This window comes from Tubulanus polymorphus, chromosome 1 (assembly GCF_964204645.1).
Source record: "Tubulanus polymorphus chromosome 1, tnTubPoly1.2, whole genome shotgun sequence".
NCBI classification, from domain to species: Eukaryota; Metazoa; Nemertea; class Palaeonemertea; order Tubulaniformes; family Tubulanidae; genus Tubulanus; species Tubulanus polymorphus.
The window spans coordinates 18,080,580-18,152,668 of record NC_134025.1 but is presented as its reverse complement, the minus strand read 5'-3'; the positions used below and the strand labels follow the sequence as shown (position 1 = coordinate 18,152,668).

General features: G+C 32.0%; 1 protein-coding gene and 1 long non-coding RNA gene across 2 annotated transcripts; one reads left to right on the top strand and one right to left on the bottom strand.

Annotated features, from left to right (window-relative positions):
• Nucleotides 1-16,841: 16,841 nt before the first annotated feature.
• LOC141914847 (uncharacterized) lies at nucleotides 16,842-18,204 on the top strand. Its single transcript, XR_012620895.1, has 5 exons — nucleotides 16,842-16,902; nucleotides 17,626-17,695; nucleotides 17,771-17,855; nucleotides 17,935-18,017; nucleotides 18,144-18,204. It is a non-coding gene; the product is annotated as an uncharacterized LOC141914847 (long non-coding RNA).
• Nucleotides 18,205-42,468: 24,264 nt separating this feature from the next.
• On the bottom strand, nucleotides 42,469-61,850 carry LOC141907863 (uncharacterized). Its single transcript, XM_074797639.1, has 4 exons — nucleotides 61,702-61,850; nucleotides 61,365-61,623; nucleotides 60,467-60,734; nucleotides 42,469-42,605 (listed from the first exon to the last, which is right to left on the bottom strand). Exons 1-4 carry the CDS (start codon nucleotides 61,848-61,850, stop codon nucleotides 42,469-42,471), a joined length of 813 nt encoding a protein of 270 aa, XP_074653740.1.
• Nucleotides 61,851-72,089: the final 10,239 nt, after the last annotated feature.

The following is a 72,089-nucleotide window of genomic DNA, read 5'->3' as shown; positions in this document are numbered from 1 at the left end:
TGTAGAGCGATCCTTACACATAACTAACAATCTGACAAAACTCTTACGTTCGTTTGGACCAAATATTGCAATATTCAGGTCTACCTGCCCAACGGGGCGTGAATCTAAAGTTTGTACAAGCCTCTTTGAAATGAACGTATGTGGTGAACCATCGTCAAACATAATATGAGCAGTGGAAAAATCTAATAACGACTGTTCATACAATAAGAACATTTTATTGAATATGCATTTCTATTCTGTTGCCTATTACCGTTAATATCGTTGCCTGAATATTACAATTTAATAACAATACCGTAATCGGGCGTTGCATCTAACTGATCAATTGTTGCATGATTCCATAATTTTGACTTCCCAAAATAGAAGTCCTAAGATCATTGCCATCCCATTCGCAATCCCCATGCGTTTTTGCTAAATCTCCTTTATTTCTACCGGTTACTATTTTTATCAAAATGGGAACGAGAATAGTTCCGTAGAAATCGAGTATTCAACGATTCAAGAGTGCGGACGTGCAATTCAATTGTGTCACAAATATACGCATAGATTCAACCGTATAATTTGGTCTTTGGATATCTATTAAAGTTTCATTAATATTTTCTACGATCTTGTGAGGACGACCTAATCGATCAGTCAACAGATCTATTACCGTGTGCCATTTATTGCCGAGTGCGTACTGACTGTATGCGTGTGACGCCATACGGGCTATACAGTGAATAATACAACGTTCACTGTACACACATTATCAGTGTAAGTTTTTTTTGTTTATAGACCAGTCGTAGGCTGAGGATATTACTATACAAATGGAGCAAATTTAACTAACATGGTTTCCAGAGGAATAGCCCTTTGACTGTGCAACTGTGCATATAAATCATCCATTAAAGCATTATCCTTTCTCAAAATCCTAGGGAGATGAATTTTGAAAAAGGGCCCCGTTAAAATTTACATGAGGTTTTTTACGAAAGTCTGAACGCAAAAATATCAGTTTTAAAGAGCTAAAGTCTCCTCTATGATTGGCTTAGCCGCAGAAATCAGCAGGTGTTCACGTGAATCTGTGTTATCGTCTACTGTATTACTTCTTGGTTTTATTTTTGATTTCGGTGAAATCTTTAGTTGATTTGGTTTTTGGAAGGAATGTTTTTATTTGCACTACAGAAAGTATCATTGAAAACTATGCAAGATGCGGAAACATAGCTTTTTCTTCGGAGGGATGACCTTAATATGCGTAAGCCATATTACAAATTCTATACAATTTTATATTCTGCAAAAATATAAAATCCAATTTAATTTCATTTAATCGAAAAAAATTCTGTATTTTAACAAATAAACCTACCGATTGCATCATTTGCTATTTATGAAAAGCCGACAGGGTGGCTGTAGTGTCCCTTGGGGCTCTTGTTTCTACTTGATGCCGACTGAATTCACGATTAAGCAGCGGTATTAACATTATTTTCAGTGTTATCACAGATATTATCACGATATGGAAATGACGTTGCATTCCATCCGTCTAAGAATCGAGGCCCACTTTTAGGTCCTAAAAGTTTCGATGTGATTTAAGATTTATATTCATTATACACCTCATCCTTAATATAAGTATAACGATGAATAGCTCCTACACTACATGTACCGGCACCACCAGCACTCATAACGCGGCACTAATGACTATGACGAGACGCTGACGCAACGCGCTGCGGCAACGCGCCGAGCCGTTTTAGTCTAAGCCATATATCTATGCATGGAAAGTGTAACCAAATTTTAAATACCGGGTACTAGGGAATTGGATCACGTTGGAGTTTCACAAACAATATATTTAGTTAGTAGTTCTAGTCAGGCATTCATGATCCGTAATGTAATAATCAAATGGTTTTGACAATATGCCAATATGCCTATTATATACGTATGCTTTCGTGCATCACTTATTGTGATTCGAGATGTCTTTTTGTCGTACTGACTGTTAGTTTAATGGTAAGCGGTTTTGTGAATTAATCTTACTAATGGATCACTTTTTCCACTCTCCACTTTATATTCTAGACGACTGAAAATTTGGCTAAAAACAATGCTGACGGATTTACGGAAGAAGAATTGCAAGGTAGTGTTTAGATTTGAATAGATTAACAATTCGGGATCTCCTCCATTATTGTATATAGAAAACCTTAATTATACGTAAATATTGTCTATTGCAGAAATAAGAGACACGTTCAATTTGTTTGATCTTAATGGTGATGATCACATAGATAAAAATGAACTCTCAACAGTTATGAGGGGAATTGGAATGAACCCAACCGATTCAGAGCTAGATGATATAATGAAAGACGCAGATTTTGACGGTAAAGAGCTTAATTGTTTATATAATACACCGTCCACATGGTTGGCTACAATACAAATGAGTAATTGGAAAATGAGGGTTTCAGGCCAGAGGTCGAGAGGTCGGCACATCACTCATCACCACAAGTAATTTTTCCCCCTGATAAATGAGAGACAGTGAGTTCCAGACAGAAAAAAAAGATGTTAATAAAAATCAATATTATTGTACACATTGTAAAAAATTCATCGATAAATCTCAAAAAATCTCGACATGAAAAAACTGCAAATCATAAAAAAATGTTGTAGATTTTGAGACACCAGAAAATTCAAATGAAAAAAAAATACGATTAAATGATGTGAAAAAAGACGAAATAAAATGTGAAGTTTGTAATGAATTTATAGTAAAAGGGATTATAAAAGACATCTCGAATCACAAAAACACAAACAAAATTTAAATGAAAATATTTTAGGAACAGAATATTTTGATGATAAACCTCAACAAGTAAAAATACCAGCTTCAAAAACTAAATTCATTTCAAATAAACCTTACATGGAAAATGTTAGAAATTATATTGATTCACTAGAAATAAAAGATACAATTGAAATTTTAAAAACATTACGTAGTAAAATTGGTCCTGCAGCTATTATATTTAGATTTTTTAAAGGTACAACAATAGAAGATTATAGTAAATATATTGAAGTAATGGAAAAAATAATAAAGTAATAATGTAACAGATGTTGAATACCCAAAAATTAGTATTGCTGGAAAAGTAAGTTAGTTTTATAAAATCAGAAGAAAAATGAAGTATAATATTCAAACACATTCTGAAGAAATAATTTCAAAAACACAAATAAAAGAGAAATTAGAAAAAAATATTTAAGTAATTTAAACGTCATATTGAGGAAAGATATTTTGAGGGTTCTGGTTTAACTTTGAATGAAATTATATTTTTAGATTTCAATATTTATAATACAAAAAGGACTAAAGCATCAAAAAGTAATACAATGTTTAAAAATGACTCAAACTTTACAACAGAAAAGGATATTAAAGCATCATCTGGTATTAAATAACCATTTACAACAAAAGCAGTTATAAATGTTCAAAATTAAGATAATAAATGTTTTCTATGGTCAATTAATAGTTGTTTACATCCAACAGAAAACATGTTTATAGAATAACAGATTATCGGAAATATGAAACATTATATAAATTTGATCAATATCCAGTAATTTTTAAGATAATTCCTGAAATAGAAAAAGTTAATAATTTAAAAACGAATGTATTCGAATTAATGCAATTACCAGAGACAAAAGGTGAAAATATTAAAGATTATACATTAGAAGCTTTATATCTAACAGAATATTATGATGATGAAAATGTTATAGATTTTTTATATTACAAAAAAAGATGAAAATGAACATTAGATGGGGTTAAAATAGATAGATTTATTCTTTAGAACAGAAAGTGATCACCATAATAAAATGTATCTATGTAGAAAATGTTTTTCTAAATTTAGAACTGGAAATGCATAACTAAAACATAAAGAATTATGTGATAATGAAAGATTTTTGCAAATTAATAATGCCAACAACAAAAGATTATAAATTGAAATTTACTAATCATAGATTTAAAAATATAGTGCCATTTGTAATTTATGGGGATTTTGAATCGTTGAATAAAGAATTAACTGATCAAGATAGAAAAGAAATGTATAACAAAAAGTAATTTATAAAATCAATGGCTAAAGGAAATGAACTAAATGAAGACATAATTCAAGACCCACCAATCATAAATACAATTAAAAAAGTTCATCAAAGAGCTGCTGCTTATGCAATTTATATAAAATCAAATTAGCCCGAATTATATGAAAGTCAATATATTTCTTTTAGAGGTGAAGATGTAGTAAATTTTGCAATAAAATAATTGAACTAGAAAGTGATTTTGCACAATTATTAAACAAAATAAAAGAATAGTAATGACAAAAGAAGATGAAATTGATTTTAATTATGCAACTCATTGTTGTTATTGTGAAAAACGTTTTTATCTATTTGGTGAAAAAGTTAAAGATCATGATCATTTAAATTCAAAATATCGCGGAGCTGCTCATGAAGATTGTTATATACAAGCTAAAAAACTAGATTTCGTACCAATATTATTTCATAATTTATCAGGATATGATACCCACTTATTTATAAAACAATTATCAGGAAAATTAGGCGTAATTAATCAAGAAATAGAATAATATAATGCTATAAATTCTTTAAATGTAAGAAAATATGATTTTAAACTATTAGCTAAGAAATCTGAAAATTACATTTCATTTCAATTTGGTTGTTTGAGATTTTTAGATTCTCATAGATTTTTAGCAAGTTCATTAGATAATTTAGCAAAAAGTTTAGTTGATAATGGTTTTGTAATAACTCGACATTATTATCCAAATGAACAAGATTTAAAATTATTGAGATTTAAAGGTGCAATTCCTAATTCATTTTATAAAACACACGATGATTTTAATGTAACAGAATTATTAAAAGAACAATTTTATGATCAATTAAAAGAGGAGTACGTGAAAGATGGAGTTTTTAATAAGACATTAAATATTTGGAATCATTTTAAGATAAAAAATCATGGTGAATTAGTAGATTTATACTTAAAATCAGATGTTATGATATTGACTGATATATTTGAAAAATTTAGAGAAGTTAATTTAAATCATTTTTATGTTGATCCTTGTTATTGTTATTCAAGTCCTGGTTTAACCTGGCAATAGGGTATACAAATGTAGAATTAGATTTATTAAAAGAAACAGACATTGTTTTATTATTTGAAAAAATCAATTAGAGGTGGAATTAGTGGTGTTACGGGAGATAGGTATTTTATAGCAAATGATGAATATAATAATAACATAATAATATATATAAATATATATGATATATTGTATCTAAAACAGATTTTGAAAAAGATTTCTTCAAATTAATGAATAATAGTTTTTTTGGAAAATCATGTGAAAATATTAGAAATAGAAATGATATTGAATTAGTAAATAATTTTGAACGATTGAGACATTTACAATCAAGTCCTAGACACTTAGGAAATAAAAGATTTGAAGATTATTTAACAGCAGTAAAAATAAAAAGTACGTCAATGAAATTTAATAAACCTATATTCATTGGTTAGACTGTTTTAGAAATATCTAAATTATTAATGTACGATTATTATTATAATGTTTTACAACCACTTCTTGGGGAAAAGCATAATGAAATATTATATTTTTATTCTGTAACAGCAGACACCCCAATATTATTAAAATATAATAAACAAATGTTAATTAGAAGAATTTCAGAAATAATTTCTAAACAAAATGAACTTCATATTTCATATGGTGAAAAAGAATTAATACAAATGAATGGATTGATGGATGTTTGGACAAAAATTGATGGAAAAAATTAAAGAATATAATTGGACATAAAACCAATAAGAAGATTTATAGAGTTAGAAATAAATTAGGATTTGTTGATGTTACTGAAGATCATAGTTTTATTAAACAAAATGGTGATGAAATAATCCAACTGATTTAAAAATTGATGAATTATTACATAAAAGATTTTATCCAAGAATGAATCATAAGTCATTTGATGAAGTAATTGATAATATTTATAACATAGAACCTGAAACATTGAAAGAAAAAGAATATTTTATCAGAGGATTTTTTTATGGGAGATGGTTCAGCAGGAGTGTATAATTATGTAAGTGGATCTAAATATTGTTGGTATTTATGTAATCAAGATTTGAAATTATCGGAAAGAATAAAGAAATATTGTGAAGAAGTTCATGTGCATAAAACATTTAAAATCATAGATACTATGAAATCAACAGCGGTTTATAGAATACCTGTAAACAATCCTAAAGATTTTGCAATTAAATATAATGATGAATTCCATACTGATGCAATAGTTAAAATTAATACTTCAACCAAAGAAAAGATAGTTCCAGATTATGTATTTAATGCAAAATATAATCTAAGAAAATGGTTCTTCATTGGATTCTCTGTTGCAGATGGTGATTTGCAGGAGACAAAATTATACCTTTAGCTCAGAAAAGAAAAGTTGCTATATCAGGATTGAATATATTACGCAATTCATTAGGTTTTAATATGAATATTGGGTTGATTAAATCTAAACCAAATTGCTTTAATTTAAGCCACACAGAAAAAGATTTAACTGAAGAAGTTACAGATTTATTTGAAATATATAACCCATCAGATTATGTATATGATTTAACAACTGAAGATGGTACATTTAATTGTGGGTTTCCATTAATTTGCTTCAATACCGACAGTTACATACTAAAAATCAAGACAAATGACATAACAAAAGACTTAAAAACATTAAAACATCATTTTGACTTTAGCAATTATCCAAAAGATCATGACTTATTTAGCAATGATAATATAGAAAATTCCTGGTAAATTTAAAGATGAATTAGGGGGTGATGAAATGATTGAATTTGTTGGGATAAGAAGTAAAATGTGTAGTTATAGAACATGAAGCTAAACAGTTAAAAGGAATAACAAAGCATGTGGTTGATAAACATATAGAATTTCAAGATTATATAAAGTGTTTATATAACTCAATTGTAATGAAACATAAAATGAATTGTTTAAGATCAGAAGATCACGAGATGTACATTAATGAATTTGAAAAAAAAACTAGCTTAAATCCATTCGACGATAAAAGATATATTTTGGATGATGGAATAAAAACATTACCTTATGGTTATTAAAACATGAAATCAACATCATCGTACTCGAAATCACTATTGGTTTCTTCATTTTCATCCAATAGTTTTTCTATAATTTCTTTAGGTTTTTCCATTTCATTTTTCCCATTTAATGAAATTCTATGCTTTTCCACATTTCATCTCGCTCTCTTTGTTTCTTTTTATTTGTTAATTCATCAAATGGAATTATAATATCGATGTTTAAAAAATTTACAATCTTATTTAAAAAGAATTCATAATTAATTGAATCTGTTATTTTATTATCCACATAATATCTTAATATGTTTGTGAATGTTTCTTTTATATTTTCCATATCTTCTTTTGTTGATTTAGGTTTTTAATAATAATCGTTAAATAATAGATATAAATACATTTTCTTTTTTTGTGTGTGTAACATGTTGACGGAATAATTTTTTTAATTATATCTTTCTTAGTTATTTCACCATTTTTATTTTCTATTATTTCTATTTTTACAAGCCATTGCTTATATTCTGGTGTATGATCTTCCATAGAAAATATTTTAAAATTTCATCTAGATATTTAAATTTTGGTTCTATAAGAAAATCTCTAGTTTTTTCATCACCCCATAAATTTCTTTCATAACCACATTCATTACAAAATATCACAGGATGTTCTTGTCTTAAGTACTCATAAATACGTTGTGGGCATTTTTTTCTATCAAATCTTGGCAATTGGCCTTCATTTAAGTTCTTGGTATTTTCTTGCGTTTTCTTTATTTTTTATTGTTCTATTATGTACAATATTTACAATAATATGTTTTTCTTGCTAATTCATTATATTGTTTTTCTAACTTTTCAAGTGTTTCTTTATTATCCGGTAACGTTTTCTAATATTTTTTTTTCTAATATATTATTTTTTCTTTCATTAAATTCTGTTTCAAATTTATTAAAAATTTTATCTAAATGTGCTTTTTTAAATTGATGATTCTCCCAATCTTCTATATTTTCAGGGCTATATTTTATTCGACAATGCTCACAGAAATGATTATTATTCTTGACTATTATATTATTCTTGTCATAAAATAAAAAAGGTCTTTTCCAAATCATTTCAGGTTCAGTTTCAACAGAATTATTATTACTTTCGTTACTATCAACATTAACCGTTGAGTCATTAAATTTACACTTCTCTGAATGTTTTTTAACAATTTAATTTCTTGAGAATAATTTATTACAATTTGGGCAGTTTATTTTAGGGGGCTTTTAATTTCTATCATGTTTTTTTCATATGTCGAGCCATATTACTTTTCTTTGAAGTTCACCACAAATTTGACGTTCTATTTTCTCGTCCACTTATTTAGGAAATATGTCATTAAAATTAATTTCTAGTGGTTCGAGGTAATTTTTTTGTGTAATAGATAATGGTTGAATTAAAAGAATATAGAATATTTGTTGAATCTAGAAAACCATTGAATTATAAATCACATAATTTACTAATACAATTAGATAGAAAATTTAAAAATTGTGTAGATTTAAAATAAGTAAATATAAGTTTATGTAAATCTTTTTATAGTATATCGGATAAAACTATTGATCATAGATTGTTTATGATTCAGGAAAAAATAAAAGGTATCATCTATATCTAAAATCAGGGTTATATAATTTAGATACATTGTCACAAGAAATTAATAGAAAAGCCCGACACAAATTAGGTAGTGGTGCTGGTTTTAACATTAGATTTTTAAAAAGTGATAGTTCTGATAAAATAAAGATAAGGTTATCTCATAGTGAAAAATATCAATATTTAGTAAAAAACCTATAGCTGTTAGGAATTACACTAGATAAACTTTATTCAAATATACTTAATACCTTACACAGATTTCTGTATATATTGTAATTTGATAGACCCTATAAAGACATTTGAAGCAACTAAAGATACAATTTGTTATTCTAGTATATTAATAAATATTTTACCATTAAAAATGTTAAAAAATTTGGATCGCAAATAAATTATAATTTAACTGAATGTGCTTTCAAGCCTTGTATTTCAAAATTTAATAATTTTTAATCAGAAATAAGAAATCTTAATGGTTACTTAATTGATTAAAATAACTTCCCTGTAATTTATGAATTGGTTATAAGATGTAAAGGGTACTTTTTTCACTATATAAATATGAATATAACTGTAGGACCGAGTATATGTCTTGGATTTGATTTTAAACGTGAGAAAGAAATGAAATTAGATATTAATGATGTAATAACACATATTAAAAACATTGCATTTTTTAATGAAACAACAATTGATTATGAAACAACAATAAATAAAGAAACTTATAGTGTAGAAAAGATTACTGATTTAATTAGAAATTCTTTAAGATTTTATGAATTAGATGAAGATTTTATTATTGATGATATTAAAAAGATAATAACTAATATATAAAAATGAAACGAACGATGATATAAATTTTGAAATAATTATAACTAAGATAACTAAAAATTTTGAAGATAGTAATTTTTTTCATAATAAGTGGCGGATCAGAAGTGGCTAATAACTGGTTTATATAATAGAGCATTTCAATCAGTTGGAACTGTTGGATATATACAATGGTATTAAAAAAAGTATTCAAATAGGAAGTATTGATGTTGATAGATTTGATATAAATGGTATTTTAAAATTGACATTAGCAGTTACTTTATCTAATTTAACAATTGATTATTTAGAAAAACAAAAATATATTCCTCCTATTGACGCGTAATTTTTTTACTAAATAAATGGCTTCTGCAGTTATAACTATTATAGGATCGGCAATTGTTAACGCTTTAGCATTTACTGGTGGCGGATATTTATTTAAGCATATTGATAAAAATGGATCATTATCAGAACAAAAAAGACATAACTTAGCATTAGAGAAATACAATATAGCTGCAGAAGAATATAGAGAAAAGAGACAAAACTATATGGATTATATTAACAAGGAATTATATGATCAGAAGATTTCACATAGAGATTTTCAATCAGTTGATGATGCAATGAGTTTATATAACGCGGTAACCAATAAAGAAAATTACATCTATACAAACCTAAATTATCAGATTATTATACCCCAAGTAAAGAACAACAACAATATGAAATAATTTGGATTTTAGGTGGAACAATTATTGTTATATTTGTAGCATATAAATTTACTTATTAGTAATTTTTTCATAATATAAATGGAAGATAAAATTGAAAGTGTTAATATTATACCTCATGATATAAATAAAACTAAATCAAAAATATATTTAGAAAAAAATATTAGAATTTGAAAATGATTTGAAAATTAAAAAGAAAAAATATTTAACTAGAATGTCGCTGAAGACGACTGATGCCCCCACATCAGGTGAAACGCCTGAGAGTAAAGTACACCTTGAGGATATATTGAATTGTATATGAAGCCGCAGCAAACGAAAAGAACAAAATGACTCCCCGTGCCAGTGACTTAGGACCTATAGGCCAAAAAAATTGATCAGTAACCCTTAGTCCTTGAGGACGGAGACACAACGAATGAAAAGTGAATGCAATAGCCTGCTCAGAGTAAGTCCCAAGGGGGCAAAATAATGTGTAAAAAATGTACATGATAGGAAACAAAGAAAATACGCAAGGAACACGTAAACAACTTCTGGTGACCTTGACCTTTGACCTACAGGACCCAACATCTAATCAGTTATCTATTTGCTCTAGGACAATCCATCAATTAAATTTCACCAAGTTATCTTAAACCATTTATGAGTTATAGCCCGGAAATCAAAATAGCAAAATAACTTCTGGTGACCTTGACCTTAGACCTACAGGACCCGATATCTAAGCAGTCACTGAAGGTCTCTAGGGTAACCCATCCATAAAATTTCAGCAAGTTATCTTAAATCGTTCATGAGATAGAGCCTGGAAATTAAAAATACAAAACAGCTCCTGGTGACCTTGACCTTTGACCTACAGGTTCCAAAATCTAATCAGTTGCCCACGGTCCCTGGGATAACCCATCCCTAGAATTTCATTGAGTTATCTCAAATCGTTTATGAGTTAGAGCCCGGAAATTAAATTTACGAAATGGCTTCCTGTGACCTTGACCTTGGACCTACGGGACCCAAATCTAATCAGTTACCCACAGTCTCTAGGATAACTTATCCATAAAATTTCACCTATTATCTTAAACCGTTGATGAGTTTGAGCCCGGAAATGAAATTTACAAAATGACTTCCTGTGACCTTGATCTTGGACCTACAGGATCCAAAAGGATCTAATCAGTTATTAACCTCATCTAGTACAACACAGTTGTTAAATTTCAGGAAAATTTGTCAAAGGGTTTGGGTGCTAGGGCACGGAAACCACTGCGGACAGACGGACGGACAGACGGACGAACGACGAAGTGAATATAGTATGCCCCCCCCCCACATAAAAAGTAAAATTATATATTATTTTATTATTAGTGGTTCAGTTACAATTAGTTCGGTGATAACATTTTTAGCTATATTCAGTCCATTAACACCTTTAGCTATATCAATTGGTGTGCTAGGATTATCATCAAGTGTTTTAACTGGTATAAACTCCAAGTTAAATATAAAAAGTAACAAAGAAAAAATAAAATCTAATATAAAAGAAATTAATAAATTTCAAAAATATACTATCTTATATCATTAGTTTAAATGGTAATATAACATTTGAAGAACAAGATAAATTATTAATTTTTTTATTATATAAATGGGGTTTCCAAAAGCTTTCCAATATAATAAATCAATTAGATATAAAATTCCAGCAATAGATTTTAATAAAAATATTTCATACAAAAATTTAGTTTTAAATTTATTAATTAATTTAGAAATTTATGTTACTGAAACAAAGTTTTTTATTTCTAGAATGGAAAATATATTTAATACATATGAAGTTACTTTTACTCGAGATGAATATAATATATATAAAATAAAATCTAATATGAAATATTGGCAGAATCAATTAAATATTGCTGTTTATTGTGCAACAACAAGTTGGAACAATCACCTTAATAACTTAGATACAAATTTGAATTATTCTGATTTAACATTAGTCCTTTACCTGGGTCGAAATATTTAAAAGAATTGGATAATAATATTAATCTATCTAAGTTTTACTAAGTATGTAATGAATTTAATATAAATTATAATTCCGATTTTAGAGCGCATGGTAAATTGCATGGTGTGGGTGAACAGTTTGAAATAAAAACAATTGATTATATATAGTTGGAGCTTATCATAATTATAAAATTGATAATAATAATGGTTGGATTAATTTTATTTTAGAAAATAGTGAAGGTTTTTCCACTCCTGGAATACTAAGAATAAATCAATATATAAGAATATATTTGATTTGTAAATTAGGAGCACAAGTTGAAACAAGATCACCAATAGTTGGGAATATACTTCATTTGACGCACAGAAACAATTTTAAGTTTTATTTGAAGATTCTATTCATAATGATAGGAATAGATCGATTTCAGAAAATATAGTCAGATATCAAAATTATTTAGATAAATCACATATTAGATAAAATTATTGTATAGGTCCTTATTTATTAATTATTTTGATGATTTAATATAAAAAGTGGGAAATATAATTGGTTATGATAATTTAATTAAAACTGCAACAATAAATAATTCATTTTGATTAAATGATATAAATAAAGAAATTATCGCTGCTCCAAAACTAATGGAAGGTGAAAAAATTCAATAAAATATACAGTCAACTGTAACTGAAACTAAAAATATTAAATTAAATAATGATTCTAAAATAAAAGATTACAATACATCAGATAATATAAAAACTGATAATATTCAACATGATATAATTGAAACTAATAATGATAATAAATCACATGAAAATACTAAATTAGCTATAACTTGTATAGGAATTGTAATAGGAGGAATATTATATTCTGAATTTTTTTAAAATTTTAAAATTTTTTTTATTATATAAATGGAAGGTGTAGAAGATTATGATATGGGTACTTACGATGGACCTGGTATAATCGAACAACCACAGCTTGATTTTAATGAAACAAGTTTTAGTAACGATAATGAAACAGCATATAATTCTAATTTAGCAAGACCTGATACTAATCAATAACATAATAAAGCACGTTCAAGATAGGATATTGAAAATCAAAATCCAGATTTAGTAAAAAAAGAATTAGAACATGATGAATTAACTGAAAAATTTAAACCAATATTTAAAAAATCTGGATTCAATATAACTAATATAGGTATGAATTATTTAGTAAAAGATTTGAAATATTTAAATGGTGATTATTATTTGCATTTGAAAGATGACTATTATTTTTAGATATCTTCTAATAAAAGTCTTGATAAAATAATAACAAAACCAACTTTAATTAAATTAGAAATATCTAGAATTAAGAAAATCAATAATGATGTTATAACTGATGTTACAGAACAAGAGATAATTCTAAATAAAAGAGAATTTAACCAAAGAAATGTTGATTTTTTGAAGATAATTAATGAAAATCTAGAACCAGAAACAATTCCTAAAGAAATTATTAATTCCAAAACTAGTAAACTTACATCAACCGAAGTTCAAACTGAAAACTTTTACAAAATGGGTTACTTGATGCAACAGATCAAGAATTAGGAGATTTAAATATATTTTCTGATGAAGCAATTAGAGAAATTAAAGGCGTAAGACATGCATCTGATAAAATTTCACACGATAGAATGATTAGAGATCAAAAAATAAAAACTTTAGAAGATGAATTATCTAAAGCAAATGAAGAATTGGAACAATTAACGTTAGATAGAGATAATAAAGTTATTGAAGAAAATGAATTTAAAAAAAGAAATGCATATTTAGAAAAAGAAATTGATAATGTAAAAGATAATTTAGAAGTACAGGAAAAAGAAAAAAATACATTTATAAAAAAATATGCTTATAATATCAATAGATTAAAAGTTATTTTTAAATTCGTTGATAAAACCAGATTCTGAATTATCATTAAAAGATAGAATAAATTATTAATTAAACTAGAAGGTTTCACAATTCTTTCAATTCTAACAGCTGTAACTATGGTTTTTACAACAATTGGTTTAGCTATATCAAATTCATTAAAATCTACGCCTACTCCTAAACCACCAGATAAACCTCCAAGTCATAATTCTATACAAGATAAAGTTAAAGATGGTTTGGAAAATTAGCAAAATATCTAGGGAATTATCTAAAAATTCTGCTGCAGCTTTGCCCGCAATTATTGCATCAATTGTTAGTTTAGTTTTAAAATCTGCTGGAAATATTATTAGTTTTGCCGCTGAACATATAATTTTATTTTTAATTACAGTTGTAAGTGCAATTATTTTTGGATTAGTGAATATGATTAAAAAAAATGAATAAGTAATTTTATTTCTTAATAAATTAGTGGGAGTTATATAAATCCTTCTAAGAATTCTAGAATATCTAATGCAATTAAAGCAGAAAGATCTTATCATATAATTACTCATAATCCATCTAATACTTACTAATCCTGATGAAACTTTATATGTTAGAATTCCTCGATTACCACAAAATACTTTTTATGTTCCACATAGTATTCATGTATCAGCTGATATAAAAGTAACTGGTCATGATAATAATTATGTCGTAGATAATGTTGGAAGATATTTAATTAAAAAATAAGTTGTAAAGAGTGGACCAGAAACAGCTTTTTCATTAGATGATTATAATGTATTTATGCATTATAATGATTTATGGTTAACAAAAGAAAATAGAAATAATATCATATTTTAAGGCATCCAATCAAAAAAACCAAAATTAATAAAGATCTGAGGCTAATGACGCAATAGTAAGTAATGCTGCAGATAATTTAATAAAAAAGATTTATGGAAGCAAACATAAAATTCCATTAGACTTCGAAATGATAAATAATAATGCACCTTTATATAAATATGCTATACAAGAAGATATTATATTCGAAATAACATTTGCCCCTGTTAATGAAATTGTATCATCCAGCGTTGTAAAAGATATGGGTTATAAATTATCGAATATATGTTTAGAATAAGACACATTAACTGATGAAAATATTGCGAGCACAATTCAAACTCAATACAATCAAGGATTTTCATTATTATATGATTATATTGATAAATTTAAAACTGTAACTATTAATGCAAATGATGTAATAATTACTGATAATATTAACTTCCCAAGAAGATCTATCAAAGGTATATTAATACTTTTTTACCATTGCAACATTTTCTTATGGTGCAAAAAAGTTGATAATTATTATAATCCTGAAATATCAAAAGTGGAAATAACAATTGAAGGTTTAGCAAATAAAATATTTTATATCAGGGAATGAGAATGATAGATCAATGGATAGAAATTAAAAAAAAGATTTTATGAATGAGAAAATAAAATCATCTGCAGATTGCAATATTAATCAAATTGATTATTATACCGGTAATAAATTTGCATGATGGTTAGATTTTAGAACAACAGAGGATAATTTATTACATGGTTCTGGGAAGAAATTACAAAATACAAAAGATGGTATACAATTATTCATGAAAAAGGTTTAAATTATAAAATGCATATTTATTTCATATCTGACGCGCAATTGAATATTATAAATTCTCAATTAGATAGTATTCAATATTAAGAATATAAAGTTAATAATATAGCTGCAAAGCAGCGATAACGGGTTTTCTGAGCAGGCGTGCTATTCATAGTTTGAAAAGTGGATAATAGAAATATATCAATACGGGATACGCATTTGACGTGTCAAGTCACACCAATGCGGTTTAACATAACATAATTTATAGTTATAGTCAAATTGGGGGTTACTCGGGTCGTTTAGTTGTCTGCGGAGTCGAGTAGATTGGTTACCCGTCTGTTACATTGGTTACGGAAACGACTCGTCAGCTTGATGAGTTGTATGTATTATGATTGTGCGCCACCTGCATCTTCCGAAATAATGTTCATATACTTATTTGAAGGAGGATTGAAATCAATTATCAACGTACATCTGAATATGTAATAGTCCTTAGTAACTGTCTGTTGCAGAGGGCATAGAAAAGATTTTGAAATTATTTAATTGAAATATAAATTTTATTTACGAAAACTATTATGGTCAGTACAAATTGAAAATTCATAGTGTATTTTTAAGAACAAGCTTACATAGCTTACAGAATACATCACGTACATTTGAATTTTATAAGTGATGGGTAAAAATCAACGTGTGACAGAAAACATGTAGTTTTTCTCTTTTTAAACTAATGATACGCAATTAATCACATGGCCTGTATTAAAAGATAGAACATACAAGTTGGATATTTATAAGTCGAAACATGTGAACAGAAACTAAAACTTTGATTTCAGTGACCAGTATCGAATTACACAACGACAATTGGCTTTAAACTCAACAAACATTATTAAAGAATGTTTCAAACAAAATGCTTTATATAACGACATGAATAAACTTGTTTTACAAAACAAGAAAGTACATTTTGAACTTTTGAATGGTCGAATCCCATTTATTCACAGTAACCTGTGATGTGGCGATCCTCGGAGCCATCATTCTTGATGACGTCACTAACAAGTGGTCACGGCCGTCGCGTGCACTCATTTCTTTGAAAATCTAGCTTCCTCGCGGAGCGGGACCTGGTGACGCTGCGCCCCACCCCCTTCGCGCTGAGAAATATCTTATTCCCAGTCAGCAAAGACAGGTTCTAAAGATCATAGAGTGCATCGCTGGAGGGTTGGTTTCCGATCCAATTTGAGTTGGTGCGGTGGCGCTCTCAATGCGGAAGTTTTTGTGAATTTTTCAGTCGGCGACGGACGTTTATCGTTGTAAGTGATGTAATATGTAAAAAAATGCAGGGAAACCTATCTCAATTTGTTTTTAGCGATGCAGCGGAACTAATAAGGAACATTTTGATATATAAAATGACTATATATAGTACACTATCCCTGATGGAATAATAAGCTCCACTCGACAAACTCGTTCCCGTGCATTTTTATCTCTCTGTTTCACACACACAGCCCCTCTAGGCCTACCATCAATGCCTAACCCCTGTTCGACCAACTGTGGGCGTTTTCCTTTGAAACATAAGCCTAATTGTAAAAGATAAGCATTAATCCATGTTAATGCTGCATCTTTATCATGAAACCTAAGAAAGATTATTCTATTATTTAGGCCTATTCAAATTTTCTATCCACTACCACGTGGAAATAAGACCCAGTCAAAATTGTGCATCACGCTTTGACGAAGAAATTGGTTCTAGGCTATAAATTTTACGACTCAAACGAATCTTTTCCTCAACAAAGCCGCTTTTAGTTTGATGCAAAATGAAATTTGCTTTTAAAATGTGTAACTAGGCCTAATCAAAAGGATATTTCAAAAGCAAACTTTGCCGGGCCAAGAGCCATATTGAATTCAATTTCTTCCGAACCATTATGCCTCTTTCATCATAACATTATTTATCCTATTTCAAGATCTTAGGCCTACAAGTAGAGAGAGGGCCTACGTTGGGTTCAAACCGGAATTTTAAGATTTATTTCATTTAATTCCAGGTTTTCACTGTAGATTATCAAAGACATGTGGCGTTTTGGGAGTTCATAGTTGTTTGATAATCCATCATTTGTAAGTGTAAGGCTATTTGAGGGATTCGAAACTGACATTTTGTAAATTTTGTAGCTTTATTACGTTTAATTCCAGATGTTTATCATGACACGTTTCATTTTGGGGGTTTGTCAGCGAGTTGGTATGCTGTCGGCAGAAGTAGTTTGATAATTCGTTTCATGTAAGTAAACAGCTATTTGAAGGATTCGAAACCGAAATCTCTATTGTGAATTTTTTAGTTGTATTTTGTTTGATTCTAGGTGAATAGGACATGATTCATTTTGGGAGTTTGTCCGCGAGTTTGTATACTGTCAAATGAAGTTTCTTCGTCAATTTGTCGTATGTAAGTATCAATCTATAGGTTATATAGGCCCTATTAGGGGTTCGATACAGAAATTTGGTGAATTCCTCAGATTTATTTTAATTTATTCCAGGTTGTTATCAGAAAAATATCTACTTTATTTCATAGGTTGGTCTTTGATTGAAAACTAAAAATGGATGATAGTTCTAAATTTGATGTTGATTCACATGACCAATCCAGTAAGTATGGCTCAATCGTCTTTTAGAATGAGAGACCTATTGCATTAATCCTTCAATTCAAGTTGCTATACAACCTTTTATACAGATATTTACCTTATCAATATAAACATGTATTTGCCATTAGCCATACAATTCAGTAAAACTGTTCCCGTCCAGATTTTGAAACATCATTTGACTAAATTTTTCCTCCTAGAAAATTGCTTTAGCTCATTCCAATGTTCGCAGTAAAAGTGAATGTAGCATGTATGATTCCCATCCATCAATTTTGTCTTGTTTCGTATTTTTAGCGAAAATCTCGAAAAAGTCTGACGTCGAGGCAGGTGGTGGCCAGACAAAGACATATTCTTGGGAAATATTTAAAGACGCATGGCAAACACACTTATTGTTCAATTTTCTCCTATCCTTATTTTGAAATTGAAGTATTGTAATAAACTATTGATTTATTTTTGTTGATCAACGCAACTAGTTTTGTTGTTTTCTTTCTTAATTTACATTTGAATTGGATGGTCATCTTGCGTAGGAGTCAGTTTGTCATCGAAGCAATACAGTCTAACTTGTTGACGTCTCAGATGCAGCGGGGCAGGGCGGTCATTATATTGTGGACTTATCCAAATTACACTTACACAGCCCAACGTGTTTCAGTGTGTAAACTCCGTCGTACTCGGCATTATAAGACAGTGAGGAATTGAGTTTTAGTCACCTGAGCCCTCGGCTTGATTCGACCAAAAAGACCTTAACTGACTTCACAGAATTTGATTATGAGTCAAGGATTTTCTAAATTTCTGAATGCTTTCTCTGGTTTTAAGATCAATTCAAATTCAATCTTCAAAATATTTTATTGAAAGAAATTCTACTGAAGACAGATTTTGAAATGAAGGATATATCCAGGCAAATAATTATAGCAAAATCAACTGATGATCATCAAGGTGAAGTTTTCATTCATCTTCGGCTAATTTGTCTACCCCTGATGATTGAAGCATTTTGGTTACTCGTGCCAATTAGTCAGCCACAGTCGATTTTCATGCCAACTGACCTCTTTCCATCGGTAATTAAGCAATCAAATGTAAGAATTACTTAGGTAAGGAGCGAAATAATATATAGATATCTTAGGAGACTATTTGAAATCATGAGTTTGTTGTGAAAATCTATTACTACAGTCTCGTAGAGCATAGACACCAAGCCACGTGGCATTGGTATTTCAAGGGCTATTCAGTTTACTCCAAAACAAGTCAATGATTAACATTAAAAAAGCTTCATATCAAGGGTATGTCGCAGGACTCGTGACGCCCATGAATTATCATCCCATAATTACAATGAATCCAATTCTGCATGTACGTTAGCACGACTGATTACTAATCCAAATATTGCATTACAAAAAAAAATTACGCAAAACGTCAAGTACTTACAGCATCTGAGACAGTTGCGCTTAAATTAGCCTGTTAACTTACGTCTTTGGCTGTCAATGTCGAAAAAGCCTAATTTTAAACATACATTTGCGCACTGTGGTTTAATATTCCTGCAAGAATCCGCAAAGGAATTGAAGACCGTAGTGCCCAGTTCATTCCACGAATAATAGCTGGAAAGAAAGTAATCAAAATAAATTGTCATGCACATTCAGTGTAAACCAGGTCATAACTAGCTGCTATTAAGGCATTCCACTGACTGGCACTACCCATTATATTTAGGGCCTAAATCTATTCTAGGCGCATACCCCAAAAAAGCTAGGCATTAAGTAAGTAGCCAACAATGATCATTGCTTCACCGAGTAGGCCTACTCATTTGCTACCATACTCATATTATTAAAGAAATCATTTAATACATTCCCTGGTTAACGGATTCTCACCTTAAAATACATCATAGAACTATAACGGAATATCCGTTATAGTTCTATGAATACATAAACTCTGCTGTCGTTGTCATCGATACGTGTCGTCAACTGAACGCGGAAGTAAAATTCCGTGTGGAAATTCCTACAATTTCTGTCCATATCACGTTGATTTGACCCCGAAATCTTCAGGAAATGTAGCCAACGTAAATTGATTTACGAATAGAATTAATCAATTGACTCATTTTAGAAATCATGGTTTCGTGAAATTCATTAAAGTCCTAAAACTCGCGATAAATTTAAGCCGAAAATGATTTCAACCATCCACCATGTTGTTTCATTAATAAAACAATTGTTGCGCCGGCGCTATACTGTGATAACGCATGGTTTCAATAGGATTCGAACCCTCGACCTCTCAGTTGGGAGTCAAACACCTTATCCACCATGCCACAGGACAGGATGCTGTTTTTATCGTTAGTGTAAATATATAAAAAAAAATATGTATAATTAATAATAATAATCAACAGAATTACAAAAGGGTTTTCGAAGTCAGAAAACCCTAATTAACGATATATAAATGGGGGATAAAAAAACTCCGAATACTAAAGAACAATATTAAAGAAATTTATATTATAACCCTGAGAGTTCGGTTGCTTATTCTTCTGCAAAAAATATATGGTACCAAGTAAAACAGGATAAATTAAATAAGATAATCCAACAAAATTTAATAAAATAAAAAGATATAATTGATTTTATGTTAGAACAACCAACATATACAACACACAAAAAAATTGTTAGAAAATAAACTAGAGACTCGTAAAAATATGGTAAGTTATGAAGATCAACAGTGGCAGGGAGATTTGATTGATATGAAAAATCTTAAAAAAGATAATAATGATTATTGGTGGATATTAAATATAATTGATATTTTTAGTCGTTATGTATGGAGCTTCCCACTTTACAGAAAAGACGCTGTACAAACATCGTTAATTTTAAGAAAGTTTCTTTTGGGTGGAAGACTAAAACCAGAAAAAAATACAATTTGATGATGGAAAAGAATTTGATAACTCATTTGTTCATAGTCTCTTAGATTTTCATAATATTAAATATTTTTCAACAAAATCGGTTAAAAAAGCAGCAGTTGTTGAACAATCTAAAGAACATTAAGAACAAGAGTGTCAAAATATTTTACAGCAAATAATACTTATAAGTGGATTGATATTTTACCAAAATTGATAGAAGGTTATAACAATTCTTGTCATTCTTCTATTGGAATGAAACCTATTGATGCTAGAAAACCTGAAAATGCTGAAATTGTTTGGAATAATTTATTTTTATAGAGGATTTTGGTGAACCTAAATTTAAAGTTAGTCAAAATGTTAGAATTTCTAAGTATAAATATAGCTGCAAAGCAGCGATGACGGGTTTTCTGCAAAGCCATTCACTAGGATGATGGGAATTTAGTAAATTGAAATACTGATACATAGAATATAATGCATTAACAGATTCGAACCTAATTTGCAACCACTGTGTAAACGTCAAATGTGATACAGCTGTGAATCCGAACATACGTGGACATACAATCAACAAATATGAATTTATTCGACCAGGCATTTATTTTGGCATTCAAACATCACGACCCTGTATTATCACCACGCTAAAACTGGATCTGTCCTATTAAGAACTCGTCTTAAGCACCTACTGAGTCAATAGATTGAGTAAATCTACAGATAAGAACGTATTATGATTTGAAATAGATTTAAGAAGTCAATCTTTTTATTGAAATATTTGAATAAATACATGTATTGTAGTGTAGATCCAATCAATATATTATGAATTGATTTGGTCTGGGTCTCGACCGATGTTGATTTCGGCTTTTATATTTTACAAATTCTATACTGATAAACAATTTATACCCGCAACATGTGTGTTAATATCAAACCTATTCCAATAGTTGCGTGTGTTTCCTAATAAACGGGAGAGTCACTCTTGATCTTAGTTATTAGAAAAATAATGTTCATTTAGTTATAGAAATTCTATACCTTTTTGAAAATTCTATTATAATATTTGTTCTGTCCTAATTTTTATTACCGCATGAACCAATGATATGCTTTGAAAATATGATGTAATAAAATAAATTTGGATTTGAATTCGATTTGAATATGAGAATCAAGAATGACTTGTGTTTTTCCACTTGTCTTACTTCTCTCTCGTTAACAGTTCCAGAGTTTCAATAACAATCAAATCCAAATTGGCTAAAAGTACATAGGACTAAATGAAATGAACTGTTAGTCACAGCAAACCTATTCCAGTGTTATGTCGATCGTGTTGAATCACTTTGATTGAGTTGAAAGAATCGGATCTTCTATGGTGCAACATCGGTCGAAGAGTGATATCTTGGTGTTGACTGTCCTTGACCATCTAACTTCATGCGTTTGACATTGGAATCAGCATCATACTCACGTGAACTGCAAAATATTCACACAACATGAAAACCTACAATACATGTACACAGTAATTAAACTTTCGCCGATTTTTGGATATTTGAATGAACGTTAGGCTTATTTCAGTATTCTAAAGCAGGAAATGTTAAGTCCAATCAATAGGCCCTATTCCTATTGGTTCAATTGTATAATGCGAAAAGCTGTACCGTACACTTATCAGTCAAGATTGGAGAAATCGGTATACCAAACCTATGTACAGCTAAATGTTCAGGCCTACAATGATTCTGGTATACAAGCCGTGACCACATGAACGCTTTGGACCTATGTTTGACTATTAATGTCAGCAGGTCAGAGAAGGCCTAGTTAAATCTAATCACATGGGTCAAATCAATTAGCCTTTCTGCCTGTGTACTCCAGTGTATTGTTTTAATGATATGGAATGAATAGTGCATAGACTGAATTAGACTTTGGGCTAGTTCTAATCAAATCCTATCCATGTGATAACAGTACCAGTTATAGTTACATCAGTGTAGGGCCGACGAGAGCGAAAAAGTTGTGTTTGTAGTACGTAGCCGTAGGCATGGTAGGCTTATCGTACTCACTTAATACTTAGAACGCCATTGATGATGATATGCTTTGTTTAGTTTCCCCCGATTTTAATGTGAATGGGTTCTTATATTATTTGAACTCTTTATATCCTACTTTGAATTTCACTTTTGAGTGGGAAGAAAATAACTGCATCCCGTTTCTCGATGTACTCATTCATAATTTCAAAACAAATTTGAAATTCTCTGTATATAGAAAACCGACTAATGCTGAGGCTTATCTTCATTTTTTCTCATTTACTCCTATGAACATCAAAATAGGAATAGCCCAAGGATTATTTCTTCGAGCTCTACGTATTTGTGATCAAATGTTTTTAGATAAAGAAATCAAACATGTAAGAACTGCTCTCAAGAAACTAGCCTATCCAGACAAAATTTTGAACAAAGCTTATTTCAAAGCCCGATCTTCTCACTTTGGACGTAATGACCTGACCACAAAACGCAGAGCTAAAAAGAATATTATAATCCCGTATTTACCTACTTTGGAACGCTTTAAATCCACATTAAGCACCATCGACACTAGATTAGTATGACAGTATAATAACAAACTCACTAATGTTTTAACCAAAAATAAACCCAACAGTGAGCTAATTGAGTCCGGGGTCTATAAGATACCATTTAAAGACTGTAATATGGTGTACATCGGCGAAACGGGACGTTATCTTAGTCAGCGTATTTATAAAGAACACAAAATAGATATCCGCAACCAAAAGCCTGAGAGTGGAATAGCAAATCATGTCTTTACAACCAATCACCAATTTGACTTTCAGAATTCGAAACTTATTTTACCCTTGTAAAGATATTCATAAGAGACACATAGTGGAATCAGCCCTAATATGTAAACTTTCGAAATCCAATTTATCTACTAATTTCGATACTGGTTTTTCTCCACCAATTATTATCCAGACACATCCACTCTTTATTAGATTTGGGTTAATGTCACTATGTGTCACTCTGTTATCGCCACCCTCTTCAGTCCACTTCACTTAGTTACATAATTTGTTTTTACTCTGAACTGTTTAGAATTGCTGTGGTTTCTACGGTACCCCTTGATGTTTTATTGCTCGGTGTGTTTATCTTTAGTTTTGACACACTGCTTCTATTTTAGATCCCGTGAGTTTATATACTTTGTTATTGTTTTTCTGGTCATTCCACCTGATGATGGCTGTTAGTCAACAGCCGAAACGTTGTGGCTTCATTATAATAAATTTGATCGTATAATTTTAAATTCGAAGTGTGGGATTTCTTCATTTATTTACATAAAACGCCGTCGTTATCCCTACGTGACTGTACGGTAAATTCCATAGGTTAGCCGTATGTGGGTACGAAAATATAGGTTATAGATTATAGGAACTCACGTCCGGCGTTTGTAGGGACCTCACGTACAGTTAACCTGTGGAGATCATCGTACTGTCACGTACGGATACCGGTAACAACTTCGTACTTAAAATGGTATTGGCTACTATATAATAGCCTATAGACAAATAAATACCGGTAGGCTTTCTTAGCTTCCGCACTTCAAAACCGAGCCAACTGACCTACCAGTATATTTTAGTCCCAATACGCACCAACCGGCACAGGCCTAACACTATTTGTCAACCGTGTGTTCCGTTGTAGGCTATCGTAATCACCTGATACTTGTCGGTCGTTTGTTTTCTTTCTGAACTCAGACCACTATTCCAAAATCTTCTATATCCTATAGCAAAAACAAGAAATTCGAGAGTTTAGTTCGGTTTCTGCCTAACTGGTTCATATATCGCACTGGGAAGCGTCATCGAAATAATTCTACAGTTCATAACATATGATTTTTTTCCAAGAGGCGCAACCTGGGTCAACAATATGCTGGATATGTGGATCCAGCTACATACGAGGGCTACCACGTAAAAATTATCGATGTACCAAATTGTTTTAATCGAATATATAGTTCTTCTAAAGTCCCCTGGTGGCAGTTGCATGAACTAGTCCCAGATGCTCTCCTTGCGCGTTTTGATCCATAATGTCGTTAATACTACCGGTAGGTTGATCTTCTTGTATGCATCAATTTGTTAAGTGAGGAATTTGCATTCAGAAATAAACAACGATTTTTTAAAAAAGTTCTTTTTGTTTTCATTTATCAGTGAAAGTTTACATATTGTACATATGTTTGAACTACAACTTTGAAAACCACCTTAACAATGTATACTCAATGAAAATTAATTTACTTTAATCACAAAGAAGGAATTATAAGGTAACAAAATTTTTGCATTGTCGGGATTCGAACACGATTTGGCATCACCTGCGTCGACGTCTTTGAAGCGATTTAGGTAATGTTGAGTTCATCTGCCAAACGGAAGATGGTATAAAATTGCGGCGATAGATAGATAGATGAAACAGAAACCGGAAATGACGGATCGGGACTTATAGCAGTCCGATTACGTGATTTGCGAAAACAAAATGACGGCTTTTTGAATCACTCATATATGAATCAGATAGCGTGAATTGACATGTCCGGACTAATGTGAGCCCGAATCCGTGATTTCCGGTTGAGTTAACGCTCAAGGTCGTCCGGGAGATTTTAGGCTTTTCTTGACGATTCTTTGCGTCATTCTTGTCGCTGTTTAGACCCGATAATTATGCGAGATTAATTCATAATGAATTACTGTACGCAAATTCGTAATGGTCAGGCGCTGAGTTATATTTCTGACAGAATTGAAAATTACGCTTATAGGCTGTTTGTAGTCGAATCTGAGGGGAGTTACATTTTATGAACAATTTTTGGCTGGAAAGTAGAAAATTTATAATAATAATAATAATCAACAGAATTACAAGGGGGTTTCTGCGAAAGCAGCAGAAACCCTAAATATAATCATGATAAAATAGATTTAGTTAATACTTATAGCCTACTGATTATATTGAAATGTACATCCCCATTTGAAGATTACCGTACACATACTGACAAAATATCAGGTGATTGGACTTGATTCAATGAACCCTTAATATATTTATGACCATAATAGAGTTATAACATAGTTATGGTTAGGTGATCAGACTAAGATATATTTAAAATGAAATAATCAAAATTCAATAATAAATATAGCTGCAAAGCAGCGATAACGGGTTTCTGCCTTGCTGGGTTAAATACCGTACTAGGAAGGTTGCAAAAGATTTCACTGAAATCAGTTCATTACGTACCACTATCTGAGAAGAAGCGCCACCTAGGGGTCAGCCTGTATCATGGGTCAGCCCATATCATGGATATGTTGACCCATGGCTCGTAAGTGCAAAGTAATGATGTACCAAGTTTAGGGAAAATAACTTCAAGAAAATAGGTGATACAGTGTTCTACCATTCCCTCGTAACAAAATACATGTGTATCAATTTTCATAGAAATCCCTCCATCTGATAAGTAGATATCAATGAAAATGCATTTTCAACAATTTGTAGGAGGCGCTCCTGGAGCACCATGAGTAACCTACTTAAACTATACACCGATACAAGTGTCTTGTAAAGGGCTACTAACCACACATTGCAACCTCGATTCTATCACCAACGGTTAAGGACCTAGGAGCAAAAATCGTTGTTTTCACAGTCCCCTGGTGGCAGTTGTATGAACTAATCATGCAGGTTGGCATATTACACACATGTCTTTGTATTTATACCAAGTTTTGTGATTTTCATAATAAACAGACCGCATTAAAAGCGAAAAATGGATGCTGAAATCGATTTTTCAAAATTTACGCCCCCTAGTGATTAAAATGGGAACTAATCATATGAAGGGTTCGTTTCGTTTAGTAACCAGGTACATGTGTATCAATTTTTATAGAAATCCATTGATACCCTTAGTCGATATAGATGAAAATGTGTATTCCAACGTCTTATAGGTGGCGCTACTGGAGAACCATATGAGTTACATAGTTATACCATACATCAATACAAGCGTCTTCGCAAGGGCTACTGGTCAATCGTTGCAACCACAATTCTATCTCCAACGGTTAAGGAGCTAGGAGCAAAAATCTCATTAAAAAATTTGGGTGCCCATTTTCGAGCCCAAAGAGCCCAAACGGTAAATCGCAGATAGGGCGTGCCATTGACTTTTTTAACCTCCGGGCTGTTATTAACAACTTTCGTGCTCGCCCAAAGCTGAAAAGTCAAACACAAAAAATTTTCTCACACAGTTACTTTTCGATGTCAGAATTTTCAAATGTAAAACACCCCTGGAGGGTGAACGGGGTCCTCAATCAAAGATCCCTTTGACTTGCCTCAAGGTACCTGTGTTTTGTACATCTCATAAAAGTTTCAAGTAAATCCGTCAAGGAATATTGTAATGCTAGCAGAATATAGTCATCCAGGCTCTCGCGTATAGATAGCTGCATTCATTAGCTCTATCCGAGGAAGTTACTGCAAGGATGCTATTGCTTGTATATGCGGCTACGAAAATTCCTCAGTTCCGTTCACTCGAGACTGACCTCATTCAGTGCGCCCCGTATATAGTAGCAGAGATAAAAAATACTAAAAAAATAAAGATCTAGTACACCAGCTCTATCAATGCTTATAGGGACACTGACACAAACACACGTACTGACGCGCTATGGGAATGACACACAGGCAATTCACAAACGTAGATGGATACTGTTTGAATCGGGCTTAAATTTCGATGTTTAGAGGCTCACATTGAGTAAACAGTTGATAATAATAAATATAGCTGCAAAGCAGCGATTACGGGTTTCTGCCTTGCTAGATACAATGTCGTACAAGAGTGCGTGCAAACATTTCACCGAAAGCAGTTCAAAACGTTCCCCTTTTTAAAGTAGCGCCACCTAGGGGTCAGCTTATGACATGGATGTTGACCCACAAGGCGCAAAGTGCTTATGTACCAAGTTTAGGGGAAATCGAGAATAACGAAGATACAGTATTCTTACCATTCCCTAGTGGCAGTTGTATCAACTAATTTTGGTGGTTTGCGTACTATACTTATGTATATGTACTCATACCAGGTTTTTGTTTATGTCTCTCATAAAATGACTGAATTACACGTAAGGAAACGGATGTTAGAATGGGTTTTCGAAATGTACGCGCCCTGGTGGTAAGAATAGGAACTTATTATGTGAAGGGTTCGTTGTATCTCATATCCAGGTATACTTGTATCAATTTTCATAGAAATCCCTTTGTCCGCTTAGTAGATATGAATAAAAATGTATTTCCAGCAAAATGTAGGTGGCGCTCCTGGAGAACCATAAAAGTTACCTACTTAAACCATACATCAAAGTATATTGAAAAGGGCTACTAACCACACATTGCAACCTCGATTCTATCGCCAACGGTTAAGGACCTAGGAGCAAAAATCGTTGTTTTCACAGTCCCCCGGTGGCAGTTGTATGAACTATTCATACAGGATGGTATATTACACACATGTCTTTGTACTTATACCAAGTTTTGTGATTTTCATAATAAACAAACCGCATTAAATGCGAAAAATGGATGCTGAAATCGATTTTTCAAAATTTACGCCCCCCTAGTGGTTAAAATGGGAACTAATCATATGAGGGGTTTGTTTCGTTTAGTAGCCAGGTACATGTGTATCAATTTTTATAGAAATCCATTGATACCCTTTCTCGAAATAGATGAAAATGCATATTTCAGCGTCTTATAGGTGGCGCTACTGGAGAACCATATGAGTAACATAGTTATACCATACATCACTACAAGCGTCTTCACAAGGGCTACTGGTCGCTCGCTGCAACCACGATTCTATCTCCAACGGTTAAGGAGCTAGGAGCAAAAATCTCATTAAAAAATTTGGGTGCCCATTTTCGAGCCCGTAGAGCCCAAACCGTTAATCGCAGATAGGGCGTGCCACTGACTTTTTTAACCTCCGGACTGTTATTAACAACTTTCGTGCTCGCCCAAAGCTGAAAAGTCAAACACAAAATATTTTCTCACACAGTAACTTTTCGATGTCAGAATTTTCAAATGTAAAACACCCCCTGGTGGGTGAACGGGGTCCTCAATCAAAGATCCCTTGGACTTACCTCAAGGTACCTGTGTTCCGTACATCTCACGAAAGTTTCAAGTAAATCCGTCAAGGAATATTGTAATGCTAGCAGAATATAGTCATCCAGGCTCTCGCATATAGATGGCAGCATTCATTAGCTCTATCCAGGGATGTTACTGCAAGAATGCTGTTGCTTGTATATGCGGCACAAACAAGGCTATGAAAATTCCTCAGTTCCGTTCACTCGAGACTGACCCCATTCAGTGCGCCACATATATATAAGAAGAGATAAAAATACTAAAAAACTACAGATCTAGTACACCAACCCTATCAATACTCATAGGGACACTGACACAAACACACGTACTGACGCGCTATGGGAATGACACGCATGCAATACACATACGTAGATGGAAACTGTTTGAATCGGGCTTAAATTCCGATGTTTAGAGGCTCACAGTGAGTAAACAGTTGAGTTCTAATTAATATTATACACACTATTTGTCAATGCAGCGTAGTACTTGTGATACAGAATGGTTTCACCGACAGTGAAAGTAAATTGCAGTTGTTTATATCCTTACGGTACGATCCAGTGTGAAAAAGAATATAATAATAATAATAATAATCAACAGAATTACAATAGGGTTTCTGCGAAAGCAGCAGAAACCCTAATAATAATCAACAGAATTACAAAAGGGTTTCAGCGAAAGCAGCAGAAACCCTAATAATAATCAGCAGGAATACAATAGGGTTTCTGCGAAGGCAGCAGAAACCCTAATAATAATAATAATAATAATAATAATAATAATAATGATAATCAGCAGGAATACAATATGGTTTCTGCTAAGGCAGCAGAAACCCTAATAATCATAAAGTATTGATATAATTGTGAAAAGAATTATAATAATTGAATATATAAGCAATTGTTATACAATGTAGTTATCATTAGGTGATTAAACATGATTAATTCAATCCATAATGTAGTAATGAAGAAAAATGTGAATATAGCTAATTATTCACTGAGAATAAGAATAAATATTTAATCCACTTGAATAAGAAACAAAAAATGACATCCATGGCGCAGTTAATACACACTGATTAGGTGTCGGAAACTGCGTCCTAATTCTCGCCAACTTACATGATTATATTGAAGTCAAGCGTTACTAATTCTATTCATACATATAGCTGTTTACATCTGCTGTTTCTCTTCATCCTTGCCAGCCCCCGCATGCGTACTATACTATTTATAACCATTACGTAAAATAAACGACACTCTTGCTATGATATCTAAAACAAGCAGCCACGTTGTTCTTTTCTATACTCCACCGTTACCCTCGTAACCGGTACCCTCGTAACGAAATGGTGCCGTGACCAGGGTATTATCAAATCGAACACCTCTAGACGATCAAAATGCCGAAAGAAAAAGAAACGCTGGACCAGCTCCGAAAGCGACGACAAACAGACAACGATACATTTGATACAAACCACGAGCGAATTTTAATACTCATGCAAGCAGTCAATATCGCTGAAGACGATGCAACCGAAATTGAATAACTATTAGACGACATGCGACTGGTCCACGAATCGAGAGAAAAACTAGCAGTAAGAATCCAAGAAATGTGCGAAAAGACGACGATGAATTCGAAAAAGAAATTAAAGATTCGAATGAAAGACGCAGCCAGGCTCTTGAAAATAAAAAAATTCCTCGACAATCATAATCATCAGAACACCAAGCCTGAGCAGATCCAGGATACCGACATTCAGAAGACCGCGCAGCTACCCAAACTGAAAAGTAATAGGATAAGTCTTGTTTCATACCAGAGGGCGAAAGGTCGAGCTCATAAAAAATGAAAAATAATTTCTCACACGCTCGAATTTATTTTTATTTTCTACTCACTCAACCTTTCGACCTTTAATCTGAAACAAGACTTATCCTATTACTCTAATAATATTCATATTTATGAACATTATATAAATGAAGATTATATTAATGAAATCAATTTTAATAGAAATATGTATAATAAATGTAAACAAATACATAGTGAATTCTTAAATAGAATCAAAGATACTACAAATGTCAAATCTGTAGATCACAAATTCAAAAAGTTAACAGAATCAACATTATATGAGAAATATTTAATTACTCACATTTAAACAATTACTAATAGATAGATATGGTAATAAATTAGTTATTCACTTAGAATATGAAGGATTAAAAGGAAATAAATATAAATTCAGAACATATTTACCAGATAGATTTCATAGATTATCTAGTGAAGATATTGAAGAATTATATTCTAGTGATTTCTATTTCATATACAAAGGTACGAATGAAAAAGGATGTCATGATATAGATTTCGAATGAAAAAATATGTAAAATAAATGGTAGAATTAAAAGAATATAGAATAATTGATGATTCTAGAAAACTTACAAATTATAAATCTCATAATTTACTAGTACAATTAGATAGAGAATTTAAAAATTGCGTTGATTTAAAATTAGTAAATATTAGTTAATGTAATTCTTTTTGTAATATTTCAAATAAAACTATTGAAGAAAGTCCTTTTTTGATTTTTATTAGAAATAAAAACCAATGGTTTACTTTATATCTAAGACCAGGATTATATAATTGAGAAACATACGAGCAAGAAATTAATAGAAAAGCACGGTTGAAATTTAGAAGTGATGATAAATTTTTAATTAGATTTATGAAAAGTGATAGCACTAATAGAATAAAAATAAAGTAAGATGATGAAAATGAACATTCTTTTATTATAAAAAAACCAATAGCTAAATTGTTAGGAATTAAACCAGATATTGTTACAGGAAACATAGATAGATAGGTAGATCAAATATAATACCTTTTACACACTTTTATATTTATTGCAATTTAATTGATCCTACAAAAATATTTGAAGCAAATAAAGATACAATTTGTAATTCTAGTTTATCGAATATTTTACCATTAAAAATGTTAAACAATTCGGTACACAAATAAATTATAATTTAGCTGAATGTGATTTCAAACCTTGTATTCCACAATTTTATAATTTTAATTTAGAAATAAAAAATCATTATAATTACTTAATTGATTTAAATAATTTCCCTGTTATTTACGAATTAGTTATAAGATAGGACCGAGTATATGTTTTGGATTTGATTTTAAACGTTAGAAAGAAATGAAATTTGATATTAATGATGTAATAACACATATTAAAGATATTGCATTTTTTTCATGAAACATCTTTTGATTATGAAACAACAATACATAAAGAAACTTTTAATGTAGAAAAATTTACCGATAAAAATTAGAAATTCTTCGAGATTTTATGATTTAGATAAAGATTTAATCATTGATGATATTAAAAAGATTATAACTGAAATATATAAAAATGAAACAAATAATATTATAAATGTTGAAATAATTATGACTAAGATAACTAAATATTTTGAAGAAGGTGATTTTTTGATAAATAAATGAGTGATAATAAGTGGATAATAACTGGTTTATATAATGGAGCATTACTATCAGTTGGAACTGTTGGTTATACAATGTTATTGAAGAAAGTTTTTAAAATTGGAAATATTAATGTTGATAGATTTGATATAAATGATATTTTAAAATTAACGTTAGCAGTAACTTTATCTTATTTAACAATTGATTATTCAGAAAAACAAAAATATATTCCTCCTATTAACGCGTAATTTTTTACTAAATAAATGGCATCTGCAATTATAACCATTATAGGATCGGCAATTGTCAACGCTTTAGCATTTACAGGTGGTGGTTATTTATTTAAGCATATTGATAAAAATGGTTCATTATCAGAACAAAAAAGACATAACTTAGCATTAGAAAAATATAATAAAGCAGCAGAAGAATATAAAGAAAAAAGACAAAACTATATGGATTATATTAATAAAGAATTATATAATCAGAAAATTTCACACCGAGATTTTCAATCAGTCGAAATTTTGATTTTTATAAGATATAAATGGATGTAGAAGGTGGAGAAGATTATGAAATGCAAGACATGGGAAATAATAATTATGTCAATACTAATAATGATGATTATTTGTCTGCTGATACTTATATTGATAATGATAATGATACAACATATAATTCTAATTTAGCAGATAGCGGTTCTAAAGATCCATCAACAGACGAGTTTGATAGAAGAACTGAATCGAGAATGAATCCTAAAAATGAAAATCCAGATTTAGTAAAACAAAATTTAGAATATAATGAATATATTTATCATTTACAATATAAATAATCAGATACAATATAAATGATAGAGGCGCCAGACATTTAGTAAGAGAATTAAAATTTTTAGATGAATATTATTATTATTTGAAAGATGATTATTATATTAATATGTCTTATAAAAATCAAAATACAATATTAGCAGAATCAACTTTGAGTAATTTAGAACCATCTAGAATTAAAAGAATGAGTAATAGTAATGAAATAGAAAATCTTACCGACACAGAAATAAATCAAAATAAAAGAGTATTCAAACACAGATTTAATGAATTATTTGAAACAATCAATAATAATTTAGAAACAGAAACAACATCTAAACTGAATATAACTTCCAAAACTAGTAAACTTAATTCAAGAAGAGTTCAAACTGAAAACATTTTACCGAATGGATTAGTGGATGCAACAGATCAAGAATTAGAAGATTTAATATATTTTCTGATAAAGCAATTAGAGAAATTATTAGTATAAGAAATGAAGCTGATAAAATTGTGCACAATAAAATGATTAGAGTTCATAAAATTAACACTTTAGAAGATGAATTATTTAAATCTAATAACGAATTTGTACAATTAAAATTAGAGATTGTAAAGTAATCGAAGAAATTGAATTAAAAATATAGCTGCCAAGCAGCGATGACGGGTTTTCTGCAAGGCCATTCAGAATGATGGGAATTGTAGTAAATTGAAATACCGATACATAAAATAAAATGCATTGACAGATTCGAACCTAATATGCAAACACTGTGTTAACGTCAAATATGATTCAGCTTTGAAACCGAACATACGCGGACGTACAATCAACAAATATTAATTTATTTGACCAGGCATTTATTTTGGCATTCAAACATCATGATACTGTATTATCACCATGCTTAAAAATGGATCTGTCCTATTAAGAACTCATCTTAAGCACCTGCTGAGTCGATAGATTGAGTGAATTCACAGATAAGAACGTATTATGATTTAGAATAGATTTAAGAAGTTAATGTTTTTATTGAAATATTTGAATAAATACATATATAGTAGTGTAGATTCAATCAATAAATTATGAATTGATTTGGTCTGGGTTTCCAGCTGATGTTGATTTTGGCTTTTATGGATTACAAATTCTATAGTGATAAACAATTGATACCTGCACCATGTGTGTAAATCAAACCTATTCCACTAGTTGCGTGTGTTTCCTAATAAACGGGAAAGTCATTCTTGATCTGAGTTATTAGAAAAATAATGTTCATTTAGCTATACAAATTTATTGCCTTTTTGGAAATTCTGTAATAATATTTGTTCTGTCCTAATTTTTATTACTGTATGAACCAATGATATGCTTTGTAAATATGATGTAATAAAATAAATTTGAATTTGAATTAAATTTGAACATGAGAATCAAGCATAACTTGTTTTTTCGTCTTTTGTTCCAGAGTTTCAATTACAATCAAATCCAAATTGGCTAAAAAGTACATAGGACTAAATGAAATGAACCGTTAGTTACTGCAAACCTATTCCAGTGTTATGTCGATCGTGTTGAATCACTTTCCTTGAGTTGAAAGAATCAGATCTTCTACGGTGCAACTTCGGTCGAAGAGAGATATCTTGGTGTTGACTGTCCTTAACCATCTAACTGCATGCATTCTACATTGGAATCAGCATCATACCCATTTGAACTGCAAAATATTCATACAACATGAAAACCTACAGTACATGTAGGCCTATACAGTAATCAAACTTTCACCGATGTTGGATATTTGAATGAACGTTGGGCTTATTTCAGTATTCTAAAGCAGGAAATAATAAGCCCAATCAATAGGCCCTATTCCCATTGGAACAATTGTATAATGCGTACAGCTGTACCGTACACTTATCAGTCAAGAATGGAGAAATCGGTATACCAAACCTACGAACAGCAAAATGTACAGGCCTACAATGATTTCTGGTAATACAAGCCGTGACCACATGAACGTTTTGGTTTGACTATTAATGTCAGCAGGTCAGAGAAGGCCTGGCCAAACTTAATCACATGGCTCAAATCAATTAGCCTTTCTGCGTGTGAATATTTCACTGTATTGTTTTAAAAATAGGCCTATGGAGTGAATTAGTACATAGACTGAATTAGACTTTAGGCTAGTCCTGACCAAATCCTATCCATATTATAATGGCACCAGTTATAGTAACATCACTGTAGGGCCGACGAGAGGGAAAAAGTTGTGTTTCTAGTACATATGCATGGTAGGCTTGTCGTAAGTAATAGGGGTAATGGGCTTTCAGGCCAAAGGTCGAACGGTCGAGCTCGTAAAAAATGAAAAACATAAAAATAATAACAATTTCTACTTGAATTACTCGCGAAACTCATAAAAATGAAAAATAAATTCTCACACGCTCGAATTTATTTTTCATTTTCTACTCGCTAGAAGAAAGTGTGAGTAAAGTGTGAGTGAAATAATTCATAAATCATTGAATATTTATATGCGTTGGATTCATTTTAATAAAAAATTTGTTATAAAAATGAAGAAAGAAGAAGAACCCAACTTTAAAATCGAAATCAATGAAACCAATAAATCATTTTCACAGTTTTACATTAAAAATTATATTTCAGCTACAAATTTAGTGTCTGCAAGGTATTATAAAATCGATAATATTACTATGATTAATCAAATATTATCAAATGAAACATATTTACTTACTGAACTAGTAGATACTTTTGATAATGGCGTTAAAAATCCTAAAATATTCAATACAGTTTTAAATTTTAAAGGAACTTTAGATGAAAACATAATTAATATTCTTAAAACTCCTTTCAATGAAAGAAATGATGATATAATACTTTCAAAAGATTACAATGATTTGATTAACTTAAGAATTGAAAAAAGACAATTATATTATTTCAATTTTGATAATAAACAAATTATCTATAATGAAAATTCATCAAATATTGCAGTTCAATGTAATTTAGATGATGAATTTAGAAAATTCAATCCTAATGAAAAAGTGCATTGTTATTGCGGAGGTAAATATTTAAAATCACATGAATCAAAGCATTATGAAACAATTAAACATAAAAACTGGTGTAAAGAGTAACAATTCTACATTATAATTATTGAATTGAGTTAAAAGATTTAAATATCTAATAGACTGTTAAAATGATAAATTGTTTGACAGTTGAAATGATAAATATTTTGACAGTTGAAATGATAAATATTTTGACAGTTGAAATGATAAATATTTTGACAGTTGAAATGATAGATATTTTGACAGTTGAAATGATAAATATTTTGACAGTTGAAATGATAAATTGTTTGACAGTTAAAATGATAAATTGTTTGAAATGATAAATTGTTTGACAGTTAAAATGATAAATTGTTTGAAATGATAAATTGTTTGACAGTTAAAATGATAAATTGTTTGACAGTTGAAATGATAAATTGTTTGACAGTTGAAATGATAAATTGTTTGACAGTTGAAATGATTAATTGTTTGGCAGTTGAAATGATAAATTGTTTGACAGTTGAAATGATAAATTGTTTGACAGTTGAAATGTTAAATTGTTTGACAGTTAAAATGATAAATTGTTTGAAATGATAAATTGTTTAACAGTTGAAATGATAAATATTTTAACAGTTGAAATGATAAATATTTTGACAGTTGAAATGATAAATATTTTGACAGTTGAAATGATAAATTGTTTAACAGTTGAAATGATAAATATTTTGACAGTTGAAATGATAAATATTTTGACAGTTGAAATGATAAATTGTTTGACAGTTAAAATGATAAATATTTTGACAGTTGAAATGATAAATTGTTTAACAGTTGAAATGATAAATATTTTGACAGTTGAAATGATAAATTGTTTGACAGTTAAAATGATAAATTGTTTGACAGTTGAAATGATAAATTGTTTGACAGTTGAAATGATAAATTGTTTGACAGTTAAAATGATAAATTGTTTGACAGTTGAAATGATAAGACAGTTGAAATGATAAATATTTTGACAGTTGAAATGATAAATTGTTTGACAGTTAAAATGATATTTTAACAGTTGAAATGATAAATTGTTTGACAGTTAAAATGATAAATTGTTTGACAGTTGAAATGATAAATTGTTTGACAGTTGAAATGATAAATTGTTTGACAGTTAAAATGATAAATTGTTTGACAGTTGAAATGATAAGACAGTTGAAATGATAAATATTTTGACAGTTGAAATGATAAATTGTTTGACAGTTAAAATGATAAATATTTTAACAGTTGAAATGATAAATTGTTTGACAGTTAAAATGATAAATTGTTTGGTAGTTGAAATGATAAATTGTTTGACAGTTGAAATATTAAATATTTTGACAGTTGAAATGATAAATTGTTTAACAGTTGAAATGATAAATTGTTTGGCTGTAAATTTAATTGTTATTTGATTTAATCATTTAAAAGTTTAATATTTTTAAAATGATTATAAAATATTTAATTAAAAACTAGCAAATATTTTATAAACTGTTTAATTTTTCTCTTAAATAAATGGATGGTTTCATTCCAACTGGGAAAAGTGATTTGAAACATTATTTAGTAGCAGGCGGATTAATATTGGCTGCGCTTTTCTTTTATTATGAAAATATCAGTAAGGATTTGATGAATGAAAATATAAAATTGAGCAAGAAATTAAAGAAGTTAAATGGAAACAATCACAGAAAGAATAACAATAAAAAAGTTAATGATTTAAATGATTTAGAGGATTAAAACAGCATCTTTTAATTTCATATATTTTGACTATAAAAATGAGTGAAAATATATTAAACTTATTACATCTAATATATAAAAATCAACAGAATATTAAATCAATTATTATGCTTACAGGTTTATTTTCATTCTCAGTTTATACTATAAAACAGTTGTTAGAATTCTATGATTGCTGTAAAATTAGATACACTGAATTAATAGAAAATATGAATTATATTTCAGATAGATTGAATAATATTAAATGCTGTGAAAAATGCAATAAAAGATATAAAAATAAAAAGAGTTTGAGAAATCACATGTATATTCATGAACTTGATGAAAAATTATATGAATCAAAATAAGAAATCGACTTTTAAATTAGCTGAAAATATAAAATATATTAGTAAGTTAATAAAAAAGGGGGTTGAGGTATCAATATATTAGATACCCTATTAGATACCCTAATACCATGTATTTAATACATATCAAATACATATTGATGGTATTAAATACATATTAATGGTATTGAATACATATTATGCTTTATTTCTGAAAATGAAGTAACAGAAGTAATTTATGTTTTAATTCATTCAAGTATGATATTTTAAATTCTTTACATTTAACTAGGATAATACAAGAGTGATATTAGTTAGTTGGCTTATTCAGTAAGAGAAACAATGAAATAATACAAGAGTGATACTAACAGTTAAAGTTATTGAATTTCTTGTTAAATCTATTTGAATTCTAGTCAATTCTTGTTAACCAATAGCGCGAATAGAAATCAAAAAGATTTAAATAAAAAAACCATAAGTTACTTTATCTAATACTAAGTTAGTATATTTATAAAATTTATAAAATGATACAACACGGTCTCGCCGAATAAATACAGTTAAAAGACATCGAACAGGACAACATATTATAAGATAGGAGCAGAGCGGTGAAATCCGGGAGAAGGTGATTTCAAATCTAGCGCCAATGTACGGCGAAATCCGCCAGTTTCGCTACACTACGCATTGAAGTGGTTTTCGCCCCACATACCCAACCTAACTTTTGAAATAATCAAACCTTTAGAAAGGAGGGGTATCCCAGTACAGGTATGCCAGTACATCCGAGCCAAATATCTAAGGGAATCCCCCACCGTGTTTGGTACCCTTACTCCAAGCAAAAAAAGTCCAGGGAATCCCTTATTTCATCATCAAGCTGTCTCTCAGGATCAATCGATTTCATACATATAACCGAAATTCGTTACCTATCCCATTTGCAGAAATTATGGCAACATTTATGGGGGACCTCTTCTTCACTCTAGGTACTATTTTTGGGGTCCGGCCCTACGCATCTTCGAGCTACTAACCTAATTGTGGTCTGATGCCAACGTAATTCTAGTAGCCTTCCGCGACTCAACGACCTTGATTTAAACTTGATCAATTCAAAGTCTGTTTATTGACGCTTTTGGTTACATGAACTGATCAGCAATATACTTAAATAAAATAACCGGAATAACAAGAAATCAAAAATATTAAAGAGGTAACAAACAAATGCCCGTAAACCTGTCAGACACGCGAACGCCGGACTCGTAAACTCTTGGACTCGGACCCGCTGAGCAATAAATTCATAAAATTGACTTTGAAATTGATTGTGGAGAAGAGAGGGAATTATTCGATAGCTCTTCCTCGAAAAGAAGAGAGAAATATCGGTAAGAAAACACAACATGGCTACTAATTGAATGGAGCCAAATTTCGGATGTTTACGGCTCGACAGTGCCTTTATAACGTGGATTTATCAAAATTCCCATGCAGTATCTGGAGATTGAAGTGAGCTGAAGGACATCATACGGATTGTATCGGCGACAGCGGTAAGGTAAGGAAGCCTTTACACTTTTAACAAAAACTATGTGGAAAAGGGAAAAAAATAATAATAATCACGCGAATTTCAATAGGGTTTGCTGTGAAGAAACAGAAAACCCTAAATATAGCTGCAAAGCAGCGATAACGGGTTTTTTGAGCAGGCGTGCTATTCATAGTTTGAAAAGTGGATAATAGAAATATATCAATACGGGATACGCATTTGACGTGTCAAGTCACACCAATGCGGTTAAACATAACATAATTTATAGTTATAGTCAAATTGGGGGTTACTCGGGTCGTTTATTGTCTGCGGAGTCGAGTAGATTGGTTACCCGTCTGTAACATTGGTTACGGAAACGACTCGTCAGCTTGATGAGTTGTATGTATTATGATTGTGCGCCACCTGCATCTTCCGAAATAATGTTCAATTATTTGAAGGGAGGATTGAAATAAATTATCAACGTACATCTGAATATGTAATAGTCCTTAGTAACTTTCTGTTGCAGAGGGCATAGAAAAGATTTTGAAATTATTTAATTAAAATATAAATTTTATTTACGAAAAATAAACTATTATGGTCAGTACAAATTGAAAATTCATAGTGTATTTTTAAGAACAAGCTTACATAGCTTACAGAATACATCACGTACATTTGAATTTTATAGGTGATGGGTAAAAATCAACGTGTGACAGAAAAAAATGTAGTTAATTATTTAACAATATCGAAATATGTGCTCTCTTTTTAAACTAATGGAGTGATACGCATGGCCTGTATTAAAAGATAGAACATACAAGTTGTGTGAACAGAAACTAAAACTTTGATGTCAGTGACCAGTATCGAATTACACAACGACAATTGGCTTTAAACTCAACAAACATTATAAAAGAATGTTTCAAACAAAATGCTTTATATAACGACATGAATAAACTTGTTTTACAAAACAAGAAAGTACATTTTGAACTTTTGAATGGTCGAATCCCATTTATTCACAGTAACCTGTGATGTGGCGATCCTCGGAGCCATCATTCTTGATGACGTCACTAACAAGTGGTCACGGCTGTCGCGTGCACTCATTTCTTTGAAAATCTAGCTTCCTCGCGGAGCGGGACCTGGTGACGCTGTGCCCCACCCCCTTCGCGCTGAGAAATATCTTATTCCCAGTCAGCAAAGACAGGTTCTAAAAATCATAGAGTGCATCGCTGGAGGGTTTCCGATCCAATTTGAATTGGTGCGGTGGCGCTCTCAATGCGGAAGTTTTTGTGAATCAGTCGGCGACGGACGTTTATCGTTGTAAGTGATGTAATATGTAAAAAAATCATTTGACTAAATTTTTCCTCCTAGAAAATTGCTTTAGCTCATTCCAATGTTCGCAGTAAAAGTGAATGTAGCATGTATGATTCCCATCCATCAATTTTGTCTTGTTTCGTATTTTTAGCGAAAATCTCGAAAAAGTCTGACGTCGAGGCAGGTGGTGGCCAGACAAAGACATATTCTTGGGAAATATTTAAAGACGCATGGCAAACACACTTATTGTTCAATTTTTTCCTATCCTTATTTTGAAATTGAAGTATTGTAATAAACTATTGATTTATTTTTGTTGATCAACGCAACTAGTTTTGTTGTTTTCTTTCTTAATTTACATTTGAATTGGATGGTCATCTTGCGTAGGAGTTAGTTTGTCATCGAAGCAATACAGTCTAACTTGTTGACGTCTCAGATGCAGCGGGGCAGGGCGGTCATTATATTGTGGACTTATCCAAATTACACTTACACAGCCCAACGTTATTCAGTGTGTAAACTCCATCGTACTCGGCATTATAAGACAGTGAGGAATTGAGTTTTAGTCACCTGAGCCCTCGGCTTGATTCGACCCAAAATACCTTAACTGACTTCACAGAATTTGATTAGGCCTATGAGTCAAGGATTTTCTAAATTTCTGAATGCTTTCTCTGGTTTTAAGATCAATTCAAATTCAATCTTCAAAATATTTTATTGAAAGAAATTCTACTGAAGACAGATTTTGAAATGAAGGATATATCCAGGCAAATAATGATAGCAAAATCAACTGATGATCATCAAGGTGAAGTTTTCATTCATCTTCGGCTAATTTGTCTACCCCTGATGATTGAAGCATTTTGGTTACTCGTGCCAATTAGTCAGCCACAGTCGATTTTCATGCCATCTGACCTCTTTCCATCTGTAATTAAGCAATCAAATGTAAGAACTACTTAGGTAAGGAGCGAAATAACATATAGATATCTTAGGAGACTATTTGAAATCATGAGTTTGTTGTGAAAATCTATTACTACAGTCTCGTAGAGCATAGACACCAAGCCACGTGGCATTGGTATTTTAAGGGATATTCAGTTTACTCCAAAACAAGTCAATGATTAACATTAAAAAAGCTTCATATCAAGGGTATGTCGCAGGACTCGTGACGCCCATGAATTATCATCCCATTACAATGAATCCAATTCTGCATGTACGTTAGCACGACTGATTACTAATCCAAATATTGCATTACAAAAAAAAAAAATTACGCAAAACGTCAAGTACTTACAGCATCTGAGACGGTTGCGCTTAAGTTAGCGTGTTAAGTTACGTCTTTGGCTGTCAATGTCGAAAAAGCCTTATTTGAAACATACATTTGCGCACTGTGGTTTAATATTCCTGCAAGAATCCGCAAAGGAATTGAAGACCGTAGTGCCCAGTTCATTCCACGAGTAATAGCTGGAAAGAAAGTAATCAAAAATATAGCTGCAAAGCAGCGGTAACGGGTTTTCTGCACAGTCTTAGAATCCTGTTCAACGGTGGATTTTAACAAAGCATTTGATAAGGCTCAACATCAGCCATTACTAAACAGGCTATTAGGAAACAGTATCAATGATAGGTCGCCCAAATGGCTCAGCAGTTATCTCTGAACGGAAACTTGTAACCGAAATCAACGGAACGCCTCATCTTGGAATGAGACGGTCTAACTAGTAGAGTCACGCAAGGTAGTATCCTAAGTCGTCTTCTGTTTAATGTCCTGACAAATGACATACACAGTAATCCAAAATATACCAGACCGAGTAAATTTCCAAAACGACCTTAATACACTGTTCGACCAAAAAACTTAATGTTCCGTCAAAACCACGGGTGACAAAACCAAAATTATGAATTGTCGCGGGTGACAAAACCAAAATATTGAATTGTCACGGGCGACAAAACAAAAATAATGAATTGTCGTGGGCGATAAAAACCAAAATAATGAATTGTCGGGGGCGATAAAACCAAAATATTGAATTGTCGCGGGCGATAAAACCAAAATAATGAATTGTCGCGGACGACAAAAACAAAATATTGAATTGTTGCGTGCGACAAAACCAAAATAATGAATTGTCGCGGGCGACAAAACCAAACTAGGGGTCCAGGGACACCATGCTCACTTGGGAAGTGGTTTCAAATGCTCAACAATCTAACAATTTCAATACATAACGCCCTCTAGTGACCATATACAAAAACCAATGACCTTGAAACCCGCCACAATCATAGAACATGTGAGCAGCTATGATTTTGTAATCGATTGTGATAACAAAATATGCCTCGTTACCAATTTAATATGGAAATACTAAGTTATTCTACTATTCAACGCCCCCTGGTGACCATATGCAAAACCCAATGACCTTAAAACTCACCCCAATCGTAGTACATGTCATGAAATACAACTTTGCAATTGATCATAGTAACAAAATATGCCTAGGTACCAATCTAATGCGGAAATACTAAGCCATTCTACTATTCAACGCCCCCTGGTGACTATATGGAATAACTAATGTCCTTAAAAACTCACCACAATCATAGACGATGTCATGAACTACAACTTTGCAATTGATCATGGTAACAAAATATGCCTTGGTACAAATATAGCAATACTAAGTTATTGTATTATTCAACGCCCCCTGATGGCCACATACAAAAACCAATGCCCTTGAAACTCACCAAAATCATAGAACACGTTATGGGCTACAACTTTCCAATTGAATATAGTAACACAATATGCTTAGGTATCAATTTAATGTGGAAAAACTTTTTCCCACCTACGAATGAGTACTGATGACACCAAGATGGCCGCCAATTGCGTTATAATTAGCTGATCAAAGATACCTGTCCCAGGTATAAAACATCCCTCTCTGAAGAATACCCATCAGCAATTGCAATGAGAAATGGCAAACCAGTAGGAAGCTACGTGACCTAGAATTCTGGCCAAAATTGACATTTTTGGGCACTAAAAAGGTCATAGGACGGCCATCTTGAGTCAGATCGACCCAATTTTCTTATGCTGATGGGCCTTTGGTAGATTCAAATATAAACGAATGATCAAGGTAATTGATCAAAGCGTCTTCAAAATTTCCCACGAAAACTTCGAAAATGTTTAAAAAGTGCCGATTTTGGCAAACAACAATGGCTGCCAGTCGGCCATCTTGAATCTGACAGGGCCAGTTTTTGGGCTGACGATGTGTCTAGGGTAGATACATGTATAAACCAAATATCAAGACATTACCTTGAAGCGTCTTCAAAACTTCCCAAAATAACTGGATTCCGTCTATGGACGGACGGACGGACGAAAAGTGAACGCAATAGCCCGCTGGGACTAAAGTCCCAAGTGGACTGAAAAATAATTGTCGCGGGCGGCAAAACCAAAATATTGAATTGTCGTGGGCGACAAAACCAAACTAATGAATTGTCGCGGGCGATAACACAAAAATATTGAATCGTCGCGGGCGATAAAACCAAAATAATGAATCGTCTCGGGCGACAAAAACAAAATATTGAATCGTCGCGGGCGACAAAATCAAAATAATGAATTGTCGCGGGCGACAAAACAAAAATAATGAATTGTCGCGGGCGATAAATCAAAATTAATGAATTGTCGCGGGCGATAAAACCAAAATAATGAATTGTCGCGGGCGACAAAACCAAACTAATGAATTGTCGCGGGCGATAAAACCAAAATAATGAATTGTTTCGGACGACAAAAACAAGATATTGAATCGTCGCGGGCGACAAAATCATTATAATGAATTGTCGCAGGCGACAAAACCAAAATAATGAATTGATGCGGGCGATAAAACCAAAAAAATGAATGGTCTCGGGAGACAAAACCAAAATAATGAATTGTCGCGGGCGATAAAAACAAAATATTGAATTGTTGCGGGCGATAAAACCAAAATAATGAATTATCGCGGGCGATAAAACCAAAATATTGAATTGTCGCGGGCGATAAAACCAAAATAATAAATTGTCGCGGGCGACAAAACCAAAACAATGAATTGTCGCGGAATGATGCAATCGTGAGTTGAAATAATACCTGAACAAATCGATGCACAGACATTTACTTTATATATCTACTTGAACAATCGAGCCTACTCAGTAATATACTCAGTTTTTACGAAACCTGGAGTTTTTGTTTCAGAGAAATTTGAGTATCAGTATCCGATGCTATATACTAACGTTAACGTTAGTTATCATCGCTCCGTCATGCTAAGTTATACATTTCATGTCAACCAGTATCTACAGGCAGCTGTACAGTGTGTACACACTATATCTGAATACGAGGCTGGAATAACAGGCTCACTTCACGTAGGTTCATGCTGAGGAGAAACTCGCAGCTGATCCCCGGAACGACGATGTAGTAACACACGTCGATTCGTCGATGTTTACGGCTCGACAGTGCTTTTAAAATCTAATGTAGTAAATTTCCAGTGTATCGGTAATATGATTTGATGAGGAAAATGGGCTATTGTTAAAATCACTGTTTGAAGACCACGACTGAATGTGAAGTCTGCGGCAATAAATTAGTTCATTTATACTTGAATTGATAATCGAAGTGACAGTCGGCCTGCGGGTTGATTTCGGGATGACGACTCGAAAAACATGTCGCCCCATTGAATGGGGCTAAATTTTCGATGTTTACGGCCCGACAGCGCTTTTGTAACGATGATTCGTGAAAAAACACGCGGGCTATTTGTAGATCTCAGTGAGCTGAACGATATTATATGGATTGTATATGAAACAGCGGTAAGGTAACAAAGCCTATGTTCTTTTGGTAAAAATAGTGTGGAAGAAAATAATAATAATAAATATAGCTGCAAAGCAGCGATAACGGGTTTTCTGCACAGTCTTAGAATCCTGTTCAACGGTGGATTTCAACAAAGCATTTGATAAGGCTCAACATCAGCCATTACTGAACAGGCTATTAGGAAACAGTATCAATGATAGGTCGCCCAAATGGCACAGCAGTTATCTCTGAACGGAAACTTGTAACCGAAATCAACGGAACGCCTCATCTTGGAATGAGACGGTCTAACTAGTGGAGTCACGCAAGGTAGTATCCTAAGTCGTCTTCTGTTTAATGTCCTGACAAATGACATACACAGTAATCCAAAATATACCAGACCGAGTAAATTTCCAAAACGACCTTAACACACTGTTCGACCAAAAAACTTAATGTTCCGACCAAACCAAAATTATGAATTGTCGCGGGTGACAAAACCAAAATATTGAATTGTCACGGGCGACAAAACCAAAATATTGAATTGTCGCGGGCGACTAAACCAAAATATTGAATTGTTGCGGGCGACAAAACCAAAAAAAGAATTGTCGCCCAGAATTGTCGGGGCGACAAAACAAAAATAATAAATTGTCGCGGGCTATAAATCAAAATTAATGAATTGTCGCGGGCGATAAAACCAAAATAATGAATTGTCGCGGGCGACAAAACCAAAATGGTGAATTGTCGGAAGCGACAAAACTAAAATAATGAATTGTCGCGGGCGATAAAACCGTAATAATGAATTGTTGCGGGCGATAAAACCAAAATAATGAATTGTCTCAGGCGACAAAACAAAAATAATGATTGAATTGTCGCAGGCGATAAAACCAAAAAAGAAAATTGTCGCGGGCGACAAAAACAAAATATAAAACCAAAATAATGAATTGTCGCGGGCGACAAAACCAAAATAATGAATTGTCGGTGGCGATAAAACCAAAGTAATGAATTGTCGCGGGCGATAAAACCAAAATATTGAATTTTCGTGGGCGACAAAACCAAAATATTGAATTGTCGCGGGCGACAAAACCAAACTAATGAATTGTCGCGGGCGACAAAACCAAACTAATGAATTGTCGCGGGCGACAAAACCAAAAGAAGAATTGTCGGGGCGACAAAACAAAAATAATGAATTGTCGCGGGCTATAAATCAAAATTAATGAATTGTCGCGGGCGATAAAACCAAAATAATGAATTGTCGCGGGCGACAAAACCAAAATGGTGAATTGTCGCGGGCGACAAAATCAAAAAGGTGAATTGTCGCGGGCGACAAAACCAAAATGGTGAATTGTCGCGAGCGACAAAACTAAAACAATGAATTGTTGCGGGCGATAAAACCGTAATAATGAATTGTTGCGGGCGATAAAACCAATATAATGAATTGTCTCAGGCGACAAAACAAAAATAATGAATAATCGCGGGCGATAAAACAAAAATATTGAATTGTCGCAGGCGATAAAACCAAAAAAGAAAATTGTCGCGGGCGACAAAAACAAAATATAAAACCAAAATAATGAATTGTCGCGGGCGACAAAACCAAAATAATGAATTGTCGGTGGCGATAAAACAAAAGTAATGAATTGTCGCGGGCGATAAAACCAAAATATTGAATTTTCGTGGGCGACAAAACCAAAATATTGAATTGTCGCGGGCGACAAAACCAAACTAATGAATTGTCGCGGGCGATAAAACCAAAATAATGAATTGTCTCGGGCGACAAAAACAAGATATTGAATCGTCGTGGGCGACAAAATCAAAATAATGAATTGTCGCGGGCGACAAAACCAAAATAATGAATTGACGCGGGCGATGAAACCAAAATAATGAATGGTCTCGGGCGACAAAGCCAAAATAATGAATTGTGGCGGGCGATAAAAACAAAATATTGAATTGACCCGGGCGATAAAACCAAATTAATGAATTATCGCGGGCGATAAAACCAAAATATTGAATTGTCGCGGGCGATAAAACCAAAATAATGAATTGTCGCGGGCGACAAAACCAAAATATTGAATTGTCGCGGAATGATGCAATCGTGAGTTGAAATAATACCTGAACAAATCGATGCACCCGACATTTACTTTATATATCTACTTGAACAATCGAGCTTCTCAGTAATATACTCAGTTTTTACGAAACCTGGAGTTTTTGTTTCAGAGAAATTTGAGTATCAGTATCCGATGCTATATACTAACGTTAACGTTAGTTATCATCGCTCCGTCATGCTAAGTTATACATTTCATGTCAACCAGTATCTACAGGCAGCTGTACAGTGTGTACACACTATATCTGAATACGAGGCTGGAATAACAGGCTCACTTCACGTAGGTTCATGATGAGGAGAAACTCGCAGCTGATCCCCGGAACGACGATGTAGTAACACAATCGATTTGTCGATGTTTACGGCTCGACAGTGCTTTTAAAATCTAAAGTAGTAAATTTCCAGTGTATCGGTAATATGATTTGATGAGGAAAATGGGCTATTGTTAAAATCACTGTTTGAAGACCGCGACTGAATGTGAAATCTGCGGCAATAAATTAGTTCATTTATACTTGAATTGATAATCGAAGTGACAGTCGGCCTGCGGGTTGATTTCGGGATGACGACTCGAAAAACATGTCGCCCCATTGAATGGGGCTAAATTTTCGATGTTTACGGCCCGACAGCGCTTTTGTAACGATGATTCGTGAAAAAACACGCGGGCTATTTGTAGATCTCAGTGAGCTGAACGATATTATATGGATTGTATATGAAACAGCGGTAAGGTAACAAAGCCTATGTTCTTTTGGTAAAAATAGTGTGGAAGAAAATAATAATAATAAATATAGCTGCAAAGCAGCGATAACGGGTTTTCTGCACAGTCTTAGAATCCTGTTCAACGGTGGATTTCAACAAAGCATTTGATAAGGCTCAACATCAGCCATTACTGAACAGGCTATTAGGAAACAGTATCAATGATAGGTCGCCCAAATGGCACAGCAGTTATCTCTGAACGGAAACTTGTAACCGAAATCAACGGAACGCCTCATCTTGGAATGAGACGGTCTAACTAGTGGAGTCACGCAAGGTAGTATCCTAAGTCGTCTTCTGTTTAATGTCCTGACAAATGACATACACAGTAATCCAAAATATACCAGACCGAGTAAATTTCCAAAACGACCTTAACACACTGTTCGACCAAAAAACTTAATGTTCCGACAAAACCAAAATTATGAATTGTCGCGGGCGATAAAACCAAAATATTGAATTGTCGCGGGCGACTAAACCAAAATATTGAATTGTTGCGGGCGACAAAACCAAAAAAAGAATTGTCGGGGCGACAAAACAAAAATAATAAATTGTCGCGGGCTATAAATCAAAATTAATGAATTGTCGCGGGCGATAAAACCAAAATAATGAATTGTCGCGGGCGACAAAACCAAAATGGTGAATTGTCGCGGGCGACAAAACCAAAAAGGTGATTTGTCGCGGCGACAAAACCAAAATGGTGAATTGTCGGAAGTGACAAAACTAAAATAATGAATTGTCGCGGGCGATAAAACCAAAATAATGAATTGTCTCAGGCGACAAAACAAAAATAATGATTGAATTGTCGCAGGCGATAAAACCAAAAAAGAAAATTGTCGCGGGCGACAAAAACAAAATATAAAACCAAAATAATGAATTGTCGCGGGCGACAAAACCAAAATAATGAATTGTCGGTGGCGATAAAACCAAAGTAATGAATTGTCGCGGGCGATAAAACCAAAATATTGAATTTTCGTGGGCGACAAAACCAAAATATTGAATTGTCGCGGGCGACAAAACCAAACTAATGAATTGTCGCGGGCGACAAAACCAAACTAATGAATTGTCGCGGGCGACAAAACCAAAAAAAGAATTGTCGGGCCGACAAAACAAAAATAATGAATTGTCGCGGGCTATAAATCAAAATTAATGAATTGTCGCGGGCGACAAAACCAAAATATTGAATTGTCACGGGCGACTAAACCAAAATATTGAATTGTTGCGGGCGACAAAACCAAAAAAAGAATTGTCGGGGCGACAAAACAAAAATAATGAATTGTCGCGGGCTATAAATAAAAATTAATGAATTGTCGCGGGCGATAAAACCAAAATAATGAATTGTCGCGGGCGACAAAACCAAAATGGTGAATTGTCGCGGGCGACAAAACCAAAAAGGTGAATTGTCGCGGGCGACAAAACCAAAATGGTGAATTGTCGCGAGCGACAAAACTAAAACAATGAATTGTCGCGGGCGATAAAACCGTAATAATGAATTGTTGCGGGCGATAAAACCAAAATAATGAATTGTCTCAGGCGACAAAACAAAAATAATGAATAATCGCGGGCGATAAAACAAAAATATTGAATTGTCGCAGGCGATAAAACCAAAAAAGAAAATTGTCGCGGGCGACAAAAACAAAATATAAAACCAAAATAATGAATTGTCGCGGGCGACAAAACCAAAATAATGAATTGTCGGTGGCGATAAAACAAAAGTAATGAATTGTCGCGGGCGATAAAACCAAAATATTGAATTTTCGTGGGCGACAAAACCAAAATATTGAATTGTCGCGGGCGACAAAACCAAACTAATGAATTGTCGCGGGCGATAAAACCAAAATAATGAATTGTCTCGGGCGACAAAAACAAGATATTGAATCGTCGTGGGCGACATAATCAAAATTATGAATTGTCGCGGGCGACAAAACCAGAATAATGAATTGACGCGGGCGATGAAACCAAAATAATGAATGGTCTCGGGCGACAAAGCCAAAATAATGAATTGTGGCGGGCGATAAAAACAAAATATTGAATTGACCCGGGCGATAAAACCAAATTAATGAATTATCGCGGGCGATAAAACCAAAATATTGAATTGTCGCGGGCGATAAAACCAAAATAATGAATTGTCGCGGGCGACAAAACCAAAATATTGAATTGTCGCGGAATGATGCAATCGTGAGTTGAAATAATACCTGAACAAATCGATGCACCCGACATTTACTTTATATATCTACTTGAACAATCGAGCTTCTCAGTAATATACTCAGTTTTTACGAAACCTGGAGTTTTTGTTTCAGAGAAATTTGAGTATCAGTATCCGATGCTATATACTAACGTTAACGTTAGTTATCATCGCTCCGTCATGCTAAGTTATACATTTCATGTCAACCAGTATCTACAGGCAGCTGTACAGTGTGTACACACTATATCTGAATACGAGGCTGGAATAACAGGCTCACTTCACGTAGGTTCATGATGAGGAGAAACTCGCAGCTGATCCCCGGAACGACGATGTAGTAACACAATCGATTTGTCGATGTTTACGGCTCGACAGTGCTTTTAAAATCTAAAGTAGTAAATTTCCAGTGTATCGGTAATATGATTTGATGAGGAAAATGGGCTATTGTCAAAATCACTGTTTGAAGACCGCGACTGAATGTGAAGTCTGCGGCAATAAATTAGTTCATTTAAACTTGAATTGATAATCGAAGTGACAGTCGGCCTGCGGGTTGATTTCGGGATGACGACTCGAAAAACATGTCGCCCCATTGAATGGGGCTAAATTTTCGATGTTTACGGCCCGACAGCGCTTTTGTAACGATGATTCGTGAAAAAACACGCGGGCTATTTGTAGATCTCAGTGAGCTGAACGATATTATATAGATTGTAAATGAAACAGCGGTAAGGTAAGAAAGCCTATGTTCTTTTGGTAAAAATAGTGTGGAAGAAAATAATAATAATAATAATCACGCGGATATCAATAGGGTTTTCTGTGAAATAACAGAAAACCCTAATAATCACGCGGATATCAATAGGGTTTTCTGTGAAATAACAGAAAACCCTAATAATAATCACGCGGATATCAATAGGGTTTTCTGTGAAATAACAAAAAAGCTAGGCATTAAGTAAGTAGCCAACAATGATCATTGCTTCACCGAGTAGGCCTACTCATTTGCTACCATAGTCATATTATTAAAGAAATCATTTAATACATTCCCTGGTTAACGGATTCTCACCTTAAAATACATCGTAGAGCTATAACGGAATATCCGTTATAGATACATAAACTCCGCTGTCGTTGTCATCGATACGAGTCGTCAACTGAACGCGGAAGTAAAATTCCGTGTGAAAATTCCTACAATTTCTGTCCATATCACGTTGATTTGACCCCGAAATCTTCAGGAAATGTAGCCAACGTAAATTGATTTACGAATAGAATTAATCAATTGACTCATTTTAGAAATCATGGTTTCGTGAAATTCATTAAAGTCCTAAAACTCGCGATAAATTTAAGCCGAAAATAATTTCAACCATCCACCATGTTGTTTCATTAATAAAACAATTGTTGCGCGCCGGCACTGTGATAATGCATGGTTTCACTAGGATTCGAACCCTCGACCTCTCAGTTGGGAGTCAAACACCTTATCCACCATGCCACAGGACAGGACGCTGTTTTTATCATTAGTGGGAGTACCGGACAGGGCGAGTCGCGATTGCTACTATCATCCGGTGTTATCTTTCAGTAAGTAATTTTAAGTTTAAAATAGGACGGAGAGTGCATAGGTATAATCTACGCGGAGCGAATGCGTGTTATATTACTATCAGAATTCTACATTTCAATTAGAAGCAGTTAGTTGTCGAATCTGATAGAAGATGAATTTTATGTGCGAAAAAAGGGGAAAATATGTAAATAATAATAATAACAATCAACAGAATTACAAAAGGGTTTTCGACGAAAGTCAGAAAACCCTAATAATCACGCGAATTTCAATAGGGTTTTCTGTGAAAAAAACAGAAAACCCTAATAATCACGCGAATTTCAATAGGGTTTTCTGTGAAGCAACAGAAAACCCTAAAAAAGAAAAGTTTAGAAAAAGAAATTGATGATTTAAAATATAATATAGAATAAAAGAAAGAAAAAAAGATGTATTATTAAAATCATATGATTATAATGTCAATAGATTAAAAGTTATTTTCAAAAATTTGTTAATAAAACCAAAATTCTGAAATATCATTAAAAGATAGAATAAAATAATTATTTAAGTTATAACAATTCTTTCAATTCTAACAGCTTTAACTATGATATTTACAACAATAGTTTAAGCTATATCAAATTCATTAAAATCTACACCTACTCCTAATAAACCAGATAATCCAACAAATGATGATAATTCTATACAAGATAAAGTTAAAGATGGCGCTAGAAATATTCCATCAATGTCCCACTTTGCCTTAAAGGTAGTAGAATCAGTAGGAAACCACACACAAAGACACCATACTCTACAAAATTTTATGGGACACGTAATGCTCAATGTTCTGTACGTTTATTGTTTTTCCTTCCAGCAAATGACTCGATAGAGTTCGCCGAGTTTTGTCGTGTTATTGCCAAACGGAAGAAAACAAAGGAAGACGAAGAAGCGGCATTGAAGGCAGCATTCGATAGATTTGACTTTAATCACGATGGATTCATCGATGCAAGAGAGCTGAAATACGTAATGAAAAATTTAGGGGAAAAGTTATCTGACGAGGAAGCTGACGAGATGATCCGCGAAGCGGATGTTGACAACGACGGAAAAATTGATTACGAAGGTAAATTTTGTAGTTGAATTCAATCTTCCAGTCGCTCAGTGTGCCTTGAAAACTGTCTACAATCGTCGGATGTTCGGATCTTGTCAAATTGGATCAAAAACAACGTATGAAATATCTTCCTACACCTGTGCACTAGATATGAAAATTCAATGAAATTATTTATGCACCTGTCAATGTTAACTCTGACACCCTACCTCACATCCTATTTGACACTTATTCGATAGTATTAGTAAATATTTCCGCTCAGGATTCGACAGACCAACACTTAACCAAAGAATTAACTCAAGAGTAAGATTTCCTGCTTTTTAGCAAAAGCTGTCTCGTCGGACCATCGACTGGTCTTTACCCAAAGATTCAAGATAACACCAGGAATACAAACAATTTGGAAATGAACGAATAATTCATTTTTGCCTGCTAAATAAGTTAGGCAAATCAAAATCTTGGAAAACACAACTTTCTACAGTAGTTCATGTTCGGGGTAATTCATTTTGCCTATGCATTACATGACTCCTGTGAAAAGATGTTCGGTTCATTTTCGATGTAATCTTCTTACTTTAGTCAATGAACCAGTACGAGGGCATATAAGTGATTGCAATTATTAGTTCATGAATTAATATCGAATCGAATAAAACTAAACTTAAGCCAGCATGCGTTAATCCAATGCATTTGTTACGATTTCGCTTCGGCAGAGATCCACCTTCCCGAAGTATTGAGGTTTGCTAGGGTTTCGATGCTTTTAAAGATGGCACCCCCAAGACATTAGACGCATTTACAATAGCCCACTTTATTATATTCGTCAGGAATCTGTCTTCTTTCTAAACTGTCCGTTCAGAATACGACAAGTTTTTGGCGTCTTAAGAGTGTCTTATACTGAAGTAGGGAGTATATATCGAAAATAATAATCATTCAATCAATAATTCATGTGTAACAACAGCAGCTATAGAATGTTTAGAACAATTTCACCGTTCCTGGTATCAGTACTGAATTATGTTTGAACCTTTCTCTGCTGATATCTGATATTGGATGTTTTTGAACTCGCACTAGAATGTTAACCATTTCAAACTTGATAACACTTTCAGTTTTGGATCGCCAATTTCATAAATCATAGATTAAATGTCAGATCTAGCTGTATGCACTTTCCCGGTGTTGTCATATCGCAGAATGACGGAATCGCAGAATCTCTTCACTATCACTATAAATAGTAAGCCGGTTTTCCCGATCGATGGACTAAAAGGAGAAATTTTCATTGCCGGAGAGCAACCGATTAATCAGCAAATAACAATTTTATTCAATATCATTTTAGATAGCGGCTTTTACCCAGAGGCATGGAGTCAAGGATAAATATCGCCCATACATAAGAGTGGGCCACGAAATGTAGCAAATGAACCAGTATAGGGAAATTACTATTTTATCCATTTTCAGCGGCAGCTCTGCTGCCGAAAGCCCCTGCGGGGCTGTTTATTGCACTGGCTTTGCACTAAAATAAAATGCTATCAGCGAAACTTAGCTTAGCTACTGTTGAAACAGCTGAGAAAAATTCAATTTCAAACCCGCTTCATCATCTTTAACTAGCGTTCATTTAAATCTTCCGACAAAAGTTTTGCTCCAAGTCGATAAGCCCGATTAATAAGCCGCGTTTATGCAATTCTCAAAATTAGCAAAAAATGCAGTCTTTTCACTGCGAGTGGTTTTTATCCTGTAACATGGTGGTTTTTATCCTGTAACATGCACCTGTCAAACGTGTTAATGTAAATATGATACATGCCGACGCACCTGTGATCAAAGAACACGCATCTAACAGACACATCGGAAGCAAACATTGGTTGGGTAGGCCCGACCCTATGATGATTGAAGGTAAAATTGCCTAAGTTCCACATGTGAAAGTGAAAAAAATCGTCGATTGAGGAAATATTTTGGCGGCCCATTTTCTCCGCGTATGAACCTCTAAGAAGTGTGTTAGAGAAAGCCTCCGCCTCCAAACGCGCCCGGGCTAAATATTTTGTGCATGGATACTTAACTTGCCCTTTTCAATGTTCATGGATCCGTGGATTCGTTCCTAGATATGCCCCTCTAGCATATTTGAAATATTTGAAATTGAATGAAGGAAAGGTCATTTATAATTTGTGAAGCTGCCGCGTCAAGCTCCATGGGGCTCTTGTTGGTAAACTATTCTCCACCGGCATGAATGACAGGTTATCGTCATGGTGTGAATCGTACTCTATCATAGGTGAATCACAGGCCGGTTTTTGGTCGTCATGTAGAAGACCGACCAGATGTTTGTACTAAATGCTGTTTTAAACCATTTCGTCCATATCAAAATTCAGAAGCTTTTTGCAGACTTTCTAGACGTATTGGCCCCACTCGCCGCCAGGCGGGATTTACACGAAGCAGCAGAAACAAATATGGTCACCTATTGAATTTTCAACCTTAGAAATTGTACATGAATTTCAATTATTTAAGCTGTTAGGGTTTCAAGACACAATATAACTAGATGATGTGATATGGCGATGTTAATAAATGATAATGCCGCAGTGAAGTCAGTCACGAACTGTCATTATTGAGTGTACAGCGGTAAAAACATATAAATTTGCGTAGTACGTAACTATTTGCAGCTAAGTGCACACGAAACATGAAGCCTTATTGGCCGTTTACAAAAACATTTTAGCATTCACAATTGGAATATAATAATGATATACAACTTATGCTGAAATTATGGCCATCTCTAAAATTATAGCTAAATTATAGTATAATTTGTAGTCAGCGCGGAACGTTTGGTTTTGGAGAAATAATGAGGGGTTGTAGTTAGTCGTTCAATCCAAGTCATGATTTACCAGATGTTACTTCCCTGTTGTTGAAATCTCGCGAGAATCGCGCATCATTGAAACTGGCAATGAATGCCAAATATCATATATGATTTTTTTGGTATATATTCATAACTTATCAGCTATAAAGTGCCGATAATCAATTGCATGTTTGAGAGTTTCCGCCATATGTTTGGACTGCGCGCTCCTCATTCTTATGCATTATTGTAAACACAATCCACACATGTGCACTCCACTCGCTGTACCGTGTTCGCGGCGCTCAAAACAAAAGCGTCAAATAGCCTACATGAACCCGCCAACCTGGCCACCTTTTCTACGATTTTACATCTACATGATTAAATCAATTTCTGACAGCGTTTTCGCATTTTTAGCCCACTTGGGACTTTAGTCCCAGCAGGCTATTGCATTCACTTTTCGTCCATCGTCCGTCCGTAGAGAAATCCAGTTTTTTGGGAAGTTTTGAAGACGCTCCAAGGTAATGTCTTGATATTTGGTTTATACATGTATCTACCCTAGACACATCTACAGCCCAAAAAACTGGCCCTCTCAGATTCAAGATGGCCGACTGGCAGCCATTGTTGTTCGCCAAATTTAGCACTTTCTACACATTTTTGAACTCGCTTTCACCAATTACCTTGATCTTTTAGATATATTTGTATCCCCCAAGGGTTCATCAACATGAGAAAAATTGGGTCGATCGGACTCAAGATGGCTGTCCTGAGACCTTTTTGTGCCGAAAAAAATGTCATTTTTGGCCTGAATTCCGAGTCCTGTAACTTCCGAATTGCAATTTGTGATGGGTTTTCTTTGAAAAGTGTTATTTTATACCTGATACTGGTATTTTTTATCAGCCATTTGTGACGCAATCGGCGGCCATCTTGGTGTAATCGGTACTCATTCGTAGGTGGAAAAAAATATTTCCACATTATATTGATACCTAAGCATATTTTGTTACCACAATCAATTCGAAAGTTGTAGCTCATAACGTGATCTAGGATTGTGGTGAGTTTCAAGGTCATAGGTTTATGTATATGGCCACCAGGAGGTATTGAACAATGCAATAACTTAGTATTTCTATATTATATTTGTACCTATGCATATTTTGTCACCACAATCAATTGAACAATTGTACCTCATGATGTGTTCAATGATTGTGGTGAGTTTCAAGGTCATTAGTCATTCTATATAGTCACCGAGGGGGGAGGGGGCGTTGAAAAGTAGAATAGCTTAGTATTTCCTTATTATATTGGTACCTCAATCAATTGGAAAGCTCAGCTCATGACATGGTCTATAATTGTGGTGATATTCAAGGTCATTGGTTTTTGTATACGGCCAGCAGGGGGCGTTGAAAAATACAATAACATAAGTATTCCCATATTATATTGGCACCTGGGCATATTTTGTTACCATGACCAATTGAAAAGTTGTAGCTCATGACATGTTCTATGATTATGGTCAGTTTCAAAGTCATATGGCTTTGCATATGGTCACCAGGGGGCGTTGTATAGTAGAATAACTTAGTATTTCCATATGATAGTGGTAACTTGGCATATTTTGTTTGCACAATCAATTTCAAAATCGTAGCTACTGATATTGTGGTGAGTTTCAAGGTCATTGTATTTTTTCAAAGTCATTGGATGGGGGCATTGAATATTGATATTGTTCGATTGTTGAGCATTTGAAACCACTTCCAAGTGGGCATGGTGTCCCTGGACCCTTAGTTTAGTCGTGCATCTAGTGATTCAACGTTTTTATCAACATACTGGGGGACCCGTGGTTAAGATGGATCTTTGAACACACGAACAATTTTGAAATATTGGCATTTTTCAACGTATTTCAGATGTTGCCTCTCCCTGGCGTATATTACTACACTAACTATGATCGTTGTGATCTGCCGTGCTGGCCACAAATGCACACAGATCAGACGAGAAGATACACATTATCCGTGTATGATGAAAAGGAGATAAATCCCACAATAACGAAGCCAAGATTCTATATCAGAATGAGACTCATCAGTACGCCTGATGATGGCTTACAGTTGTTAGCCGAAACGTCGCTCCTCAAATATAATCATTCTGATATAGAGTTTTTCAATCTTGGCTTCGTTACTGTTGGATTTCTCTCGTCGCACACAGTACACTACCCACTTAGACACCAAGCTACCCACAGCTTTAATTTAACCATCCTATTAGCTAGTGCGTTTCTCCCTCGATTTCTGAAAAGCATTTGACCTTATCGACCGATTTGAGGGAAGCTTCTACGTATTATCAAATCCAAGTATTCCTTTACTTAATCATGTCTTAAGTCACAGGCAAGATGACACCCGTCTTTCAACCAATCAGTGCGATACCAATTAGTTAAATCATTAAACGCATTAGGCTCCTAATATTTGAAATCATTTGTTACAATAGTTGTTCTTTAAACTTTGTCACTTTTGTTTTAGAAAACCGCGTACTAGACCAGTGGTCACCAAGGCATTAAAAAAGTTTTGAAAATTCGATGGTTAACGATAGTAATATGGAATAAGTTGTTTCAAGCCAAAGGTCGAAAGGTCGAAAAATAAATTCTCGCACACTCGAATTTATTTTCCGACCCTTCAACCTTTGACTTGAAACAACTTATTCCCTATTACTCTTAAAATATTCATCTAATAACTTCTAATATCAATTTTAATAAAAAATATGTTATTAAAATGGAGAGTAAACAAAAACACAGTGAATTCTTAGATAGAATCAAAGATACTTCAAATGTCAAATCAGTAGATTATAAATTTAAGAAGTTAACAGAATTAACAATTCATAAGAAATATCTAATTACAAATATTGATACAGTTACTAACAAATATGGAGATAAATTAGTTATCCACTTAGAATATGAAGGATAAAAATGAAATACATTTAAATTCAGAACATATTTACCAGATAGATTTCATAGATTATCAAGTGAAGATTTAGAAGAATTATATTCTGGAGATTTCTATTTCATTTATAAGGGTAAGAATGAAAAAGGGCACCATGAAATAGATTTCGAATAAGAAAATATGTAAAATAAATGGTAGAATTAAAAGAATATAGAATATTTGTTGATTCAAGAAGACTTACAAATTATAAATCACATAATTTACTAGTACAATTAGATAGAGAATTTAAGAATTGTGTAGATTTATAATTAGTAAATATAAGTTTATGTAACTCATTTTACAATATATCGAATAAAACTGTTGAACATTTAAAACTGTTAACCTTTTTAATTTTTAATAAAAATAAGAATGAATGGGCCTATATATATTTAAAACCAGGATTGTATAATTTAGATACATTGGCACAAGAAATTAAAAGCATGGCACAAGTCAGGTAATAATTCCGGGTTTAATATTAGATTTTTAAAAATTGAGAGTTCTAACAAAATAAAGATAAGGTTGGCTGATATTGAAAAACATAAATTTATGGTAAAAAAACCTACAGCTAAACTGTTAGGAATTCTTCCAGATAAATCTTTTACAAATATTGAAGCTACACCAAACTTAATACCTTTAACACACTTTTATATTTATTGCAATTTAATCGATCCTACACAAACATTCGAAGCAACTAAAGATATAACTTGTAATTCTGGTTTATTAAACATTTTACCATTGAAGAATGTTAAAGAATTTGGAACGTTAATAAATTATAATTTAACAGAATGTGATTTCAAACCATGCATTCCTCAATTTAATAATTTTGAGAAATAAATGGACACAGGCAGTGAAGCGAGGGGAACATAATTGGTCGCCTTCACGTTGGTCAACTGTTTGTGGAGAGCATTTTGACCAAGTCGATTACTTATCTACTTCACTTGAAGGTAATTTTAGGCTTTAATTCAATAAAACGTTTGATATAGGCTAAAGTACATGTATTGTCATTTTGAACAATGACATAAGCAACAAGAAAGGAACTAGGTGACAATAAACTCGGCTCCCTTTTTATTGTTGTTGAATGGCAATTGTGTATTGTGTATTGTTCGATGAAGTGAAATGAATCATGTCAATGGGCTAGGACAGGGGTTTTAGCCGAGATGAATAAACCGCATTTTTTACTTTTAAGTCCAGTTGTACGTTCAAATTTATCTACAGCTATATCCTCGTATTTTTTTCCATGTTGGATACTTCTCGACCAGAATTCTGTTGGTGAGATCATTGAATTCACAAGTTGATTTATATTTCTGACACTGGTCATTTTACAAATTGTTCCGAAATTTGAGGCCGTTATCCGCTTCCTTCGTTCTTCCATCCAAAGTTTGTTGTTACTTAGACCTTGAGTTCTTTCTTCGATTTCTTTGACGTCTTCCATACAAACACGAACTAACTATAAATGGGAAAACATTTCATTGAAGCCAAATCTATAGACAACATGCATCAAAAAAATGTCGGTGCATAGTGATTTCCATACCTTTTCATCCACCAAAAACTTGTGTTCCATTGAAAATTCTTGATAATCATGGTCATGAGCCAAACCTTGTATCCTGGACCATAGGATTGTAAAATCGGCTGTCTTGCTACCTTGTTCTGAAAGGAATAATTTCTAATACAAATCACTGTGTCAAAAGAACACAAATCAGCAAAATAATTGCTAACAACCATGCCATTTTATGAGAATATACATTTGCAAGTTGATCTTATTAATTCAAAAGGGGCCAGTCATAAATTCCGATTAAATAAATGTGATGTGTTTAAGCAGAATGGAGGACCTTACCGGCCAATTGATTATAATGTTTCTTGTATCTTCCTGTATTTTTTCAGCAGGTCTTTTCGACGGTGGGCGAGGATCATATATATATGCGCCTTTACTTCCAGTCATATTTCTTGTTTTTACGGGACTTCCTTTGTAGGCCTTTGCCTGATGGAACTTTTGTAGAACCTAAAATTAGAGATCATTTTCCACATTTTCAACAAATCTATTGAAAGTTTAAAAAGGCAGACTCGATTGGTAACGTACTTGCGTGCAGGTCAACTCTGTGAGAATTCTTCCAGTTAAACAGAATCTTGATAAAGCGTACAATGATGTGCTAACATGTTTGCAATGGGCAGCCGGACCCTGTCCCACCGCACATTCGCACTGGCACTCCTGCACCACACCTAACTTGTCTAATGCGATATCCGTCCTGTAAGCCACAGACTTCTTCATCTCGGCCCATATATTGTCCGTCACATATATCTTGTCATCGCTCTTGCAGGTACGCATATATTGAATATACCTGAAGCAAATGAGTAGACCCAAGTTAAGGCATTTAAACAAAAACTAACTTTTAAGAAGTGCATAAACTTTGACCTACCCCCCATTATATAACTCCTCACATTTCTTATCAAATGTTTTGCTGCAAGTGGTCAAATAATCATTCAGTCTGTCCATGGTAACCTCCGGGAAATCATCCAGCATTTGACTATGAATATCTTTGTACTGTGAATAATCAGGGAGATCCATATGGTATTCAACAGTGGGCTCATCTTTATGAAAATGCACGTCATTGAATATTAATCTGTAATGAAAATCTAAGAAAGTACAAGATAACTGTAAGAACAAGCTCCGATTCTGACCAGCATAGTGGAAAAGCCAATTCAGCAGCTCCGAACGTTAGAGAAGAACATTAGAAGCTGTTTTCCCAGAAATCGAAATCCAGAAATCTGCAGTGCAACTATCTATTAATCTATTTATTTATTTTCGTGGGGGTCTGGGTCTCCCCCAGAAAATTTTTGAATTTTAACCCATTTAAATGCAATTTCCAGGCACCTGAGACACAAAAATGACATTCTGCAACAATTCTTTAAGAGATGGGTTAAAAAATTTTTCATTTCGCACATTTTTCAAAAAGGGCACTCAGAATTTGCGACAAGAGCACGTGCTCCGCGTGCTCCCGTCTAGATCCGCCCCTGAAGGCTACCTACCTCTCAACAAGATCCTTCTTTTTTCCAAGAAACCTTCAAACTCCTGCTGCGAAGGATGATTTTAAGCTCGTTTAGGGTTAAATTTGAGTATTTGTTGTATTCCATAGTCATGATAGTCGAAAAACCGCGTTAATCAACATACATCCATTCAGGTGATCCTGTCTGACTATTCTGAGCGCCATCTAGTGATACTGACTTGCCACAGTCGATCGTAGAGTCCTCATTATAACTAAGATAACAAAATATTTTGAAGATAGTAATTTTTTTGATAAATAAATGAGTGATAATAAGTGGATAATAACTGGATTATATAATGGAGCATTATTATCAGTTGGAACTGTTGGTTATTCAATGCTTTTAAAAAAGTATTTAAAATGGGAAGTGTTAATGTTGATAGATTTGATATAAATGATATTTTAAAATTAACATTAGCAGTTACTTTATCTAATTTAGCTATTGATTATTTGGGAAAACAAAAATATATTCCTCCTATATAAATGTATAATATTTTTACTAAATAAATGGCATCTGCAATTATAACGATTATAGGATCGGCAATTGTTAACGCTTTAGCATTTACTGGTGGTGGGTATTTGTTTAAGCATATTGATAAAAATAGTTCATTATCAGAACAAAAAAGACATAACTTAGCATTAGAGAAATACAATAAAGCAGCAGAAGAATATAGAGAAAAGAGGCAAAACTATATGGATTACATCAATAAAGAATTATATGATCAGAAGATTTCACATAGAGATTTTCGGCCCAAGTCCGATATACGACATTATAGTGCAACGTGTAGAGATACTTTTGAAGTAAATCGGGGAATTAATGCGCAAGCTGAAACATAAACGCGTAGTAATATGGAACTAAAAGAATTTCCATGAAAATAGATCGTTGATTGGGAATCCATATTCTACAGCTGATGACATGCGATATCTTACATACTAGGGTGACGACTCCACAAGACGGCTGACAGATGACACCCTACATAACAGTTAGGTGATGAATGCACAGGACGGTTGACAGGTAGACACCCTACACAACAGTTAGGTGATGACTGCACAGGGCGGTTGACAGGTAGACACCCTACGCAACAGTTAGGTGATGACTGCACAGGACGGTTGACAAGTAGACACCCTACACAGCAGTTAGGTGATGACTCCACAGGACGTTTGACATGTGACACCCTACACATCCTCCCTATGATAACCCAAGATGAACGACTTGTCTGGTTGCATTAGAGGAGAAAGAAATATCATTAAAAAGTAAACGTCGTGGCCATCTGCAATTCGATCGAAACCCCACCGATACGATTACGAGCGCAGCGTCATACCACAAGACCAACGAGCTCGCTGACAACCATGTGAATGTTTTAACTATCTATAGTACCTCACCTTACCCTAATCCTATCCCTAGGGGTAAAACGGAACCCTCCGGACCCTCTTCTCACCCTTTTGACACTAACCCTATCGAAACCCTAGCCTTAGACCCAATATAATGATTTTACTGTTACTTTTATTAGTTAATACTATATATATATATATATATATATATATATATATATATATATATATATATATATATATATATATATATATATATATATATATATATATATATATAGCGATTCGGCATTTCGGCGTTAAGCGGTTGCCCCTGGCGAAAGTGTTTCTGGAGCTGGCTTAAAGAATAAATGCCTTGTCGCAGACATGGTAGGACATCCTTTACGAAGTCAATTATCACCGACGCTTTTTGAGGTTAGATAGAATTCATGCTTGAATCAGCTGCTATCTGTGCTGACAGATTGGTTGTTGATATTTCGTTTTTATACCGAAATAACGTAACGCTCAATGCACCATGAACTTAGGTGAATAGGTAAATATGGGGACGCTTATTCACGCATGAACTTGCCTGTTTTGACAGTGAAATTGCTGAAGTGCATGCGAATGTGCCCCGGAAATAGATTTGCAATTTTATTCATGTACCTTTTTTGGTATTTTCGAAATATTAAACAGATATAGGCCTATGTCATCCGCAACCTTATGATTCTTACACAATGCATATATGATAAACAATGAAAATCTACAATGAAGAAAAATATCAGCAAAAGGCAGATGAAATAAAAGCCACACTGCAGTCATGGTTGACAGGTTGCCAGCTCGTCTCGTCGTTTACTCTAACTGTCAACTGTCAACTGTCAAACGCTGTTAACACTGACCGAAGAACGCAGTGTAACTCTACACACGCACTATAATGTCGTATACTGGACTAGCGCCAGATTTTCAATCAGTTGATGATGCAATGAGTTTATATAACGCGGTAACCAATAAAGAAAAATTACATCTATACAAACCTAAATTATCAGATTATCATACCCCAAGTAAAGAACAACATAAATATGAAATAATTTGGATTTTAGGTGGAACTGTTATTGTTATATTTGTAGCATATAAACTTACTAAGTAGTAATTTTTTTTGCTAAATAAATGGATGATAAAGTTGATAATATTGATATTATTCCCCATGATATAAATAAAACTAAATTAAAAACATATTTAGAAAAACAAATATTAGAATTTGAAAATGATTTAAAAGTTAAAAAGAAAAAATATTTAAAAAGTAAAATTATATATTATTTTATTATAAGTGGTTCAGTTACAATTAGTGCTGTAATAACATTTCTAGCAATATTCAGTCCATTAACACCTTTAGCCATATCAAGTGGTGTGCTAGGATTATCATCAAGTGTTTTAACTGGTATTAGTTCAAAATTAAATATAAAAAGTAATAAAGAAAAAATTAGTAAAATAAATAAAATATAAAACTAATATAAAAGAAATTAATTAATTAAAAAACACACTAGATTATATAATAAGTTTAAATGGTAATATAACAGTTGAAGAACAAAATAAATTATTAAAATAATTAATAAATTATTAATTTTTTAATTATATAAATGGTAGATAGTTTTCCAAAAGCTTTTCAATATTATAAATCAATTAAATATAATATTCCTGCAATAGATTTAAATAAAGATATTTCATATAGAAATGAAGTTTTAAATTCATTAATTAATTTAGGTATTTATGTTACTGAAAGTAATAATTTTAATGTAAAGATGGAAAATATATTCAATGTTTACGTAATTAATTTTAAAAATTTAAATGAGGCAAAACAATGGTTATTAAAATCTAATATGAAGTATTGGCAGAACCAATTAAATTTTGCTGTTAATTGCGCAACAACAGGGTGTGGTATAAGTTGGAATGATCATTTAAACAAACCAAGTTTACCATTGATGTTATCACTTTTTAGATTTCATACATATTTTCAAATAAAAATTAATATTGAATGAATTAGAGTGCCCTTTACCAGGTTCAAAATACTTTAATGAACTAAATAATAATATTAATTTTTCTAAGTTTTATAAAATATGTAATGAATTTAATATTAATTTAAATAATGATTTTAGAGCAAAAATTGGTAAAATGGGTGGATTAGGAATATTATATACTAAAGAATTATGAAAAATAATGACAAATACAGATATAAGAACACTAAATTGGAATGAATTAGCAAAATATTATAATAATATATAACAACAAAATAATAATGGTTGGATTAATTTCATTTTAGAAAATAGTGAAGGTTTTACTAAATCAGGTATACAAAGAATAAATCAATCAATTAGAACTTATTTGATATGTATTCTAGGTGCGCAAGGTGAAACAAGATCACCAATAGTTGGAAATGATAACACTTCATTTGATGCACAGAAACAATTCAAAGTATTATTTGAAGATTCCATTCATAATGATAAAAATAGATCGATTCCAGAAAACATTGTAAGATATCAAAATTATTTAGATAAATCACATATTAGATTAAATTATTGTATAGGCCCTAATCTATTTATTATTTCTAATGATTTAATATTAAAGATGGGAAATATAATTGGTTAAAATAATTTAATTAAGACTTCAACAATAAATAATTCATTTGGATTGAATGATATAAATAAAAAGATTATTACTGCTCCAAAATTGATGGAAGGTGAAAAAAATAAAAAAACATATTCAATCAACTGAAACTTAAACTAAGAATATCAAATTAAATAATGATTCTAAAATAAAAGATTACAATACTACAGAAAATGGTGCCGTACGGTACCCACACGGTGATATAAAAACTGATAATATTCAACATGATATAACTAAAACTAACAATGATAATAAATCCCATAAAAATACTGAATTAGCTATTACTTGTATAGGAATTGTTATAGGAGGAATATTATATTTCAAATTTTAATTTTTTATTACATAAATGGAAGAAGATATTCCAATGGATACTTTTGGTGACGCCCCACAGTGATGAACCACAACCTGATTTTAATGAAACTAATATTGATAATGATGATGGATCAGCATACAATTCTTATTTAGGTGATGGTGATGATGTATATTCTACTTAAGATCCTAATAATAGTGGTTCTTATGATGAATTACATGAAAAATTAGAAAGATATAAAGCGGCTGAAGCAAGTGGTAGAATTTCAACTAGATCAGAAAAAAAAAGATTTATGAATCAATTACAATTACAACAAGAAGAATTTCCTGATTTAAAAAAAGAATTATATTTTATGAAAACTAGAATAACAGATACAGTTGTAAACGAATTATTACCAAAAGATGTAATAGATAAAGTTGATTCAGAAGATATTGTAATACAAATTCTAAAAGATGACCCATTTTTCACGAATAATTTAGAATTTAAAAATGATGCGTGGTATTATAATCTGGAATTAAATAGGAAAACTGTAACAATTAAATGATCTAGAATGGAACAAGAAAATATGTATGAACCTGAAATTAAGCAAGATCTACGATTGAACGTTCAAAAGGTGGTTTAGAATTTCTCAGAATTATATGGAATGTACTCGAAAGGTTAAATGAAAAAGAACCAATTCCGAATATTGATATTAACAATTATTCACCATTTAAAAAACCAAATCCAAATCCTACTTATGATCCTGAAATGGAAGAGTATGGAGATCGATTAGATAAATTAAGATCTTCAACACCAGAAACATCGAGAAGAGATATTCAACAAATTGATTATGTTTCAAGTCAATTACAATTAGTATTAGAAAAACAAATTGATAGATTAAGTGATACAGAAGAACAGATGAATAGTATGTTAGATACATCTGGTGCTGAAACTGGAATAAATCGAATGCAATCTTTACTAGAAAAAGGATTACTTGATTTAACTGATGACGAATTAGAAGCATTTCCTGAACAAGCACGTAGAGAAATTAAAGGTATGCAAGAATCAGCTGGTGAAATTGCTAATATTAAGATGAGATTTTCTAAAATAACCATGTTAGAAAAAGAATTAATTCATGCAAATGAAGAATTAAAACAATTAGAATTAAATAAAAATCTTCAAGTAATTGATGAAGTTGATTATGAATGCAGAAAGTTAGCTTTAGAAAAAGAAATAGATGATTTAAAATATAATAAAAATTTCAGGAAAAGGAAAGAGATATATTATTAAAATCATTTGACCTTAATCATATTAAAATATTAAAAGTTATTTTTAAAGATTTGTCGATAAAACCAAATTCTGAAATATCATTAAAAGATAGAATAAAATTATTATTTAAATTAGAAGGAATAACAATTCTTTCAATTCTAACAGCTGTAACTATGGTATTCACAACAATAGGTTTAGCCATATCAAATTCATTAAAATCTACACCTACTCCCAATAAACCTGATAAACCTCCCAATAATAATTCTATACAAGATAAAGTTACGGATGGTTTAAAAAATTAGCAAAATATCTATGGGAACTATCTCAAAAATCTGCTGCAGCTTTACGTGCAGTTATTGCATCGATTGTTGGTTTTATATTGAAATCTGCTGGGAATATTCTTAACTTTGCTGCTGAACATATTATTTTATTTTTAATTAAAGTTGTAAGTGCAATTATTTTTGGGTTAGTGAATATGATAAAAAATAAATAATTAATTTTTTTGTTAAATAAATGAGTGGGAGTTATATAAATCCTTCTAAGAATCCTAGAATATCTAATGCTATTAAAGCAGAAAGATCTCATCATATAATTACTCATAATCCTTCTTATATTAATCCTGATGAAACTTTATATGTTAGAATCCCTCGATTAACACAAAATACTTTTTATGTTCCAAATAGTATTTATCTATCAGCTGATATAAAAGTAACCGGTAATAGTAATAATTATGTTGTTGATAATGTTGGAAGATATTTGATTAAAAAATTAACTATAAAGATTGGTCCAGAAACAGTTTAACTCATTAGATGATTATAATTTATTTATGCATTATAAAGATTTATGATTAACTAAAGAAAATAGAAATAATATGATATTTCAAGGCATCGAATCAGAAAACCAAAATAAATTAAGATCAGAAGCACATAATGCAATATTAACTAATGCTCTAGATAAATTGATAAAAAGTATATATGGAAGCAAATATAAAATCCCATTAGACTTTGAATTGATAAATAATAATGCACCTTTATATAAATACGCAATTCAAGAAGACGTTATATTTGAGATAACATTTGCTCCAGTTAATGAAATTGTAATATCTAGCGTTAATAAAGATATGAGTTATAAATTATCGAATATATGTTTAGAATATGATACAGTAACATAAAAATATTTCAAGTATAATTCAAACTCAATACAATCAAGGATTTTCATTATTATATGATTATATTGATAAATTTAAAACTGTAACTATTAATGCACATGATGAAATAATTAATGAGAATATTAACTTCCCAAGAAGATCTATTAAAGGTATATTAATATTTTTTACCGTTGCAACATATTCTAATGGTGCAATACAGGTTGATAAGTATTATAATCCAGAAATAACAAAAGTAGAAATAACTATCGAAGGTATAGCAAATAAAATATTTTGTCAAGTAATGAGAATGATAGATCAATGGCCAGGAATTAGAAAACATTTTATGAATGAAAAAGTAAAATCATCTGAAAATTGTAATATTAATCAAATTGATTTTTATACCGGTAATAAATATGCACTATGGTTAGATTTTAGAACAACGGAGGATAATTCATTACATGGTTCTGGGAAAAAACTACAGAACACTAAAGATGGAATACAATTATTCATGAAAAAGAAAAAAGGAAGCTTAAATTTTAAAATGCACGTTTATATTATATCTGACGCGCAATTAAATATCGTAAATTCTCAATTAAATAGTGTGTACTATGTATTAGAATTTTAATTTTAATGAAACTTTTTATAATAAATGGAAGGAGGAATATATGAAATACAAACTCCAAGTGAAATGATACCAGATATATATGATATAATACCTCATGATGAATACAGTAAGTATTTTGGAGAATACTTTAATCAATTAAAATATAGAATAAGTAAAATAGAAGATAATATTGAAATAAAAAAAGAAGATAATATTGAATCTAAAATAGAAGATAATTTTATACCTTCTACATCGAATGATGATAAGATTGAACCTGATATCAAAACCAAAAAGACAAATGAAAAATATTGTTACGTATGTAAACAGTATAAAAGTTATACGAATTGGGCAACTCATCTTAATTCACTCAAGTATAAGAAAAATAAGAACAAGACTATAAATGAATTTAATAATGATAGTGAAATTGATAATGATAATGCTAAAGAAGATAATAATAATGATAAATATTGTGAAGAATGTGATAAATATATAAGTCGTAGTATTTTTTCAAAGCATAAATTAACTCAAATACATTTTGATAATGTAGAGAGAAATATATGTGAAAAGTGTAATGTTGTTGTCTTACCTAAAGATAAAATTAAACATGATAATTCTATTGAACATACAATAAAAGCTATTGATTCAAAACGTCTTTATAGAGCACCAAGTGTATTTTTTGATATCGAAAATAATAATCATAGGAAATTATATAGATCAAATTTTATCGATTATGTAAGAAATAATCCAAAACAAGTCTAAAAACTGATTGAACACGTATAAAAACATATCCGGGTGATTATTCAGGTATGCATTATTTCATAAAATTTAAAAATACAGATTTTTTAATATAATTGACAAAAGTTGCTGCTAATGATAATTATGATGATAAAAGTGATAACTTTGATGAAATAATTCAATATTACAGTTATGAAGATTTTTCACAGGATGTTATAAATGAAATAAGAAATGATGCAAAAAATAAATATAAAAATATAAGTGAAGACAAATTAAAGCAATATATTTATTTAACTTATGAATTGTATGCTAAGAATTTGAATGCTGTTGATGGTTATCACACCAAACTATTAGGTGAAGTTGAAGGTAATAGAAAATCACAGGAATTGAAAGATGCATGGCTCAAATTGTTTTTAGAATTAGAATCAGAAAAGTAATCTAAAATATGAATATAATACCCCTTATGTCTTTATTGTCTTTAGTACTTTTAGTACATAAAGAATAAATCTTTATATTATAAGTAGTTTCAAAAATATAATAGAACTACTAAACTACTACAGAGATAAATACATAAATATATATATATATATATATCACTGTTTCAATAATTATATTTATTCATCTGATAGATTTTATATATTACTGTTTCAATAATAATATTTATTTATCACACATATTTATTATATATTACTGTTTCAATAATGATAAATATCATAGATTTATCATATATGAAAATTATTTATATATTTATTTTTCTAAGTACTAATAAAATAAAGATATATTCTTTATGTACTAAAAGTACTAAAGTTAATAAAGACACAACAAACACACATAGATATATTATATATATTTGATTCAATAATTATATCAAAGATTTATTTATCTCACAGATTTATTATTTATATTTGATTCAGCAATGATAAATCTATGTGTTTGTTATGTCTCTATTGTCTTTATTGTCTTTAGTAGTTTAGTAGTTTTAAAAATAATTTTATTCAGTACTGATAAAATAGAGTTATTCTTTATGTACTTAAAGTACTAAAACTACTAAAGACCATAAAGACATAAGGGGGTATTAATTTGAAATAATTTAAATTATTTAATTAACATATCTAATACATTAATACTTAAAATACATTATTTTATAGATTTATATTCATATGGAAATTGAAGCCTCAGAAGTAATTTTGAACCTTTATTATTCTTTAATTTATTCATATATTCATCATGTAATTCAGTAGGTATAATTTGATTTTCTTCCAATCATTGTTGCATAGATTTTCTATCTTTGTTATAAAATAAAACTAGAAATCTTAGTCTCCCTAAAGTCTTTAACAATTGAATTATATTTTTGATTTAAAACCCATGTTGTTATCCCAAAATGTCTCCCAGAGAAAGCGAGATAACACAACTCTCTTTCTCTCATGTAAATTTGCACAATCATCTATAATGAATTATGTATTTGATCCTTTATAAATATCAATTGCTATTTTAATACAATTATCTAAATTTTCTTTTACTGTTTTAGGATCTAATATAATAAACTTTTTTATCTTAACTTTATCTCTATTATATGTTTTATTCATTTCATAAGTAGGACAGAATAATATTATATTATCAAAATGATTCTTATAAATAGTTTCTAACAAGTCTAATATGAAATGTGTTTTATCACAGTTGGTTACCCCGGAAACTAACATATTATGCGGTTCAAATATAAATAAATCTTTATTCATTTATTCTTTTAATTT

Bases quoted from the DNA above. Each gene is read 5' to 3' on its own strand.
- LOC141907863 (XM_074797639.1), bottom strand. From the start codon at position 61,850: ATGGATCTCCCTGATTATTCACAGTACAAAGATATTCATAGTCAAATG. The intron at 60,735-61,364 runs GTACGTTACCAA...TCCCATTTATAG, and splicing joins CAGAGTTGACCTGCACGCAA to TTAGTTCGTGTTTGTATGGA. The intron at 42,606-60,466 runs GTAAAAAATGCG...CTTTCTTTCCAG, and splicing joins ACGTACAACTGGACTTAAAA to CTATTACTCGTGGAATGAAC.